At 43.7% G+C, this 72,089-nt stretch overlaps 1 pseudogene; it reads left to right on the forward strand.

The window, feature by feature from the left end:
* Positions 1-23,839: 23,839 nt before the first annotated feature.
* Positions 23,840-49,812, forward strand: LOC147679886 (phosphatidylinositol-3-phosphate phosphatase MTMR1 pseudogene; annotated as a pseudogene).
* The last annotated feature ends 22,277 nt before the right edge of the window (positions 49,813-72,089 follow it).

The following is a 72,089-nucleotide window of genomic DNA, read 5'->3' on the forward strand; positions in this document are numbered from 1 at the left end:
ATATATTGATGATCTCCGTGTTGCTGCAAAAACAAGAGATAATTGTATAACAGATACCATTACTCTTTTAAATCATCTGGCAGATGAGGGACATAAAGTATCTCCTGCGAAAATACAGTTTTGCAAACAAGAAGCAAAATATCTTGGTCATAGAATTGCAAAGGGTACCAGACAAGTGACAACAGAAAGAATAAAAATGATTCAAGCAATGCAACCTCCAAAAACACAGAGACAGGTCAGAATGTTTCTAGGCATGGTAAGTTATTGTCGCCAATGGATAAATGGATTTTCAGTAATTGCAAAACCATTACAGAGACTGACAAAAGCAGACATAAAAGACCCGATTAGTCTGACAAAATGAAATGGAAGCTTTTGAACAGCTAAAAAGAAGTTTGTGTGAAGCTCCAGCATTGGGAATGCCTGATTATGAAAAAGATTTGAGCTGTATTGCCGTGATAGAGAAGGATGTGCATTATCAGTTCTGATTCAAAGACATGGAAGAATGAGAAAGCCAATAGCATATTTCTCAGCTGTTCTTGACCCTGTTGCAAAAGCATTACCAGGTTGCTTAAAAGCAGTAGCGGCAACCAGTGTGAGTTTGGAACAACGTGAAGGAATAATAATGGGATTTCCAGTAAAGGTATATGTGCCTCATTCAGTTGAAATTTTGCTTACCAGAAAACACAGCATTTGACAAGCAATAGGTTGACAAAATATGAAAAAGTGATCCTTGGATCTGATAATGTCTTGATTGCGAGATGTGTACATTTAAATCCTTCTACATTGTTACCTGACACTTCTGAAACAGAAATTAGAGATGAAATTGTTGATCATGAATGACATTAAAGATATCCCGTTGCCTGAATCAGACTATGTTTTGTTTGTTGATGGTTCATGCTTAAGAACAGATGAAAGAGTTCTGAGTGCAGCATATTCAGTGTGCACGGTTGCAGACATGATTGAAGCTTCCAGTCTCAAAGGAATTTGTTCAGCTCAAGTAGCAGAATTAATTGCTTTGATTTGAGCATGTGAATTGGGAAAAGGGCAAAAGATTACCATAGTGACTGATAGTCAGTATGGTTATGGTGTAGTCCATGACTATGGCCAGCTCTGGTATCAAAGAGGTTATTTAACTTCAGCGGGATCACCAATAAAGAATGCAAACTAATGAAAATATTGATTGATGGAATTCAATTACCAGAAAAAATTGCGGTAGTTAAATGCACAGCCCACAAAAGAGGTGACGACTACATAACAAAAGGAAATTCATATGCTGATGAAATAGCAAAATTTTGTGCAAGACATAATGCAGCAGTTAATCGGGAAAAAGAAAATGAACATGTTTTGAACTCACTTATGCTAATATCTGTAGTTGATACTTGGCAAGGAGTAAAACAATTGCAAGATGAGGCAAATGATGAGGAAAAAGACATATGGTTAAAAGCAGGATGCAGGCAAAGAGAAGAGGATGAGATTTGGGTTTACAAGGATGACAGAGTAGTAATGCCAGACAGCATGATTTCTGACATGGCACGTATGTACCATGGTCCAGGACATATTGGCAGAGATTCCATGATTAGGTTGTTTAGGCAGATATGGTACAATCCAAAATTCAGAACAATTGCAGAATCTTTTTGTCAGAGATGTCTGATCTGCCAGCAGATCAACTCGAACAGAAAAACAGTTGTAAGCATGGGAACCATAGGACGGGAGGGAGGTCCATTTACCAGAATACAGCTTGACTTCATTGACATGCCACCTCACAAAAAACTCAGATATGTTTTGGTGATTGTTTGCTTGTTCTCAAGATGGGTGGAAGCTTTTGCAACACGCCACAATGATTCAATCACTGCTGCAAAATTACGTCTGAGAGAGTTTATACCTAGGTACGGATTCTCAGTGTCGGTCGAGACAGATCGCGGCACACATTTTGAAAACAGATTGTTAAAACTGATTTGTGAAGCATTGGGTATGAAACAGAAATTACATTGTGCATGCAGACCAGAAGCATCAGGTGTTGTTGATAAAGTAAATGGAACAATAAAAAATAGAATAGGAAAAATGTGTTTAGCAACAGGAATGAAGTGGACAGATGCACTACCACTTGTTTTGATGACTCTAAGAAGCATTCCAGATAAGAAAACAGGATTGAGCCCTCATGAAATTTTAATGGGTAGGGTCATGAGGCAAGCATTTGTTCCAGTTGACAAGTTACTGAGTATAAATGATAGTGTCATTATGGATTACTGCAAAAATCTATCTGACGTGGTGACTTCTGTGTTCCATCATGTAGGAACTGAAGTGCTCACAAAAGAGAAAGGACAAGCTCATGATCTGTTACCAGGAGACTGGGTAAGGACAAAAGAGCATTGAAGAAGAAATTGCCTAGTACCAAGGTGGCAAAAGGCAAGACAAGTGATTTTAGTCACAACAAATGCAGTTAAGTGTAGGGGATTGAAAAGATGGATTCACGCTAGTCATACCATACGAGTGCCAGAGCCTGAGAATCCTGACGAAGAAGGTGATACAACAGCTGATTCAGATTCAGAAGAAGAGCCTGAAGAAAAACCAGATCCTGAAGATAGACAAGAAAGTCGACATCTGGAAGATTCAAATGCGAATGAAGCTTTGAATGAAGAAAGTGAAGACATTGTAATACAAGATTCTGAGGAAGAAAATGACAAAGATCTGCTAGATCAGAAAGCAGAAACAGAAACTGATCAAGAAGTGATTCAAGATCAAGATCAGGAGAGTATTGAAAGGCAGATTAGAAACTTTGGAAGAAGGAACAAAAATTCTGAAACTGGTGAACTGGAAGTAATTGAAGAAGTAGACAAAGAAATTCCAAGTACCAGCTATGAGAATGACTTACCTAACAAAGTAAAACTGCTAAGTAAAGAAGTACCTGAATCTGATGAAGAATCTGACTCAGAAAAATTGATCATTAATGAATCAGCTGAAAACACAGAAAGTGAAACAGATGACAGCGAAGATTAATCCAAATTGAAGAAAACAAGAAAAAGAGCCTGGAGAGTGGAGCATAATTTGAAAGAACCCAAAAAGAAGCTAACTAGAAAAGGAGATAGTTGGCCAAAAGAAATTGAAGGCATTACATTCAAATTAGTGAATAAAGCAAAGGAGCAGGTGAATGAGATCACAAGTCAGAAGGAAGAAGACTTGAGTAAGAAAAAACAGGCAGGAAAGAAAATAGAAGTGATAAGCAGCAGAGCAAAGAGAACAGTTAAGCCAAACCAAAATTATAAATCGCCGGAGTGGGTTTATATCATTATCCCACCAGTAGTAGAAGTAAACAGTAGTCAAGAGAATCTTGATGATGCAAGTGACAATGATTGAACGTATTCAATAAGTGACACAAGGTTGAAGAAACTGTGTTAGGAGACACAAGGTCGAAGAAATTGTGTTAGCTGAAAAACACATTTGATGTATGACATAAGGTCGAAGAAAACCTGTCAGAAGGAAAATTTGTAGAAGATTAGATTATCTGTTAATAAAAAGGGAGTATATTTAGTCATTTTTCAATTCTTTTTTTTAGCTGCTATTTTAAGAAGTAAAGATGCCTTATAATAATATGCCTTATACCAATGAAAATTTGAGATGTTCAATTCTCAAAAGATGTTGCAAACTGTCTTCAATATGTGTAATTTTGATTATTTTAGTCTGGATAATTTGAGCTGTCATTTTTCCTTTTTGAGTAGATAAAGAAATGTATAAAGCTAACATGACAAGTAAGGTTGTAGAATAAAAGAATTATTGTACATAAACCAGAGATTCATCAAGATAGATCTATTGGAAATGTTTCTAGCAATACTTTCTCAAGACTTTTATCTGAATATGTTAAAGTGATGAACGCAAAAGATTGTTATGTCTGTGTGAAATTACCTACTTCTGTGTCCGAAGGTGTGAATTATAATATGCTTCCTCTTACTTATGGTGTAACATGTAGTGTAATAGCTAGTTTGTTTTATAGGACTGGTCGTTTGGAATATTATTATTCCGATTTTTATGACATTTTTGCAAATCTAAAGGTCATAGATAACTTGAATAAAGTGAGACCTGCTAAACAGATGAGGGAATTTTTCTTAACAACTAGTGAACTAACTTATGAGTACGCTTTTAGAAATAATTTAACATGTAAACTGAGATCAGAAGCGAAGTCATTTTTAAATATGGTGGAAGAGAGAAGAGCAATTTACAAGCGAAATGAGTTGTTGAAAACTACTAAGTCAAAATTTTGGCAGATTGAGGATGAAAAACTCAATGGTAGAAATGAAAATGTTGCGATACACATAGATAAACCTGTTAGTGGAAAATTTTGTATAAGAAGTGATAATACTTTATATGATAATTATTTTGTTGGTGCAAGTCAATGTGAAGACACTTATTGTATTATAGGTGGCTGGGGATTTAAGGGAGGCCAAGATCCAATTTTTCCTGGGATTTATTTTATTTGTGGGAATAAAGCTTATTACAGCCTTTCGAACCACTGGTACGGAAATTGCTATGTAGGTTTAGTTTTTCCAAAATGTTTTCATGTTGACAGGAATGCAGAAGGTTCATTTGAAATTAGCAATCATGTGAACAGATTTAGGAGGGAAAGCTTTTCAAAAATCTTGGGAGACATATTTGGTGCGCTAATACCAATGGTGGGAATTACCCTGAATGCAAACAAAATCAGAAAAATTTCCACAATTGTTGACAGCTGTCAACAGATACTGCAAGTGGGTTTCAATTAGTGGATACTGAACTTATTGCCATGAGAACCATGGTGATGCAGAATCGTCTTGCACTAGACATTCTGTTAGCAAAAGAGGGTGGAGTTTGTGGAACATTACACGTTCTACACTGCTGCACATACATACCTGACAAAAGCCATAATATAGAATTGTATATAAAGAATATTACTGAATTACATGAGGAGATACAACCCTTAGAAGATGAGAATTTTTCAGAACGCTTAGGTAAAAGATTTACAGCAATCAAAAACTGGTTTCAAGAAATTGGTATCTCAATAATGGGTAAAATAGTTTTTCCTTTTATGATAATAGCTATAGTAATACTTTTGTTAAAAGTTAATTGCATGCTACACAAGAGAAGAAAATATGTAACAGAAACAACAAGAATTTACAAGTTAAGGGATGAAAAGGAAAAGGAGATAGAATGAGAAGAATTTCGTAATACTCAATATGAGAGATGCAGAAAAACAGATGAATCAAATGTTTAGAAATACTAATATTAAGAAAGTCCAAAACATTTTCAAGGGTTGAAAATTTATAAAATTTTGGGTATAGTTTGGTGATTAAGAAATCACCAGATGAGGGAGTTGATGGAGAAAGGTAGAGAACAAAATTTTGGTCAATACTTGTGAAGTTAAACTCTCCTAATAAAAGTAAACAAGATAATAAGCTTGTGGTGAAATTATTAATCAACTTAGTTCAAAAGATACATTCACGAAAACACACGCAGGACTAATGTGCTTTTTGTTGCAAACGCAAAGAAAAATTAATAAACTAACCTTGTCTATTGTCTTTGTCAATATTAAATGCGGCAGTTTAAATTAATAGCATGTGCTTATTATATGTGCTTATGTTATGTCTTTTGTGGTTTAAGCTCTAAGAGTTCCTGACATTCGAAAAGGACTGGTAAATATGATGCTGCTTTGTGTGCTAAGCTAGGTAACATAATTTACTGGGTTAATTAGCAAAGGGGGAGGGTAACAAAATGGGTCTCAATTCTTTAATTAATTGATGTCTTGTGTTTGTTTAATAACAGTTTCCGGATTAAGGCCTAAAAGATGGTGCAGAAATATGTCTGACAGAGCTACTGACACGAAAGCTTGTCCAGAGTGATATCTTGCACATGCGCAGCTGTGAATAATTCTGCTGTGAAGTTGTTATGAAATAAAGAGCGATTTTCTTTGCTGAGATGAGCGTGTTCATGGAGGCCAGCCAAGGACAACAAATTGATATGGCGGCCAAGGTTAGGAAGTGCATGTCCTAAGCTCAAGTAAAAGTATCAATCTTGAGGAAATCGAGGATGTGGAAATGAAAGACAATGGGCCTTATATGAAGCCTGGATTTTGGACAAAAGTTGAATGACTTATTCATGAACTGACACCGAACAGCCAATGAAAAGCACAGATTCCTATGAAAGAATGTAAAATGTAGAAAGTTTAGCTAGAGGGAAAGGTATAAATTATGACACCATGAGCAGAGAAAAAACTCTTGCTTCCCGATTCCTGATTGGTGTGAGACATGCTGATGGACCTTTGGCGCATGTAAGGACAGCAGACTTTAATGATTTATTCTTTTCTAGGTACAGAGAGATTAGACAGGGAAATAGGTTCAGGGAAACGGTTTTACTAATTCTTCATGTTTCTGAGCTTACTTTGAAATGTCAGTTCTAATTTTCATTTCCTTATTAAAATGCTATTTTCTTATTTGCTTATGAAATAAAGATTTCAAAACGTTAAAATGCTCTTTCTTTATGAAAATAAAGTAAATAAAATTAGATTTGAAACGACAAGCTGGTCTTGCTTATTCATGGTCTAGTTTCCATTAGTTGATCCATCAACCTTTAGTGGTTTGATCTTTAGCTAATAATTGAGTTTTTAAATATGCTAATTAAGAATAAACTGCAGTTGTACATAATAGTGTAAATATTATGTGAATAGGATTAAAATCAAATCACCTGATTCAGTTGCTCAATGATTGTCTCATAGGTGTTATGGGCCTGTATAAGTGTTTAATAGTGAATGGTGAGTATTGAGGTGATAAATATTGCTTGTGAGAAGTTTTTCAATAGGAGCGCTGGATCAATATCAATAAAACTTGCAAACTATAGCAATGGATGTCTGTATAGCAGAGATATTTACATAGTCTACCCCTGCTTTAAAGTTTCAACATGGTCACCACATTTAGAACTGATGTGTTGGCCATCTTGAAATGGTAAAGGATGTACAATGGACAACATCATTGCATAATGGTCTCTCCTGGTTCGGAAAAAGTGGCCAAGAGGGATGCGACACACTACAGATGAAATGAGTGGCAAACAAATGACCATTGATGTAAGAGAGCTGACCTAAAGGCATTTGTGTATGCATACGGCTATATATTTGTGAATGGATGTATTATTTATTTACTTTTTTTTATTACAAGATCTTAGCAGTCAGCTATGCTTGTCTGGCCTTCCGAAAACATTCTAGCAAAAATTATTACAAATCTTCTACCCCTAGGCTATCTCAGCGGCAGTAATCTACACCCAAATCCTTGCCTACTGTGGTAATCTGTGAGATTTCATGTAACAAAATACCTATCTATAGGCTTTAATACAGAGAAATAACAATCCATCCTTAAATGCCTATTGACTTTAACATATTCTTTCCACAATAAATATGTCAGCCCTACTAACTTTATATGAACTTTTCTTACTGAACAGATCAGACCTATGGCATCTGAATATTGTTTCATAATTAATTAATTCGTCTTCTAGCTTTTACAGGGGCTTATGACCAACTCTGACCTTGTATTGAGAATAAGCTTTGCCACAAGCCAAAAAGTGGAAAATAATCACAATTTTTAGAGGAAGCAAACAAATGTGTCCCAATCAGATCCTGTTCTTAAGGGAACTGGGGCCAGATGTAGGTCGGTCGGTAATGGCCGAAAATCGGTATTTTCGGCCGTTACCGATCGGTAAATAGGTGATAGGTATGTAGGGGGCATTATTTTACCGAATCGGTAAAATTACCGATTCGGTAATTTTACCGATTCGGTAAAATAAAAAATTGGTACATTTACCGAATCCGAGCCACCCAGATGCAGGTGGGACTCTTCAGAGTCCCAGAGGCCTTACCAAACCGGTATTTTACCATCAAATCCAATTGATGGCAAAATACCGATTCCGGTGTGCATGCACATGTGTGCATGCACACCGATGCCATGTGACAGGCAGACCTGCCCTTAAATACCGAAATCATCCAAATCAGTATTCCAGCACATCTGGAATACCTACATGTCCACCCCATAGATTTACCGATTTTTAATTACCGAATCGGTAAAATTTGGTGATTGAAAATCGGTAAATCTATTTCACCTACATCTGGCCCCTAATGTGGGTAAAGCCTAAGACCTTCTCTCAGTACTCTGAAAGCTTCTTTATGTTGCTCACATAAGGTAAAGTGAGAGCTGAAGACTGCCTGCCTCCTATCTGCGTAGCTGCCAAAGAAAAAAACACAAAGTTAAGTGCCTATCAAAGGCACTTTAACAGTGTTACAGTGCCATGTGTGTGCCCCTGAAAGGCCAAGTCCTATCCCTTCGTAAACATGATACATGCTGCATGTTTTTGAGACTTCTAGGGAGCTATACTATTGCTGCCTTAAGAAGTTGGCTAAGCAAACAAAATAATCACTGCTGCCCGGATCACTTTTTTTTGTAGAAGCATATAACTTCAGCCTAATCAAAACATGTACTCCTGTCCACAACATTTTAGGGGAGCCAAAGCCCTTATCTGTAAAACTCCTGAAAGCCCTTTTTTTAGGTCTCGGCTGGCGTGGCTGCGCACATGCGCAGCTAGCTCGGGGAGATTTTAATGATTTTAAGGAGCTTCAGTCAAGGGCTTTAAGTCCCGCCCCTCTTTTCCATTGCCTTGCGTCACCGTTTATGCTAAACGGTGGCCAGCCATTGGAAAAGAGGTTAGTATGATGTATACTTTTCTTATCTTTATGGGGCCATGTGTTTAAACATGGACCCATAAAGAGAGGAAACCTTTTACTTCAGAAGGAAAGAAGGCGAGCCCGTCCAATTGGGCCTACTCAAAAAGAGAAAAGTATACGTCATAGCCCCGATCCTCTCAGCGTGCCCTTCGCTCCAGCCTCTATCCAACTTGCCCTTTCCACTGCCTCTCCATAGCCATGCCCTCTACTCGTGTCCCCCTGCTTGCCGGCTCTCTCTTTCATTCTGCCGTGCCTTTGCGTCCCTAGCAAGCATGTCTAATCCAGTCTCATACAGCTTGCCCTTGTATCGCCGAGTCCCCACAATGCCCACTCCCGTTTGCACATACACTCCCGGATTTGCCCCTCTCCCTGACGCCCTTGTTCTCCGCTGCGCCGGTGACAGGCGACACCATGTGCCAGTATTGTGGGCAAGGGGCAGGGCCTTACCTTGGGCATCCGCAATGCTGCCCGCGCACAGCAGGGCCCGGGCGGCCAGCAGGCTGGTCTGAAGAAGGTACCTCAGCCGAAGGCTTGCTGAATCCTTTTCCATGTCCAGCCGTAGAAACCTGACTCCGCCCGGGTGAAAACTCCACAGCCTGGAGCCCAACAAGAAAAAATGAACACCTCAGCCGAAGGCCACTCGGGCGCACAGTGAGTCCCACAAGTGCATGGGGTGCGCCCAGTGCCTTCACTACTCCAGGTTGTGCCTGTGAAGGCGAGCAGGCAGACACATGCCTCAGCCCCTCGCGCGCCTGCAGTCGGTGCAACCGAGGTCTGTCTCACTGTCCACAGTACCACAGGCAGAAGGGGCCCCTCCTCAGCTCACTTTGCACAGTCCGTCCATTCAGGGGAGGCGCCGGGGACTCATTGCGCCCTCTGTGCGAGGGGCGGGCGCATCCTGCTGGCCATGGTGCTGTGCAGCCTGCCAGCCTCCGACGCCGCTCCCGGGCTCTGCAGGACAGCGAGGAGCCCGGGCACATCCTCCATACAACGGAGCGCAGATCGGCCGTGAGGAAAACCAGGCCTGGAATTCTGGAATGGGCCTAACTGTTGTGAGCTGGAGGAGCGCGCTTCCCGAGGGTAGACGTGCCAGCAATGCCATATACACCATTCACAGACGTGATTTTATGGCACGACACGGAGGCCATATTATGCAAATCTCCTTTATTGCCACAGCAAAGCAGCAACAATTGAATAGAACTTCAATGAACATTCTGAAGAGATGAAGAGTCCCTATAGGACCAGGTATCTTCCTTCTTTGTTGCTGCTGCTCAGAAAGATAAGTACCATATTTTCTGGCGTATAAGACGACTTTTTAACCCTTGAAAATCTTTTCAAAAGTTGGGGGTCGTTTTATACGGGGTCATTTTATAAGCAAGCAAATATAGCCCAAAACCTATATTTTCAAAGGAAAAATAGGGGGTCGTCTTATGCGCCCAGTCGTCTTATACGCCACAAAATACGGTACTACCTTTTCAAGCTTGGCACTTTTACTTATGATTTCACTATTTCTAGCACTGTCTATTGTATGACTGGTGTTTTTCTGGAGGCTTTATAACGTCTGACTGATGTGTTCTTTCTAGAGGCCTTGTAATGTCGAATTGATGTGTTTTTATACACTTTATAACAATATGTTTTTCCCTGATGTGCCTTCAGCAGTGACAGCTTTGTGATTCTTACTATAACCTTGATCCTTGTTATGGGCCTTAGTGCCCCTCCCAAACTAATATTTTTACCTCCCTCTCTGGTTTTATTTCGAACCGGATTGCTTTCCAACTAAATCCGTTGCGCCTTTTGAATTGACTTTACCGGCTGTGTTCCTGCGAGCTCGCACTCGCGCACTCGAGAACACACGAGCGCTTACCTTTACTCCTCTGCCTCGCATCCCAGACTACTCTCCGCCCGTCACCCACACACGGCCCGACCCCATCTTTACCCCGGGTCCTGCGCCCACAACAATGCATTTTTTGTCTCTGCTCACGTGGGTGACATGATGCCTACGCGCAAAGGGAAATTAGAAAAAGGGACGCTAGCGACCAGCCCTGCACGCTCGCCTACGTGCGTGCCGGCCATTTTGCATCTTTGGGCTGATGTTGTTTCGGCATAAGCGAAAGGCATTTTGACAGACTGGGATTAGCTCAACTGTCAGTTTCAACGTGCTGGTGAACACACTAATGATCGTTGCGAAGATCAGCTGTTGACTCGACTGGGTTCACTCGTCAACCCCACATTTCATCACTCTTACAGTCTACTACAGTTCCTTTCTCCCAAGCAACGCCTTACTCGGTACGATCATTCTTTTTCTATCCCCCCCTGCCTTATAAACTCCTGACTAAAAAAAAAAAAAAAAAGGAAAGAAGGACGAGTTGACCCTATACTAAATCACCATGTCTACAGCCCCATCTCAATTAAATATTGAGCAAAGATTGGAGGAGCTTGTTAATAAGGCTCTTGAGAAAGCCTTGGGCTCTATTGATGACACGAGAAATGAAAAACTGGAGTCCATCTCTAACCTACCTTCTAACCCCTCCACAAGTAAACTTAATGAGGCACCTAAGGCTACTAAAAAGAGGGCTATTGGAGGGAAACAAACCATGAAGGGCGCTAAGAAGCCCAAAACCTCCACTTCTACACGCTTTCGGGCAGTGAAAAGAATGGTGCCTCAGGCACCCCAGATGGGCATGATGAAGGCCCAGAGCTTCCTATCCACATTGACAGCGACGAGAGCTGTGACCGAGAAATTGAGCTATCCTGCTCTTCTGGTTTCCATACCGATGTGGACGATGAACAAATGAGGGGAACTGGAAGCTCAGAAGAGGCATCTAAGGCCTCAGGGTCCAACACAGCACTCGTGGACCCATTTGGGGACAAAATGTTCGACCCTTCACTAATTAAACACCCCTTGTCCCCAGAATGGACCCCATCCCCACACATTGCGGACTACATCTCCTTCTGGTTAAGAAAAGAAATACCCCAAGTGGTCGGATCTAGGCTTAGGTAATTGGAATCCACAGGAGGATTATTATGAAAGAGAATGAGACATAATAGGTCAAAGAGTAAACCCAGGGTGGGATAAGAGGTGGGATAATCTTAGCCTCCGTGTCCTTAATAAAATCCAGATTTTCTGCCCAGCAGGCTGTGAAAAATCTAAATTTTATGGCATGACACGGAGGCCAAGATTATGCAAGTTTAAAGTGAATTAAGCACATTATCAATCACATTATTGATTGGTCTGAAATAAAAATTTTAAACATAAACTCATTCGACCAGTCAGCAGCTCTAAGAATATCTTGGAGGCCTCCACCCAACATAAAGGCTTTAGAAGCCGAGGCACCCCTGAGGGAGTGAGCACCGAAGATAGAAACACCCACACCGCACTCACTCATGACTACTTTCACCCATCTTGCAAGCATGGGGGATGAGACTGCTTTATGAGGAAATCTGTGGGAGATGAGAACTTGACTCTCATCCCCTCTCAAGGAGGCAGTTCTCTTTTCATACTCTTTTAGACACTTGACAACACATAAATCATCATTCAGATGGAAAGAAGGGTAGAAGATAGAAGACAACATAGTCTTAGTCATTTTCTTAAGGTAAAAACAAACTCAGGGTGATAAGCTCTGGAAGTGACATCCAAGGCCTTAACATCAGAGGTTCGTCTAAAAGAGATTAGACAGAGAAGGATAGTAAGCTTGAAAGAGATACGTTTAAGGGAAAGATTAGCGGTGTCACCCCATGAGGACAAGAATTACAGTTATGGCGGAACACATTCCTGGGTTGAAGAACGGGGTGGCAGATTGGTACTTGAGGAACTTCAGAGATTCCAGCAATTGGAGACTGGACAGACAAGTATTCTTAGCTATCCAATCCAAATGGGGTCCATTCAAGACAAACCTATTTGCAGTCCGTCAAAATACTCATCTGAAGAATTTCTTCAGTTGGAGACCGGACCCTCATGCTCTCAAGGTAGACGCTTTCCTTCAAGATTGGAAGAGGTTAGCACCTTATGCTTTCCCGCCGTTTGCAATGCTTCCTCGCCTGCTCCTTCATGTTCGACATTACCAACAGACCATGGTTGAAATAACTCCACTTTGGAGATCTCAGGCCTGGTTCCCAATCATCCTAGAAATGAGTGTAGACTTTCCTATTTTAATTCCTTCTTTCAAGGAAAAAATTCTAGATCCAGAGGGAAACATCCACCCCCTTGTAGAGCAGTGTCTTCTAACTCTGACGGCATGGAAGATTTCAGGAGACAATGGCGAATCCCTGGGCTTTCGTCAAATGCTTTCAGACTCATCTCTGAATCCTAGGCATCTGGTACAAGAAAAGCTTATCGACTGGCATGGAATAAATGGGTTCGCTGGTGCCTTCAAGGATGTTTTAATCCCATTTCAACTGATTTAGTCAATGTTGTTAGCTACCTCTCTGAACTTTTCACATCAGGCTTATCTTATAGAACCGTTAATGTGTATAGATCTGCTATTTCTGCTGGTCATTCACTAATTAACGGAATCTCCATTGGCCAGACTCATTAAACTAAAAAGATAATGAGAAGCATGCCAGTATTAAACCCTCCTTCTCCCAGGCATGCCCGCTCCCCTCACTTCCCAACAAAATTGCTATGACCCCGGAATTAGACCCCAAGGTCGTAGCTTTCATAGCCAAAAGCAACAGGAACCCCAGGAAAGGGTTAGATAAAGGATTAAAATCCTGTCAAGATCGCCTTCTTGACGTCATAGGACCACTCACAAATTTTTTTGAGATGGCCGAATCAGCCTACTTGGGGAATAACCAAATCGACGTAAAAGAACTCAGGGAGTGGGTACAAAGAGCTGTATGCCTTGTTAGCAACGCGAATACTGCCATTTCCATAGAAAGGAGAAAGGGGGTACTATTGAAAATCGATCCTAAAATTATAGAATTGGCCAAGAAAGATGGAGGTGTTGAATCTCAAGGCCTCCTTTTTGGCGAGGATTTCATTAGAGAAATGGCTAAATACGTGAGCGCTTTTAGCTCGATCCAAAAATCCCAAAGAAAATTAAAAAAGTATTCCATGATAGAGTTTTTACCAGGGCCGGGAGATTGCGGGGTCGTTTTCCCGGCCACGGAGCTCACTCCTCAAGACCCTTCCTCGCCCATGGTGGAAGAATTTCCAACAACTACGGCTCACACCAGTTCTACCCACAGAGACAAAGAAACCGTGGACGCCCCTTCCGAGGTGAACGAAGACAACAGTCTTTTTCAACAGGTAGGAGCCTTGAAAGACCCTTCAGGTACCCCCCCATAGGTGGGAGAGAGGCTGCGTCAATTTGCTGGGAATTAGAATTTGGTGACTCGAGACACTTGGGTCCTGCATACAGTAAGGGGTTACAAAATAGATTTTTCCTATGTCCCCTTCCAGACACGATGCCCACGAGAGATCACATTCTCACACAAAGACAGGGACCTAGTGTTTCAGGAGGTAAACAAATTATTTAAAAAGGGGCAATAATCGAGGCGAGGAAAGCGGGATTCCTCAGCAACGTTTTCCTAGTGGAAAAGAAAAGCAAAGAACAGAGACCTGTAATAAATCTGAAAGATCTAAACCATTGGGTAGACTACCACCACTTCAAAATGGAGGGTATACACCTTTTAAGAGATATTCTAAGAAAATGGGATTGGCTGACAAGATTAGACTTAAAAGATGCCTACTTGACGATACCAATCTGAGAGCCTCATCAGAAATTCCTCCAATTCACTTGGGAAGGAAGACTTTATCAATTTTGCAGCCTCCCCTTCGGACTATCGTCCTCCCCTTGGTGCTTCACCAAGGTATTGCGTCCCGTGACCGCTTGGCTCAGGGAAAGAAGGGTAAGACTGATAGAGGCGCTCTAGTCGCCAGTACTTAAGCAGCCTATGAGAGCACCCCAGTGATTGCTGCTCGTATATCTCCTGAGGCGGAAGCCGGGAGACATTGTTAGATAGCGCTTTTTAAAATCTATTATTACTTTGTCTGTATTTTACCCTGCTACTGCTCCTTGCCCTTTGTGTCCGCCCCCTCCCCCCTCGTAGCTTCCACGGAGCTTATCATGGCGATTTGCATATTTTAAACTTTATTTTGTGCTGTGAGGGTTCTGGACTCACTGACAATACTTGATACTTACTGCCTAGCCTGGGCGACTATCGGCCGATTTACGGGCTGAGGCTCCCGGGCGCCGCATTTTCGGCAGCGGCCATCTTTGATTGGGCATTTGTGTCTGAGGCGCTCTAGTCGCCAGTACTTAAGCAGCCTATGAGAGCACCCCAGTGATTGCTGCTCGTATATCTCCTGAGGCGGAAGCCGGGAGACATTGTTAGATAGCGCTTTTTAAAATCTATTATTACTTTGTCTGTATTTTACCCTGCTACTGCTCCTTGCCCTTTGTGTCCGCCCCCTCCCCCCTCGTAGCTTCCACGGAGCTTATCATGGCGATTTGCATATTTTAAACTTCATTTTGTGCTGTGAGGGTTCTGGACTCACTGACAATACTTGATACTTACTGCCTAGCCTGGGCGACTATCGGCCGATTTACGGGCTGAGGCTCCCGGGCGCCGCATTTTCGGCAGTGGCCATCTTTGAATGGGCATTTGTGTCTGAGGCGCTCTAGTCGCCAGTACTTAAGCAGCCTATGAGAGCACCCCAGTGATTGCTGCTCGTTAATCTCCTGAGGCGGAAGCCGGGAGACATTGTTAGATAGCGCTTTTTAAAATCTATTATTACTTTGTCTGTATTTTACCCTGCTACTGCTCCTTGCCCTTTGTGTCCGCCCCCTCCCCCCTCGTAGCTTCCACGGAGCTTATCATGGCGATTTGCATATTTTAAACTTTATTTTGTGCTGTGAGGGTTCTGGACTCACTGACAATACTTGATACTTACTGCCTAGCCTGGGCGACTATCGGCCGATTTACGGGCTGAGGCTCCCAGGCGCCGCATTTTCGGCAGCGGCCATCTTTGATTGGGCATTTGTGTCTGAGGCGCTCTAGTCGCCAGTACTTAAGCAGCCTATGAGAGCACCCCAGTGATTGCTGCTCGTATATCTCCTGAGGCGGAAGCCGGGAGACATTGTTAGATAGCGCTTTTTAAAATCTATTATTACTTTGTCTGTATTTTACCCTGCTACTGCTCCTTGCCCTTTGTGTCCGCCCCTCCCCCCTCGTAGCTTCCAGGAGCTTATCATGGCGATTTGCATATTTTAAACTTTATTTTGTGCTGTGAGGGTTCTGGACTCACTGACAATACTTGATACTTACTGCCTAGCCTGGGCGACTATCGGCCGATTTACGGGCTGAGGCTCCCGGGTGCCGCATTTTCGGCAGCGGCCATCTTTGATTGGGCATTTGTGTCTGAGGCGCTCTAGTCGCCAGTATTAAAACAACTGGGTATGGCTCCGCGCAGCGGACGCGATCAGCGGTCGCGCCGCATTCGCACCAGAGTCGAGCCTGAGTCCAGCCCGTCTGCGCCCGTCAGCGACAGGGAAGCGCCAGGGGCCAGCCATAATATCTCAGGTGACTCTACTGATCTATCTACTGTCCTGCGAGCCTTAAAACCCTCTAGGCTGCCCTGTCATTACACCTTAACCCCTGAATTATTTGCTACTACCCCTCTATGTGGTTGCTGTAATAAGCCCACTTTATCTTCCTTGCTGGATAGGGCTATTCATCGCCCCCCTCCTACAGGGCCTTCCCCCTCTCCCACTGTCTACACGGGGCTCCTTTTGAACACCCGCTCATTGGTCAAAAATAATGTCTCCTTTAGAGACCTTATCTCACAGGAAAAGCCTTCCCGGGCCTTTATTACAGAAACTTGGGCCTCAGATTCTTCTCAGCCGGATCTGATAAATGCAATTCCTGAAGGATACTCGCTGGCCAGGATGGACAGAGTGGGTCGTGTGGGAGGAGGTCTGGGGTTACTCTATCTCAGCTCCATAAAATGCCGGACTGTCCATCTGTCTTTCCCCGCTGAGAAATTGCAAGCAATGCATTTCACCCTCACCCCCTCCCCCACTATTTCCTTTACTGGGATACTGGTCTATAGACCCCCTGGTCCTAGGTCGGCTTTCTGCTCTGATCTTCTTAAAATCTTAGAGCCCTACATTGCTGGGCCCTGCCTGACCATTTTAGGAGATTTCAATTTCCATTTGGAGAAGCATACTTCCCCTGACACCTCCCTTCTATTAGACGCCCTATCCTCCTATAACCTACCTCTGCTAAAGACTGGACCTACCCATTTAGCCGGCCACACCTTGGATGGAATTTTCAGCAATGACTCTCGTCTCTCTATTGGTATCCCTTTCCCTCTGTCATGGTCAGACCACTTTGTTGTCCCTTTTCGTTTTTCCCCTCCTCCCTCCAGCTGCTCCCAGTCTGTTCATACCAAGTGGGTCTTAAGAAGGAATTTTGGGGAGATTAGTAACGACTCCCTTGCCCCGTATCTGGCTTCACTTAAGCCCTCTTCCACTGGTGATGTTCACACGGCGGCTCTTGACTTCTCCAATTCCTTGACGGAGGCTGTCAATTCACTCGCCCCTGCCAGGCTCCACTACTCGGCTAGGAAACGGCCCTCAGCCCCCTGGTACCCTGAATCTCTCAGGATTCTTAGACAAGGATGCAGAAGGCAGGAAAGGCTTTGGAGGACACATCTTGATCCTATAGAGAGGGAAAAACACAGAACCCTTCTCAAAGAGTACAAATCGGCCGTACTCAGAGACAAACAGGCCCACTTCTCCAAACTCACATCCTCTCTCAAATCATCCAGTGATCTATTCAAGATAGTGGATAATCTCTCCCTCATTCAGATGCCTGATCCCATAACAGCTTCACAGGACCTGTGTGATCAGATCTCCACTTTCTTCCATGAGAAGATCATGGATATCTATACAGACTTGGAAACTCAGAATTCCAGTCCCCTCCTTGCCTCTTCCTTAATCCCCCCTGATATCCCTGTCCCTACCCCCGTCCACGCTCTCTCCCAGTTCCCCGCCATCACTTCCGCTCATCTTAACTCTCTGCTTGACAAACTTAAGTCTGGATCACCTCTGGATCCATGCCCCCTTAAGGTCCTCAAAGACTGCAGACAGACTATCCTTCCCCCTTTGATGGAAGTGATGAACTTGGCCATTTCAGAGGGGATTTATCCCCTCTCTTGGAAATTGGCCACTGTCAAGCCCCTACTTAAGAAACCTACCCTGGACCCTGGGACATTAAAGAACTTTCGTCCCATCTCCCTTCTTCCTGCCCCTGCTAAACTTTTGGAGACTCATCTCAACCTCCACCTGAGCTCTTTCCTTGACAGTACCAACTCTCTTGATCCCTCACAGCATGGTTTTCGGAGGACCCATAGCACTGAGTCGGCACTTACAGTGGTAGTCGATAGCATTCGCTCTAAGGTCGACATCGGTCAGACAACCTTACTGGTGTTACTAGACCTTACGGCGGCTTTCGACACCCTGTCTCCAAATATTCTTGTTAACCGACTCAGTGAGCTGGGAGTCAAGGATTCTGCACTCAATCTTCTTGCCTCCTTTCTTGACCAACGGAAGCAAAGGGTCAAGCTTGGCGAGTATATGTCATCTGTCAAGGCCGTGAAGTGTGGGGTCCCCCAGGGCTCTTCACTGAGCCCGACGCTTTTTAACACTTACGTCGCCCCTCTCGCCAGGCTTATAAGATCCTTTGGCCTGGAAGTTCTCTCCTATGCCGACGACATGCAGATTATGGCTTCCATCTCCCAATCTGTGAGCCAAACCGCGTACAATTTTAAAAACTGTATGGAGGCGGTCGCCGGATGGATGCTTAAGAACTTCCTTAAGTTAAATGGCGAGAAAACGGAGGTCCTTGTTTTTGGAGGCAAAAGTGAGATCTGGTCTATGGATTGGTGGCCGTCTGTCCTCGGGGCCTGTCCTACGCCCACTTTCTCTGCCCGTAACCTTGGGATCATATTGGACACCTCTCTTTCCTTGGACAAACAGGTCAGTAGGACAGTGTCCACTTGCTGTAATGCCCTGAGGGTTTTTCAGGAAGATCTCTTACTACCTTTCCCCTGAGGCACGCAAACAGGTAGCAATAGCGGTCATTGCCTCGAGACTGGACTATTGCAATGCCCTATACTTTGGCATCAGCAGTGGTCTCATTCAGCGCCTCCAGACCGTACAGAATGCGGCTGCCCGGTTTGTTGTAGGTGCTCCTAAACGTTCCTCGGGCACTACCATCAGAAAAGACCTGCATTGGCTCCCCATGCAGGCAAGGATCAACTTTAAGGCTCTATGCCTTACTCATCGTGCCCTTAATGAATCTGGACCGGAGGCTATTCGTGCCCTGGTGGCCCACTATGTCCCTGGGAGAGCACTTCGCTCTTCCAATAAAAACCTGCTTGTGGTTCCTCGTATATCCAAGGTCCGGTGGGGAGGAAGGTCTTTTCGCTTCCTTGCGCCCAGACTTTGGAATACGCTCCCTAGTGATCTCAAGCTGATCTCCTCTCACCTTCAGTTCCGCAGGGCACTTAAGACTTGGCTATTTCTAGCAGCTTATCTCTAAGTTCCCCCCCTGGTTGATATCTGAGCTCTCTGGTTACCATATTCAGCGCCTTGATGCCTATGGGTTTAGTTGCGCTTTCTGTATACAAATTGCAAAAAAAAAAAATATACCTCTACGATATCCTCATAATGGCCCAGTCGAAGCAGGCTGCATCCTTACATACAAAGCTCGCAATCCAACTTCTAGAACATCTAGGTTTTATCATAAACAAGAAAAAGTCTTGTACAATACCGAGCCAACAAACACAGTTTTTTGGTTTTCATGGTAGATACGTTAAAAGCAGAACTGAAATTACCGGCAGAAAAGGTAAGGAAGGTGAGAAAAGAACTGAGCAAGACACTCGCAAAAAAGACCATCCCACTAAGAACCCTGGCAAGGTTTGTGGGTCTTCTATCCTCAACGATCCAAGCTATCTTTCTGGGACCCCTCCACTATCGAGAACTTCAAAGGCTAAAAGCAGGAGCTCTAAGATCGAGCCATTTGTTCTCCCAGATGATATCTCTAGACCAGGAGTCGAGGACCGAACTCCTCAGGTGGTTGAAGAATGCAGAGGCATGGAATGGCAGAGCCATTTTTAGGGAGGAACCGGATCTAATAATAAAATCAAACGCAAGTTTCGAAGGATGGGGAGCGAGATGTGGGAACTACTCAACAGCCGGTCGTTGGACCACCCAAGAGAAGAGGTTGCATATCAACTGCTTAGAATTACTGGCAGGTTCATTTGCAATTCGCTGCTTTACACAGAAATCAGCTACATGCTGTGTGACATTACGGATGGATAATGTGTCAACAGTCTGCTATGTCAGCAAACTAGGTGGACCCCACTCCAAGGGTCTAACAGACCTGGTGTAGGGCTTCTGGGAATATTGTTTGAACAAGGGAATATCAGTCGTAGCGGAACATATTCCTGGGTTAAGCAATGGTGTGGCAGATTGGTTCTCCAGAAATTTCAGGGACTCCAGCAACTGGGGACTGGACAGACGAACGTTCCTAACTATCCAATCCAAATGGGTTCCCTTCGGGACGGACCTTTTTGCAGACAGATTGAACACCCAACTGAAGGAGTTCTTCAGTAGGAGGCCGGATCTTCAACCTCAGAAGGTGGATGCCTTCCTCCAAGATTGGAGGGGCTTGGAACCCTATGCTTTCCCGCCCTTTGCAATGCTTCCTTGTCTTCTTCTTCACACTCAGCGTTACAATAAAAACATAACTGTAATAGCTCCCCTTTGGAGATCCTAAGCCTCATTTCCAGTTATTCTGGAAAAGAGCATAGACTTTCCAATCCTATTACCCGCGTTCAGAGAAATACTCTTGGGTACAGAAGGGGACATTCATCTCCTCGTAGATCAGGGTCTTCTGGTTCTGAAGGCATAGAGGATTTCAGGAGACAATGGCAAACCCCAGGACTTTCGCCAAATGCTTTCTATCTCAAAAAGAGAACCAAAACTATGTCCTCTTCTATTTTGTATCCCTTTTTCTACAGAATGAAAGACTCTGTGTGGTTAAATGTCTGAAAGAATATGAGAAGAGAACTCTTAATCTGAGATTGAATGAGACTCAATTATTAATTTCCTATAGATTTCCCCATATGGGAGTTTACTCTCCAACCCTAGCAAGGTGGGTGAAGGGAGTTATGTGTGAAAGCGGTGTGGACACCTCTATCTTTGAAGCTCACTCTCTCAGAGGTGCATCAGCTTCCAAAGCCTACCTTCTTGGTGGGGGATTACAAGAAATACTTAGGGTAGCAGATTGGTCAAATGATATTATGTTTAATACTTGCTATTTTAGGCCAATCTCTAATGTGATTGATAATGTTCTTAATGCACTTTGAACTTGCATAATATGGCCTCTGTGTCGTGCCATTACATTTAGATTTTTCACAGCCTGCTGGGCAGAGAATCTGGATTTTATTAAGGACACAGAGGCTAATATTATCCCACCACTTTTTTTGGTATGAATTTAAACTCACCCTTTTGTTGGTGCAAATGTTACGAGATTGTATTCTTCTTTCAGAATAAGAATTTTCTTCCCTCTGGACTGGGATTTGGGAAACCTTCTTCGTTTGGAGTCCTGTTTTTTCTACAGGTTGGATTTCTTTCTTCGCAGCCTGTCAAAGAAGTAAGATACCTGGTCATAGAGGGAATCTTCATCTCTTCAGAATGTTCATTGAAGTTCTATTCAATTGTTGCTGCTGAGCTGTGGCAATAAAGGAGATTTGCATAATATTAGCCTCCGTGTCCTTAATAAAATCCAGATTTTCTGCTCATCAGGCTGTGAAAAATCTAAATTGTCTCCGAGGGCACTGGCAGATGCAGGGGAGCCCAGCTCACTGGAAAGACGTGAGAGCAATCAGCAGGGCACACACGCAGATATCACTCAATGTCTCTCTTCTCTTACTGAACTTTGTTACAATGAGTACTAGTGAAGAGAGAGCAGGTATCTCTTGGTGTACAGAACAACAACAACCTGGAACATACATTTACAAAAACAGGCAGGGGCATGGCTTCAATTGGTACAGCAGGTGCAGTGGCACCGTGGCACAAAGGCTTGAGGGGGCACCAAATCCGGATTATTGCTTAATTTTAATCTTCAAAGGGCAGCCTTGGTGCCCATTACCTTGCAGTAGGGCTCACACCACTGATAACAGACAAGGATAGTGGCTATTTTGATAGTACCCAGCTGTTATGGTTTGAGAGATTGCTTTAACTGTTGATGCCTCGAAGTACTCAATCAAATGAAACTTTCCCACATCTTTCCATTACACTTCACCCCCTCTCACATCGCCCAGTCAGTCTCTCTAAGTTCAAGGTTTCCATGGTCCTGGGCAAACGTGAAAGGTGGTGCAGGTTTCCAGGCACTAGTGAGCACAAAGTGATTTCTATATGGAAGGCACTTCGCTCACAAACAGTGGTAGATGGCAAAACGACAAATTGCAAAAAGCAGTAAAGAGAGTTTTGGTGTGGGAGTCACACCTGCCTAGTTAAGGCCGGCGGTGCAGTCCAAAGCTTGGTCTAGTCTGGCCTGGCCTGGTGTGACTAAGCTCCCTAGAGGTTTCATTTAGTCGCCGACGCGGGAACACTTCCTTTTCATTCCTATCCATCATAAAATCCGGTCAGGCCTCCTAAATGGAGATTAGGAGGTTCAGTGTTAGCATTATTTAGTTGAACGTGTGGAAAGAGGGTTGACTATCTCAATGATATTAATTTACCGTGGCCCGAATGGGTGTCTCCGTAAGTGTTAGGGAGCTTCTGACCCGCCACCCCCCTGCATCACAGGCACCTCTTTCTGAATGTGGATGCCTACTCAACCTCGAGGAATCAAAAGTATACCGCATCACTGCTGGAGTTTCAACAAACATCTGGTTCGTGCAACTTCACATGTTCCAAATGTAACTATGGACCTACAACATTTAGCGCATTGAGTGCAGCTGGCAAAAAAAAAAAAAAAGAGGAGGGACCGCAAACTCATCTCATTCATGGGACTAGTGGTTGCATGTCACAGTATCGAGGTCATTAACACCTTAGCAGCTATGGAACGTCCAGCTCCAGTGCTGAACGTTCCATTGCGCAGGTGAGGTTCGAACGTCCAACGGTCGACGGCAGCACTCCTGAGGTAGTGGTGCCGTCGGCCGTTGGAATAGGCGCAGCACCTAAGAGGTTAATATCAACTTTCACATTTATTGATTTAACAGCATTGACTATCAACATACCATCTTATGGAACTATACATTCATCATCCTTATCTCAAGATCTCCGGTCCAGCAGGCTTAAATGGCTCCGCACATTATTGCTAGCAGTAAGTTTGAGAGTTCTGCCTACCAATGCTGCATTTGTAATATTACTAAATAAACACACGCTGGGGCCCATACCTTTTGTTAGGATAGACGCACCATTGCTAACAAGTGCCGGAGACTCCAACATCAAGCAGCCTTGACTCACCTTATGCCTCTTTCTTTCACTACTTCCTGTTTCTTGTCCTCACTAGTGTAGGTTTTTAAATCTCTACTTTCTCACTTAACTACTATTTTCTTATGTTTCTCTCCATCCTTCTATCTCCCTGTTATCTTACTCTCCTACTCTGGGTACATTTATGATGAGAAAAGTAAGTTCCAAGCCTCAACAAGCATTGAAAATGCAATAGGTGGAGGAGCTTCGCAGGCAACCAAGATGGCCGCGTGAGCTCGGAGCTCCGAAGACCCTCCGATCCTCCAAATTAATCCTGTCGCCTATCCTGCCCCACGGTAGTGGGAACATATTGTTGAACTGCTGATGACGTGGGACTCGTTCTCCGATTGAAGATCCGAGGTCCCTAGGTGTAGTTACACCGTGTGGAAGTTTGGGGACGACAACGCCATCAGTGCCCGGGCTTACATAGGTGACTGCGACGCTGCTGCACGGCGGTGGTCTGGGGAGAGAGAGACTGTCCTGCCTCGAGGTGTCACCTGTGTCGCTCTGGAGATTGTTGGAGCTGACCGAACAGGGCGCACGACCGCTACCGCTTGCCGATTTGGTGATCCGGCAAGGGCCAAGGGGTCTTCCTGACCGTAGTGGCCTTTTGCCTAACATGGCTGGCAGAGGCGATTCCGACAGAGGGAAGCCCCGGGTCAGTAGAAAATCTTCTTTCTCTCAGTCCACCAACACAGACCGTTATGCCCACCCAAAGGGTTCGCCCAGAGTCGCCGCGAGGCCTAAGGACATGCAACGGGATGTGTCGCCGGATGACTCGGCCCCAACCCTCCGAGACGTCATGGGCGCTATTGCGGGCATTAAAGCTGAGATGCACAAACAACATGAGGTACTGACGCACAAGGTCGACACACTAGCTATCGAGATCAACTTGATCAGGGCCGATTTGGGCAAGACTAATGACCGAGTCAAATCACTCGATATAAAATCGTCGAGCCTGACCTCAGACGTAACGGACCTGCAATCGGAAGTCCGTGACCTAAAAGATGCGAACTCGCTGTTTGCCCGCAGGCTTGATGATTTTGAAGGACGGACCAGGTGCCAGAACGTCCAGATTGTAGGTGTCCCGGAGGGGGCCGAGGAAGACGCCACCGATCTCTTTGTCGAGAACTTGGTCCAGAACCACCTGGCCACTGGTGGCCTCAGCAAGTTTTTCTTGGTGGAAAGAGCTCATAGGCTGCCCGGAGGCCGCCCGAAGCTAGGGGTCCTCCCGCGTCCTATCATCGCCCATGTGTTCAACTTTAGGGACAGGGACGCTATTCTGCAGGCATCGAGGAGAGGTGGACCGCTGAAGTTCCAAAATGCTGACGTTAACTTTTTCCCGGACTTCACCCAAGCGGTGCAGAAGCGAAGGCAAAGTTTCACAGGCGTGAAACGCAGACTGCGCGAGCTGGGGATGAAGTACTCCATGCTGTTCCCCGCGAAATTACGTATTGAACATGATGGCCGTGCATTGTTTTTCGACATGCCTGAAGTGGCTGGGGACTGGCTGGACACTTTGCCTCAGCGCCGCGAGGAACCAGAGGAACAGTTGGAGGGGGCAGCTGGTGGCCCCGATCCTCAGGAGTAAAAGGTCCCTTTGGACCGTGTTCGGACGATGAGTCTGCTCAGGCAGTTAGTTACACAGTATTGTATTTTTGCTGATATCCTTGCTTTATGAACGGGGAAACGGGGGGGATAGGTCAGCCTCCTTTCTCCTCTAGGGGCTTTTCGTAGAGTCGTTTTTGGGGCGACAGGCACACTGCTAGTTGGGGGGACTCTTTAGTCTAATGCAGGGGTGCAGGGTGGGGGGCGGATGGGTTGCTTGTTTTCTATGTGTTCTCTTTTTCCTTCCTTTTCCTACTTCTTGGCAAGGTAACTGTTCTGCTGTCGATTTTGTTATAGCAACGCCCCCCTGCAGGGCTGGCATGGGCCTCTACATTGATGATGGGGGGTAAGAAGTTAAATGTTCTGAGTTGGAATGTTAATGGGCTGGGTGATCGTATTAAGCGAGGTGTGGTGCTGCAAATGTTTAAGAGATGCATGCCTGATGTCATCCTGTTACAAGAAACCCATCTGATTGGGAATACGTGCCACGCACTGAATAGGAAAGGTTTCAAAATGGTGGCACACTCGGGGTTCTCCTCAGGGTCCTGTGGGGCGGGGATTATGGTGCGTGTGTCACTCCCGTTTGAGGTGGAATCCAGCGTGATCGATGAGAGAGGACGCTACGTCGCCGTCACGGGTAGGTGGGAGGGGCGTACCCTTGTCTTGGTTTCTGTTTACGTCCCCCCTGGTTTATAAACGACTACGTTTCAGGATCTTGGGGGCGCCATTTTGAGTCTGCCTGAAGGTTTGCTCATAGTTGGTGGTGACTTCAATGCAGTTGGATCCGGGACTTTAGACCGTCATCCATCCAGAGATCTTCGGATGGCGCGCAGTCCTGGCTTCCTGACTTTTTAGATACCATGGGGCTTATTGATTGCTGGAGATTGCTTCATCCCGCTCAGCGCCAGTGCTCCTTTCACTCCGGAGCACATGGTAGCCTCTCCAGGATTGATTATGTTCTGGCATTGGCTGCCCACGCGTCGGCCATCTCCGAGGCCTGTCTGATGGCCAGGGGCATTTCGGACCATTCCCCGGTCTGGGTGTCCTTTGACTTTGACATCGCGGTGGCTAAGAGAGTGGTGCCAGTCAATCCGTGGTACTTCCGTAATCCTAAGACCCGTGGACTCCTGGCTAAAGCCATTGAGCTCTACTTTTCTGAAAATACGGGCTCGGTGGCGTCGGCCATATCCCTATGGGAGGCCTTTAAGACTGTCTTGAGGGGTGAAGCCTTCTCCTTAATAGCCGAGGTGCGCAGGCGTAGAGATGAGGATGTGGTGCGGCTGAATCAGAGATTGGGGACCTTGATTCCCAATTGGAGACTGATCCAACGCCTGCCTTGCTCCACGCTCTCTCAATTAAGCAGTCGGAGTATCGGGCCACTGCTACTGACGCTGCCAAGGCAATGGGCAGAGAACAGCAAGAGAGGATCTACGATGTCGGGGACAAGGCAGGCAAGCTTATTGCGTGGCTTGACAAGAAGGAGATGGCCTCCCGGGTGGTCCGAGAGGTGCTGGGGGAGGACGGCTTGGCCGTTACCGACCCCAGTGCCATAGTCACGGTTTTCACCGATTACTTTGAGTCTGTATATACCTCGGCTTCTGAAATGTCCGAGGCGGACTCTGCTGCTCTTCTTGAAGAGGTGGACCTTCCGTGTCTGTCAGACACTGAACGCGATGACATGGATAGGGGTATAACAGCGGATGAGGTCGCACTGGCGATACGCTCTTTAAGATCTGGCAAGGCACCCGGCCCTAACGGCCTCCTGGTGGAGCTTTATAAAATAAAGGCTGACGCCATTGCTCCGCCCCTACGGAACATGTTCCTTGAGGCGCGCAAGATGGGTGAGCTCCCCCCGGACCAAAGGCTGGCCACTATAGTGGTCATTCACAAGGAAGGGAAGCCCAGAGATCTCTGCCGGTCGTATCGCCCTATCTCTTTGTTGAACGTCGAGCCTAAGATCCTGGCTAAACTGCTGGCTAATCGGCTGGTGGGTGCCTTTAGCGATTTGGCCCATCCGGACCAATCGGGCTTTATTCCTCACCACAATACCGCCCTCAATCTTAGGAGGCTCCACGCGGTCATGGCAAGGATCAATATGCTCCGGGAGCCGACTGTTTTGGGTCCCTGGACGCGACGATGGCTTTTGATTCCCTTGAATGGAATTACCTGTGGGCGGTGCTGGCAGAGTTCGGGTTTGGCCCTGAATTTATTAGATGGGTCAGGCTTCTGTACGCTAGTCCACTTGCCAATGTAACGGTCAATGGCCGAGTGTCTGCATCTTTTGCCCTTCGAAGGGGCACCAGGCAAGGTTGCCCCTTGTCGCCCTTGTTATTTGCGTTGGCGCTGGAACCTCTGGCTGCCTGGTTGAGGGTTCACCCTGATATCAATGGGATACGGTGGTCTTCTGACTTTGAGGACCGCGTGTCTTTATACGCAGACAACATTTTGCTCTACCTCACCTCTCCTTGTAGATCCCTTATTGTGGTCTGTGACGTGCTGCAAACCTTTGGCAGGTATTCGGGCCTGGTCATTAACTGGTCAAAATCTCACCTATATGTTCTGAGTGGTGTGACTCCGTGACTTCCCAGGGGCTGCACCATACAGATCGCGAGGCAGGGGTTTAAATACCTGGGCATCTATATTTCAACCGATGCCCGGACACGCTATTCGAACAACTTGCTTCCCCCTCTTGCACGCCTTCGGCGCGACGTAGAGGGATGGCGGAAGCTACTGCTTTCCCTGCTTGGACGTGCGGCGTTGTTCAAAATGATGCCCCTGCCCAGATTCTTGTATGCGCTCCAGAATACTCAGGACCCAGTCCCTTCCGGGTATTTTAGAGAGGTCGAAGGTTTGCAGCGGACCCTTCTCTGGGATGGCAGACCACGTAATGCTATAACCAAACTGACGCTTCCATGGTATGACGGCGGCATCGCTTTGCCTGATATCCGATGGTACTATTGGGCCTCCAAACTGGCCGCCCTTAACCATGGTTTCTATGGTCCGGCCGATAATCCGGGGTACGCCATGGACCGGTGGCTCCTTGATGGTGGGAAGTACTACAGGGCGTTGTATTCGAGATCTCTGGATGGAGGAATGACGGGCCCCACTAGGACAGCTGTGCACATATGGAGGGCTGTCACAAAGGCACAGGGATGGAAGGGTAGGCTTACGTTGGCCACCCCGCTCTACGACTCAGACCTGTTGGGTAAATTGTGGCACACAAAGGGGTTTGATCGGTGGGACCTTATTGGTATTTCCAGGGTCGACGACATGATGGCTAAAGGTGAGATAAGGTCTTTCGTCGCTTTACAGACGGAGTTTCAGCTGGGAGCGACGGAATTCTTTAGATATGCCCAACTGCGACACGCCCTTATGACGGTGCTGCTGGTGGGTGAGAAGGTCCCTGAGTCGTCCCCGCTGGAAGACAGGGTGTTGGATGGTCATATGCCGGACAGTGCCATCTCATTGGTCTACAAGAAACGGATTAACGTCCGAACAGACCTCCTTTTGAGTGTGAGAGACCAATGGGTGCGTGATGGAGTTGAACTGGATGATGAGGATTGGCAGTGTGCGGTGTCTTCCCCCAAGGAAGTTGCAATCCCAGCTAGATTACGTTTGGTCCAATTAAAATTTTTGCATAGAGTGTATGTGACCGGCCACCGGTTGATCCATATGGGCCACTCGGTGGACGGTCTTTGTAGGCGTGGTTGTGGTGAACTTGCCACATTTATGCACATTATCTGGGAGTGCCATGCCATCGCCTCTTACTGGAGGTGTGTCCACGCAGTGATGAGTGAGGTGACTGGCGTTGATTTGCCGGCGGAGGCCCGGCGCTGCTTCCTGAATGTGTGGGGCCCCACGGACTACAATAATGCGCAAACCCAATGGGTCACTCTGGGCAACATGGTGGCGAAGCGCGACATCGCTCAGAAATGGGGCCTTCTCTGGGATGGCAGACCACGTATTGCTATAACCAAACTGACGCTTCCATGGTATGACGGCGGCATCGCTTTGCCTGATATCCGATGGTACTATTGGGCCTCCCAACTGGCCGCCCTTAACCATGGTTTCTATGGTCCGGCCGATAATCCGGGGTACGCCATGGACCGGTGGCTCCTTGATGGTGGGAAGTACTACAGGGCGTTGTATTCGAGATCTCTGGATGGAGGAATGACGGGCCCCACTAGGACAGCTGTGCACATATGGAGGGCTGTCACAAAGGCACAGGGATGGAAGGGTAGGCTTACGTTGGCCACCCCGCTCTACGACTCAGACCTGTTGAGTAAATTGTGGCACACAAAGGGGTTTGATCGGTGGGACCTTATTGGTATTTCCAGGGTCGACGACATGATGGCTAAAGGTGAGATAAGGTCTTTCGCCGCTTTACAGACAGAGTTTCAGCTGGGAGCGACGGAATTCTTTAGATATGCCCAACTGCGACACGCCCTTATGACGGTGCTGCTGGTGGGTGAGAAGGTCCCTGAGTCGTCCCCGCTGGAAGACAGGGTGTTGGATGGTCATATGCCGGACAGTGCCATCTCATTGGTCTACAAGAAACTGATTAACGTCCGAACAGACCTCATTTTGAGTGTGAGAGACCAATGGGTGCGTGATGGAGTTGAACTGGATGATGAGGATTGGCAGTGTGCGGTGTCTTCCCCCAAGGAAGTGGCAATCCCAGCTAGATTACGTTTGGTCCAATTAAAATTTTTGCATAGAGTGTATGTGACCGGCCCCCGGTTGATCCATATGGGCCACTCGGTGGACGGTCTTTGTAGGCGTGGTTGTGGTGAACTTGCCACATTTATGCACATTATCTGGGAGTGCCATGCCATCGCCTCTTACTGGAGGTGTGTCCACGCAGTGATGAGTGAGGTGACTGGCGTTGATTTGCCGGCGGAGGCCCGGCGCTGCTTACTGAATGTGTGGGGCCCCACAGACTACAATAATGCGCAAACCCAATGGGTCACTCTGGGCAACATGGTGGCGAAGCGCGACATCGCTCAGAAATGGGGCGCCCCGTCGCCTCCTTCTGTGGAACTGTGGAAGACCAACATGGATTGGTGTATGGTTCGCGAAAAAACGGTGTATGTGGCCCGGGGCAAGCCCAAGAAGTGGATTATGATCTGGGGGGCCTGGAACGAATACAGGGGTGATATCTGTATCCCTCCTGACACTGCCCCATTGGATATACGACTTTCTCCCTAGCCTTTACTTCCAACCTATTTACCATTTCATTCCCATCCTGCTTTCCTCTCCCCCCGATATCGTCTGTTTTGTACTGCTCAGTTGCACTCTTTGGGCATAAGGCCCTGCCTTCTCCTGCGTTGGGTATTGTCGCATTTGTGTACTTGTTCCTTGCCTTTTCACACCGGTTTTGGTGTTCTTTAGGTTATCTACCTCATAGGTTTTTCGTCATTATAGTATAAAACTAAACCTGGTACGATTTTATAATATGCACTGTGTGCACTGATCATCCTTCTTCTAATATTGCTGCCTAGCCTCCGGGATGTAAGGGTAAATAGCTGTGTGCCTTGATTTGTCAATAAAGGTTTTCCCAAAAAATAAATAAATAAATAAATAAAATGCAATAGGTCTCGCTTTTGATTAAGTTAAAGTCATTTGCTGTGCTATACAATACCATTAGCAAAGCAAATGACTTTAACTTTATCAAAGGCGAGACCTATTGCATTTTCAATGCTTGTTTAGGTGGTCACACAAGGTGTTGTGGACACTGCGGTGTCAATTCAGTTGTAAAAAAGTGCAAAGCATCTATTCAAGGAAAATGTCAGCTGCTAATGATACTAGCTCTCAGGATCCTCTCATCCATGGATAGCAATCAGAGTTATTCCATCTCATGCCCGTCAAGTACACAATTACATATGGCGCCCCACCTAATGTAGAGATAAAATCATCTTGGTTTTCAGTTGATAAGCTAGAAACCATGATTTTGTTTGACATGTTCACAGGTGTTGTATAAGGTTACATAATCTTTTATTACTGTAGGGATTGATGGAGCAGGAACTCTGTCATGAAGAAAAGTGGGTGGTCCTTAAAGCTCGGGATAATGTTGAGTCACCCCAAATCTCTACAGTGTTCTGTGTTTTACCAAACAGAAATACCATTTGCTGTATTACCTTAATATTTGTGTGGAGTTTACATTATTTTGACTGGAAAAAACCCTTTTCTATTGTTTGATTGTGGTTTCGTTTTCTCCCTGCTACTAAGGGCCATTAAAGTGGAATGTGGACCTTAATGATTAGGTTTAAAGTAGAGTATGTTAATAGCAGCTGCGCTAACCTGCACAAGGAGTGAGGGCTTGGATGCCGCTTAAGCTAAGATCGTACTTGATAAATGCTCCTGTGTAATGTGAACCTTCATAGCACTTAAATTAATGCAACTTCTACAAGTATGAGATTGTGATCCTGGCTTAAGGGGGTGCAGTTGGACTAAGCCACCAGCCAAGGCAGTTGCCAGAGTGACGTATAATGCCAGCCAGGAAATCTTCTCTGCTGCAGTCTATAACAGCAAGGCACAACCCTTTGAGCCCTCAAGGTGATTCTCAGTATCATCTTAGTGTGATAAACAGGAACTGCGCAGGGAGCAAATCATAAAACCCACAGAGACAAGTGAAGGGAGCAGTCCTTTTGTCTTGGCAAGAAAATCTCCAGGTCAGATTAGACTATGCATAGACTGAGGAAGCTCTGCAGATGTCATAGAACACACACCCCTTAGCCGAATGGAAGTGTTTTTCATCATGCTGCAAGATGTTGGTACCTTAAGCACTTTGTATCTGACATCAATACAAGGGTAAGTCAAATTAAATCTGGGGTCTAAATGCATAACACCGGAAGCTATGATCAGTTATTGCTAGATGTCTTTTGGCTTGGTGTCCGCAGCATAATTTCCCTGTGGTAGTTATGCACCAGTTATTAATGCAGGTATTCAATGGTTGTGCTATGTTTTCAAGACAGAAATGTCTTAGTGGTATAGAAAGAAGTGCAGGAACCTGACTGGAGATTGAGAAGCGCTATGGCAATACTGAGAAAGAAGTTCCATGTATTTGTTGAGTAGCAACAGTATACTACTTGGGACATGAAATTCATGGCAAAGGAACTGACCCAAACAAGAGCTTGAAGAAAATCATTCTTGGTGTACTACAGCCAACAGAGAAGAAAACCGTGATGTCTTTCTTAGGACTTATGGAAAGTTTAAAGGCTACATGGTGTAGCAATTACTGAAATTCTGTTAAAATTATATTTCAAGAAAATACAAGATAACGTTTATGTTTCATTAGAACATTTTATGTTAAGTAAAATATATACTTTGTTTTATATTGATTTTAAACATGTTTAAAGTATTAATCAATAGCAACAATGACAAAATAATGTAATATTTATCAGTTGTAAATAAAAATATATAATTGTTTCTCTACAGTATACCGAGATCTATTCACAACGACATCTTGGAGTATGTAAAGTAGTACTCCTGTAGTTCTATACTCCTGTATGCCTTAGTAAATTGGCCCCAAAACATAAACAATGGAAATATTCATATATGATTAGAATCAATAAATAGGACTGTGCCTTTATCGTTCTTTTATTAAGAACACGTTGGATGTTTAGTTGCTGTTTCATAAAAGCATGTAAGAGTAGTAAAAGAGTACCCCTGTAGTTCTGCTTTCCATACACCCTTAGTGTTGTAGCTCTGATAAACATATAACATATTTTCAAATATTATAATTAATGTATCCACAGACAAACATTACAGAAAACTGGGGTACTTTCTAACATTTGTTTTTATACGAAAATTTACAAATTTATTTTGATCATAATACTGTTCAAAGAAACATTTTTAAGCACATAAAATATTAAGCATTAAAAAATAACATACAATTAAACATATACAATCATATTTTACTTTGAGTTCAGTCTAATGGATATGTTTTTGATTTTTTCGGGCAATGGCAGTTTGCTTTTCTTTTAACTCTAGAGACAGTTTTTTCCCACCCAGGGGATCATCGAGGATGGTGTATGCTGGTTTCCAGGACTTTATTACAGGTAAGGAATCTACTGATCGCCTCGGGGGGACCACTTTAATGTTATTTTAAGTAGTGGGGGTAGTAAATAGTATTTAGTAGTTAGTGAGAGTTTTGTCCTTATGGTAATACGTTTTTATGAACCATACAAACACCTATACTTGTTGTTGACGCTGGAAGCAGGAAGTTAATTAGATAATGGCAGATGATTAACCATAGGCCTTACAGAATGGATCAGTCTTGAGAGCTTTCTGAATTGACAATAATCAGTAATGGCTCTTGAGGCTAAAGAAAAAGAATTCCAAAGTCTAGGGGTCAGAACTGAAACAGACCAGCGAACATGCCAGCTAGTACACCATTTTGAAACTGGAAGCAATAGAATTTTGCTCAGTGGAGAGGCCTTTTTGGTATACATCTGTTAGACCTTGTATCCTAGGTGTGGTTCTCTCCTAACTTTTTTGGCTTCACCCTCCTGTTACTGAACCAGTTCTGCTGGCCTTTAGCGCTCTGCTGCACACGTTACCACTGCTAAAGTGCTTGTGCTCTCTCCTTAATACATGGTAAAAGTACCCTGTTTAATTTACTTGTACGTCATTAGTAATGTGGTGCTAGATGTGCCCAGGACCAGTAAATTAAATGCTTCTAGTTGGGCTGCAGCCCTGATTGTGCCACCCACTTAAGTAGACCTTTAAACATGTCTGAGGCCTGCCAATGCAGCATGTATGTGGAGTTTTAAACTGCCATTTTGACCTGGCAAAATATACCTTTTGTATCACACACAAGAGGGTCTACAGGAAGACTATTCTACAAAATAGAGGGATTGTATCCTATAATTCTTCCATAATCGTAGAACTCACACAATGTATAGGGTAGCACTATTAGAAAAGAGAGAAATGTGTAAAACTGAGAAAGAGAAGGAAGAAGATGGGGCACAACCAAGTTGTTGACGAAAACCCTGTTAAAACTTTGAAATGTTTATTTCTAATACCAAGTCTAGTACTTAAAATGTTAATGGTAACCACACAGAATGAAAAAATAAATGCAGCTATGCATGACGCAGCCAGTGAAAACAATATGCGCATGTCTAAAATGGTCAGCAAGTTCTTAGCATCATAGCACCTGTTGTGTAATCTAGCTCTCTGGCCTAGGTCTGCAAGGTTTGGCTGTCCAGCCTACGCATTCCTGAACTTAGTTCAGAATACGCTTGAGCATGAAAGTCCAGGTTATTGTAGCCCCACACATCCCACTTGACATACTTTTCATTGCGGTGTCCATGCTTTCAGGGTTACTAACAGACCCGAAAAAGGACCAGGAACTCTGTAATAATTCAAACCCAATTATGTTCCGTAGAATAGCATGCGCAAGTACTGCACTTAGAAAAGACACTATATATAAAAGTGTAATTTTCAGAAGTCCCTTCCTTTTGCTTAGTACATAAGGAATAGCCACACAGAATATAATTAGAACAGCTCCGATGCATGTCAAAAACAGCAATAAAATTATGAGAATTCCTCACATGATTGTAATTGTATTTATACAGCGCTTACTGCCCTTAGCGGCATGTAGCAAACTACTCTGGAACCCAAAAGGATTAGTGGGGAATTAATATAGAGTATTATGAGTTAATATCAACGGTGGACATGTGAGTGCTAGTTGGAGGGAAAAAGATAATGAAGGGTTAGAAGAGGAAAGAGTCTAGAAAGTGTTTAATGGATCGTAATAGGAGCAGTAGTAAAGGAGAGATGAAGGTGGGAAGAGTCACTAGAAATGGATTAAGGAGATCATATTATTAAAATGAGTTTTTGGATGAGTCTAAGGAGGGACACGCAAGGGAAGAATTTAAGAAAGGGTTGTTTGGAAGATGTTAGTAGTAAAATGAAGTTTGGGGTGATGCAAGGAGGGATATTATTAGCTTTGGCAAGCAAAAGGAGAAGCCCTAATGTGCTTGATGCGCAACTAAAATGAATGACAGCAGAATCTGGGTGCTGCCTTGCCACATGCCTGCAGAGCGGCACATTTCCGGAGGTCAGCACGGCAGTGCCAGCAGCAGTACTCCTTAAGCATTGCCAACAGTAACTCCTATAAGGAAAGAAGTGGTTGGAGAGTAAAGCCAGGAACACTCGTTGTCTGCCGAAAGGAATTATTTTGCCTGTCAGACTGGTGCTCAGTTGTTCCCTAAGTGAAAGCAGTATAGCCAGGCAAAAATGCAGTCAATCGCAATGAGGAGAACCAATAGATGAAGTTGGCTGACCTACTGCCCCATGTTGTATGATTTGATGGGAAAAAATGTGAATGACAGCTGAACAGACCAATGGATGAAGAGGATTAACTGAAAGCCCCTTTATGTATGTTTATAAATATTTATTTTTATTATGATTTGTTTGGAAACGTGAGGTTGCCAATACGGCCAAAGCTATCTAGGCCTGACCTAAAAAGTATCAACTCCAGTTCGCAAACCATTGTGTGCACCTTTTAAGGTCTACCTATCAATTCTTTAAAATAGTATGGCAAGAAGTACAGGGGGTGTTGGGGGGGGACATTAGGATCAGCACCCTTCACCCATTGTCTTTCGCTGATTTTTCTTACTCTGTAATTGCTTGAATTGGCTGTCCATGAAGACCATGGCATTTGGAAGATGGTTATACTGGCCTAATTGTGTTCGCATTGAGTTTTGGGGTAGAAGAAACTTGACGATGACTTCTAACTGGAAGTCGGTGTCTATTCTTTGAGTCACTAGCTTTGCTGATAGGACAATGTTTTATTGACTTTTTTGTGTTTTTTGGGACATGCTATTAAGATGTCTTTATTGGTCACAAACCAACAGCGCTACTGGGCTTTCTTAAAGATGAATCGAAACACTGGTTCTGTCAAAAGTATCTACTATGCAATATTTTGCTGAGTATACATGTAGGTATCACCACTTAAAACACAAACTTTGTCTTCTGACTTCATTATGGGATTTTCTTTCTAGGACAGCGGGGCACAAAACACACAAAGTTGCCCAACAATTAAACACTTTGCCCATCATAAATCCTGACCTGCTTGCTTTACAATGGTTGTTCCTTGGGTAACCCAACTTTGAAAGTGTTAAGACCACTCAAATGAACCAATAGTTTGTATGGCAAATGTATCAACGAGACCATGAATGGATTGAAGAAACAGTATCCAGACTTGACAGAAAAAGAAATGGTCAGGCAGGTATAAGAAACATGCAACTTCCAGACACCAGAAGTCTGCATAGATGTTTAAATAAAGCAAGGGATTTTAATGCCAATACTTTGAAGGTCAAATGTGAGTCAAAATGTAATGCTGAAGAGAAGAAGACTGCATTGTAGCAAGCCAAAACTAATATTTTCAATATAATGTGGGAAAAATACCAATCCAAACTTGGTTTCTGAGGGTAGGATCCATGCCAGATTTTCACTCTATCCCCAGTATACACAAGTTTATTTAGATTCATATAGTGTAATTTTATCCTATGAGGATATCCTGCAAATATACCCAAGCTCTTTCTCCTGTTGGAACTAAGCAGTCTAAAGCCCTTGATACATATTCATATGGGTATTAAGAGTGTCCAAAGCAGTAATCCCCAAGAGGATTCTTACATTTGAATTAAAGATAAAGTCTGAATATTTGAGAACTGAGGCTTCGTGGTATGATAAATGATATGTACTCATAATATAAACACCGTTTCTGGGGATTGTTTTCTGAAGAAATAGAAGGTCTGAGATTCAGGGTAGGGATAAAATGTAAAGAAGATGGGCACTAATGAAAAGTTTAGTGAGTGACGAGTGCAAAAACAACAGTTAATGGACAGAATGCAGAACAATGTCATACATTCACCCCAGTACAGAGATCTGGGCCTAAATCCATCGTTTTTTTTGCACTCCACACCACCCAAGTTCAGACATGGCTATATGCAAATCAGCCTTGACCCTGTGCCTCATGGGAACAGTCCAGCCCAAAGTGCCAAGCCATGTCTTCCCTGGACCGGAATTCAAGCATCCTAGGACCGGTTTCTGGCTATCAGCTTGACTCCAGTGGTGTGGAGAGCACGGGACTCACGTCTGAGCATACCCGTCCCACTCGGGGTGACAAATGCAAAAACAACAGTTGATGGACAGAATGCAGAACAATGTCATACATTCACCCCAGTACAGAGATCTGGGCCTAAATCCATTGTTTTTTTGCACTCCACACCACCCCAGTTCAGACATGGCTATATGCAAATCAGCCTTGACCCTGTGCCTCATGGGAACAACTGGACACCCCCAAAGATACAGAAAACACACCATGTTGAACACCACAACAGCAACTGAACGCATTTCCCACAACACACATTCGACACATCAATGACCACATTATTATGCCTATGCAGCACCTAACCCAATAGAGCAAGCAAACATGCAGTATGTCCACAGCGCAAACGCCATGCATGTCAAAGACACAGTGCAGAGTCCCCCAACAGAAGACAACTCTCATCCAAAAGCAGCAATGTAAGCAGTTCACCTACTCGCACCAACCAAACCTTCAAAGTCAAACATGCACATGGCATTGATACAAAACAACTGCATGACTCAAACCACCAGCACACACAAATCAAGCATGACTTTCCGAATTCACACACAGAGCAAATCTAAACAAAATTGGAGGAACAACAAAACATGAATAGATAAAACATGCTTATGCCAAGTGGCACAAACACTGCACCACATCCACAGCAAATCCAAGCCCACAACCATGTCTCAATCCGAAGCAATACCCCCAGAGCATCCACTCTTCGCAATCCAGCACCAGTGGTCAGACCAACCACGTTGCCCACCAAGTGGCTCCCGCATCCAACCACAAGTGCAACAAGAGAACACGCTGCCAATGGTGTCCATCCAAGTGCCCACCCCAAACCATGAAGACAAAGAAAGAGAAAGTCAATGAGTGGGAGGACCCCACACAAAAATCGTCCATCCCAATTTTATGTACTGAAAATCTGGCCACCCCATGCTGTTACCTCCCAGTGTTGATTCTGATCCCCTCCCCACCACGCTCAGGACCATGGGTGGCAGCCTAATATCGTAAAGATCACTTATATATGGTATTCTATGAGAGCATGGAGTAGCTAACTTGCCACTGGAGATTCTTTGGATTCATATCATGCACTGCATACCAGCTTGAAGCGGAGAAGCTGTGGTTATCAGACTTTGGCTGGGAGAGAGTGCTCCCTCCGAAAACACACATTAACTGGGCTCAGCTCCTCTCTGTATCGGCTCTCAGCATAGGGATGGAAGCTGATGAAGTACGGCAGTCTCTCAGGACATCTTGCGATAACCTGGGGCAAAGACCTGTAGGCTTCAGTGGTCAATTAATTTTCTTTTTTTAGGGTTGAGTACTGACTTTTACCCTACTTTGGAGGACTTTTCACTTAGTCCAAGACATAACCGGTATGAACCAGCATGATAAAAATATGTCCACTCAGGCTAAATGTTTATTTTTCATATTTACTGTCAGACTTTGAATTGTAGATATCTTAGAACTTGTAGCAGACTTGAGTCGGCTTAGGAGTCCGTAATGTGATTGTTTAGATGAATTGACAATTTCATGAATTGTGCGAAAGATAAAGACATGTCATATGGGTAAAAGGCAGATCGGTTAACTTAACAAGCTCAAAATGGAATCTGTGGGATCTTTACAACAAATCCCATCACCATTTCTAAGCGCTATGCTAAAATTTAGCAAAGGCAGAAAATTACAAGCATATAAATCGAGTATGTTAAGATTGATCACATTGCATACCTTTTCTCAGTAAGAAATAAATGTTTAGCTATTCTCTATCAAAGCTTGGGTCCTGGAATGCTAAGCAGTGTCGGCTGAAGGCCACTTCTCTGCACTGCTCTTGGAGCAACCCCCAACTGGGCCTTGTTTGTTGCCGCAAACCACCGTGACTCCTAGCTTGATAGTTCTGGTGCAAAGCCTCTCTAATTAATGGTCAGATACCTGTGTTTTATAGTTTGTGATCCCCAATTTTTATCTCATGTTTATAACTTTGGCAACACTAAAGTTCCAACAAGACAAAGTAAGTATTGCGATAAATACGTCGTCTTGATTCACATTTAAACTTCACTATAAACGTTCCTATTAAGATGCCAGCTACCATATAAAGGGTGAAAATGTGTCAGCCTAGTTAGGAGGCAGACATAATACTAACACTTCTGCATGTGTCTAAAACTTCACACTTTCTAATACCAAGAGTCTTCAGACAAGCACATAAAAAAATTGAAGCGGTGAAAATGGGCCCTGTCACATTATACCTGAAACTCATCTGCCACTGAGATCCTCTACCATCCCCAGAACGCAATGTGGAGGGAACGGTCTATTGGCCTGATCAGTATTTTCGATAAAATGGTGGGTATTGTTTTCTAGTATGCTATAAACACATAATAGTTTGATACTACAGGAAAAGAAATACTGAATATGGATTTTTGTACTACTTATTATCTACAGCCATGGGACAACAACGTTTTTTTAAACATATTTATTTGGTAATAATTTGAGTGTGTTTATTTAAATGCTTTCGATGTTTTTAAATATTATTGAAGTTCTTTATTTTGATTTTGAATATTAGTTATAGTTTTACGGTGTACTGTTTTCTATTATTTATAATATATATTATATATGTATTATATTGGCATTTAGATGTAAATGTTGACATTGTAAAATCTACTATCGATTTTATTTTATAAGGTGTTTGGAAATTTATGTTTTTTGGTTTATGTAGTGTTTCAGTGTCAGTGTTGCTATTTTGGGGGATTTCCTCATGTGTTAGTGTATTATGTTTTATGATATTTCATTCAGTAAAATAACTTATACTCTTTCAGTTGATTTTCAGTAATTTATAGAAGTCACATTCCGCTTGTAAGACTTTTTTGGTTTGTGTTTTTTTACGTTGTCTTCCTTTTGGGTGGGAATTGTAGCGATGGTTATATTATTGTACATGCAGCAGCTCATGTGTCATTTCTTGACAAGCATTGCAAGTACGTGTTTGGTTTGTTTAAAAATGGTATGTTTTGAGGTAAGAGCCAGATACTATTTCTGCCTTTAATCTTGTAATTCTTAGTCCTTTTTGTGAATCTTGATGAATTGGTACAGTGTAGGATGTCTTCTTCCTAGTGTATTTTGGAAGGGGTTTTGACACCCTTTGGCTACATTGTTTATTTTTGTCTCTCGGTTATGTGTGCTTTTAAAGACATTCCACCATAGAACGTGGAACCTTGGTTTGTGCCTTTTGCATAACCAGCGCATGCATCTAACAGGTTTCTTGAAAGTACACCAGAAAGGGACTTAATTTATCTTCCTTATTTTTGTAAAATTGTCAGTCAAGTAGTAAGTTATTAGGAGGTACAAAGGCTACAGATATATTTTTTTTTAATATCGAATACAAATTGGCTATTTGTTGCAAAGTCTGTTCTGAGAGTGAATTTATACTAGTGTTTTAAAGGTGCCTCATTAAAATAAAAAAAACAGGTATTTGTGCTTCAGAGTAGATATTTTTGGATTGCATTAATCAGTGGTTCTTAGCCTGGGGACTGTGGCACCTACTCAGGGAGTATTCTCTTGTTTTGAAAATAATATAATATTAGCAGATCGATAACGTATGTGGCCTTAGAAAAGCACAATCAAAAAGTTTAAAACCCTCTAAGTGTGTATGAATTTGAAATTGGAGTCTCATATTTAAATTGATATCATTAGCTTGATTTGTGGGAGTAGTGCAAGTACAGCAAATAGAATCTGATACAGATAATGTATGGCCTCTATTGAAGCAATTTTATGCGGGACAAACTGAGAGCATGCAGTAGGAACACAAAAGACAAAGTGCCATGCTGGAGTTTAATATATTACTTTGTCTTTTAGAAATAAATCCACTATTTTGAAGAGCTCCAGCCTTCCCATTAAAAGTTACATTTTCATTGAGTTTTGTATTTTTAGTTTGTGAATTAAATATTTAATATGTTGAGTGCTTGTTTGATGTATTTGTTTAAGTATCATTGTGTATTGTTTTTAGGTTCAAATCGTAGAACTTGCTTAAGCCAGTGTCCCTGGCTACCAGTAGTAATTCAGTATAAGCTGACATAAGTTAAAAATGTTAACAACCGATGGTCTAGATCATGGTATGTTGGAAAATTCGTATTCATTTTTGTAGCGGCATAATTGTTAATTTTTTACTATTTTCGAAATTCAATGTTAATTTGTGAGGGAGGTGGGCAAACTCTAGAGATATCATCTCCGTGGTACTTTCCATCAATTGTCAGTGCGGCAATATTACCATCAGTTAGCCAAATTGGACATTGTGGTGATAGTTAATAAAATATGATCACTTTCTTCTTCTCATGCATGTCAAAAGAATATATTATTATTTGGTGTGAGTTTCCATAACATGGAATGAATTGTCTATATCTGAGAATGTTTTAGGTGCAGCTCTTGCATGTCTCTCCATTCTACTTTTCTGCTCATTGTTCTGTTTTGGTGTTGTACGGGTGGTATTTTTCCGACAACTTGTGGTGAAATGTTGGCACATACTCTTTAGTAATTGTACCAGTAGGAGCTGTTAAACTTATACATTTTACTTTAAAGTTTTGCTTTCTCTTTCTGATTTCAGATTATGCCATTGAAGGTGGATGGTTGTGCTCTTTTATATTTTCAGTGTAATATTGTAATATTGAGTAGTATTTTCCAATGGGTGTGTTCATTTTTACTGCTTTTCCTTGGGCATTAATAAGTGCTTCTCATAGTTGCTGAAATACAGAAAAGAAGAGCAATCAATGAATACAAACGAAGAAATTAGGATAATCAGGGGATATCCGCCCTTCCCTCACAGTTCGAAGGGGTAACAGAAGACAAATCACACATTGCAATTCCCAGCATTTCTCTGGTGGACCGTAAGTGACCCAGTGTAGGCATAACAGCATTTCTATGGTGGTGGGTAGTGAATATCTACATGCAGCTCGGCCGTGACTATGGTGGGGGCATCTGCGTAGGGGGATCAGAGTTTTGCTGTTGAAGCCAGGAGGTGAACGAGCCCCAAATACCTTGGGCTGGGACCTAAGAAGCATAAGCTCCTAAAAAGTGGATAATTGTTCTTTACAGTACGTGATGTCCCACAGCCAAGTCTTAATATGGGGGGCAGGCAGCCTGCCCCAGTGTATAGCTCTCTGTGCTTAGCCAGTAGGAGCAACATGGCGATTAGACTCCGATTTACAGGTGGGGTGTCCTTTACATATCCCAGTGGGGCAACTAGTAGTAAGCGACTCAACTCCTGACCAGTTATGTCTACAGTCTGTTGGAACACCTCTACCCATAACTTTATAATCAGCAATATCCAGGCCACATGCAGAAATGTAGCCTGTGAGGCTGTAGAATGCTGACATCTGTCATCGGAGCATAGACCCATCTGATGTACTTGCCTTGGGGTACGATAAATGTGAAGTAAACATTTAAAGTATATCAGTCTCGCGATAATTCAGGGATAAGTATTATAACTGGCTGCAACAGTACGACCACTAAGCCCCTATAGTGTGGGGGGGTCTAGGTCTGCTGTCCAGGCTCGGATCTGAGGGTATGTTGGGTTGTGGTGTAGAGGCGTGTTATTATCTTACAAGCAGAAGAGTCTGTGAGTATGTGCTCCTACGCAGGTAATGGTGGGGAAGGGAATGTGTCTTGCATAGTGTGACAAGTTGTGCGCAGCTGATAATACAGTAGGGTATCAAGGAACGTTATTTGTGAGGTCTTCTCAGCCTGCAGTAGTGGGAGGAACTGGCTGTCTGGATATAAGTCAGAGAACATTATAATGCAAACTTTGCACGCCCGCCCAGCTGTGCCTTTGTCCAGTAGTGGGGGAACTTGAGGGTTGTTGACCAGCGAGAATGACGGGGTGCATAAAATAGTGAATTTTGCACTTTTTTGCAGCCCCTACCATTCCCATCTGAGAGTTTCGACCATGTCGATTCCCATCTTGGATTCTGCTAGTTATGATAAAGGGCAGTATTTAAATGATAGGGGTAGCACAGTCCTTCTCGACTGCCACATGAGGTTGGTATAGTGTTGGGTACTGCCAGAAGTGGAAAAATTGGGCTTGTGTACAATAAGCATAGAGGGAGAGGTCCAGGGCCCCCAGTCCACCATGTGCCAGTGGGAGGGTGACAAGCTCCCAGGATACTCTGAGTTGTTTGATTTTAGACGCTGAGGAATTGTGAAGTGAGCAGCATAGAAATATTAGCAAAGAATGCAACTACTTTTTTAAGAGTTGAAGGTCATTATAACAGTTACAGTGCCATTCTCCTTTCCCCTCAGGCAGCTGTGCAGCAGTTTATTGTTTTGGCATCCCTTCTGTTTATACCCATAATTAATTAGTTAAGGTTTTATATTTGTTAACTGTTCTACTTTTGAATGTGATTAGTCTGAATATTGATTTGGTTCTGTGCTGTTAGGTAGATCCTTTTCGTTATATGTTTATACGTTTATATATAAATTATTCAAAGGACTATACATTTATAAGTGTTTTATGTGTATATGTTTGTCGATATTTTGGTTGTTTTCATTCATTTTTTATATTTGTGATGTCTATTTTTTTGTATTCCATGTTGTTTATTGATATTTTGAATGCCAATATTTTTGTTGTCAATTTATTTTTATTGCACATAGGACTTCAACTCCTATTCTACGGCAGTTGGCCAACAGTAGTGGGTCTTTGGAGGGGAACCTTCAGTGCAAGCACCTGAGGCTTTCCTTTTTTCCTAAATGCAGGAGCCAAACGTAATTGCGTCCTCTTAAACCCCCTTCCCCTGCCCGTGTTTGATGCCATTGCCCTAAACCGCACGTTGTCGTCACAGATGTGAAGTGACACCCCTGCGCACCTTAATATCCACTGGTTTCACTTCCTGATCGGTGTGGGGTTGGGACATGCCTCCCCTGCACCAATCGGTGTGCGAGAAACAGTGTTGGCAAGGGGAGAATGTTCCCTTTCAGGCACAGTCTCTCCATAGTGCATCCCCACTTGGGGATCACCCTGTTAGGGCGATCCCCAAGCAGTGATCCTCTTCAGTAGACTCCACAAATTATTTGAATTGAGGGAGTGAGCCCATGGGGCATGGACCTATGCTCCTCCCACCCCCTTACTAAGCCTTTCTGACCACCCCGTGGGGTGGATGTGGGTACATGCCCCCAATCTGCCCCTCCCAGGGGTGACAGAAAGCCCACTAGACCACAATGATTTTATGTGTAAATTATCTGGAAGAGGTAGAGGTGACTCATCCTTGCTGTGACTGGGTCACAGGTCAGAAATAGCAACACTGAACTGGCACTGGATTCTGGAACAATGGACCAGTTGCCTACCAGGAGGAGAAGCAGTAGGGTAAGGCAGTGCCTTCCCCCTCGCCTCAGGAAGAGGGTCTGACTTCACAGGAAGCTGATTGTGAAACCCAGGAGGAAAGTGTCCTAGAAGAGCTTGAGCCTGATCAGGTTGAGTTTCTTGGGACAGGGGGACCCTCCAGGGCAGATCTGAGGCAGGCACAGTTAGACTGCCCTTCTCTTGAGCCCCTCAGACAGCAAGCTGCTGCTGAGGCTGCTGGGAATGCTAGTGGGACCCACAAAATCTATTGGGATGATGGGCTCCTGTATTCAGAGGCTAGAGACTCCATGCCTGGAGCTTCCAGGAGGTTGGTCATACCTTTGTCATTCAGGGGCTTCATTCTCACACTAGCCCATGATATTCCCCCTGCAGGACATCTTGGCAATAACAAGACTTGGGACAGGCTTGTCCCTCACTTTCACTGGCCTCATATGTCAGAGGATATCAAGGAGTTTTGTCGCTCCTGTGTCACCTGCCAAGCCAGTGGCAAATCAAATGGTACCACAAAGGCCCCCCTAATACCACTACCTGTAGTGTGGGTTCCCTTTGAACATGTAGGGATTGACATTGTTGGACCAATGGATCCCGAAAGAGCCTCTGGGCACAGATTTATTCTGGTGGTAGTGGATCATGCCACCAGATACCCAGAAGCTATTCCCCTAAGGAACACAACAGCACCTGTTGTGGCAAGAGCCCTCCTGGGAGTTTTCTCAAGAGTGGGTTTTCCGAAGGTTGTCTCAGACAGAGGTGCAAACTTTATGTCTGGATATCTGACTGCAATGTGGAAGGAGTGTGGAGTGAACTACAAGTTCACCCCACCCTATCATTAACCGGGAACAGATATAGAGCCTTAGCATCGTTGGACTATGAGGGAGAGGATTAGGAGCACGGGACATCGCACAGCTTGGCCATAATCTCTTGGAATATAAACAGTTATAAAAGAATAGTGTGCCAAGAGAGCTTTACAAATATTCTAAAGAGTACTGATATTGTGTGTCTGCAAGAGACCTGGCTGTGCGACGAAACCCTTGCCATTAAAATTTTGGTTATGGCTGGGTTTGCCCACCACTCGAAAGCCGTAAGGAAGAATCCTTGTGGCAGACCCTCAGGTGGACTACTGACATTGGTGTCCACTAAAATTGCTAGAAAAATAGAAAACCAGGATTTAAGTTGGGCATTAGGGAGTAGAGTACTGACTTTGAATGAAGATCCTAGTTATGAAGGTATATGTATTATCAATGTATACATTCGGAGGGGGAAAGATGACTATAAGGTGAACCTGGAAAAATTAATAAAGGATATGGACAAGATGTGATTCCTACCTGCACGATGTGTTTCTAATGCTGGGGGATTTTAACCATAAATTAGATCCCGGTAGAATAGACTCTTGGAGTAGAGAATTACTAAAAGCCTATAATATAGGGTCTGCCATGTTCCCCAGCGGAAAAATTTCACATCAAGATATGGCCCTAGGTCAACTGTTGGGTTCTATGGGCCTTTTATGCGTAAATGGTAGATTGGAATCGGACCGGCTGGCAAGACGTACATTTACGGTGGGTCTGCAACCGTGCCCGATAGATTATGTTTATACGCATGCTTGGAGCTTCGAATTAATTAAAATACTTCGAAGTGGTCAGGGTGGAAGGGAGTGATCATTATCCTCTGCTGACTAAATTATATGTAAAAAGGGGCCGACTGAGAGAACAAGTCTTCCAAGTACAGGCTGAATATCCTAAGCGGCTTACAACCCGTATATTAGAAGAGCAAACTAATAAATTAAGTGGTGTTCAGCAGATAATTGTATTAGAAAAACTGCCACATGAGAATGACAATGCCTGGTACGCAAATTCAATAAACCAACTGGTAGAACATTTTAATATGGTAAACCCGGAATAGCCAGTAGTAAAAGATTAAACATTAATAACAGACCTTGGTACGATGACGAATGCCGCAAAGCGAAAGCTTGTATCAGGCAAAAGGAAAGAAGACTTAGAGGTCGATTTACTGTCAAACTTTTAACTGACCTTCGGAAGCTAAGGATCAAATATAAAACAATTATCAGAAATAAAAAAAGAAACTTTAACAAAAGGTGCTTGGCAAATTTGCTAGAGGCAATTGAAGATAAGAATGTGAAGGGCTTCTGGAAGTTGGTGCAAGAAAGCTCCGGTAAGGCCCAGGTCTCTTTGCGGTGTTCGGTTCCCGAGGATAAATGGGTAGATTACCTGGAGGAAATCTACGGGAAGTGGCCAATTGGTGATAGAGTATGTACATTAGTATGGCCAGGTGTGAGAGAAGAGCTAAGAGAGCATTTTACCCAAAGCCACATTAAGATGATTATCTCAAGCTTAAATTTAACCCGTGCAGCTGGGCCAGATAATTTGCCAGCCATAGTGTTGAAAACTAACCCAGATTGGTGGGCTGAGTTCTTTGCATATATGTTTCAGGGGATTCTCAACACAGGGATTGTGCCAGAAAACTGGACAGGAGCAATCGTTAGACCTATTCACAAAAAAGGCGATGTAAATGCTCCTAAAAACTATAGATTAATAAAACTTTTTAAGATATAGGAGAAAAGGTATTCACCAAAGTAATCTTGGGTTTACTCAAAGAGTGGGTAGAAGAAAATCAGATTGTTCCCCCAGAACAGGAAGGGTTTAAGGAGGGTCACTCAACGGTGGACCACTGCTTTGCTCTATGGGCAATAGCGCGGAAGTCGATTGAGCAGAGAGGCAGCCTTTTTTGCTGCTTCGTGGACTTGCGCACATTTGACCTGGTGGACCGGGGGCAACTATGGTCGACCTTGATAGGTTATAATATCCCTGATGACATACTGAGCCTGATTCGAACCCTGCATTCAGAAAACTGGGCCCAGATAATCTTAGATGCAGAGGGAGGTTTATCCCGGAAAATCGAAATTGGTAACAGGCTGAGACAGGGGTGCGTTCTAGCCCCTCTGCTCTTTTCCCTGTTTATTGCAGATCTGCGACAAACTTAAGCAATACAAGGGGGGTAAGGCCGAAAGAAGATGGGAAACGTATCTTGTGTCTACGCTATGCGGAAGACCTGGTAATTATGGACCAGACAGAGATTGGTCTACAACGAAAATTACGTAGGTTTGAAGAATATTGCCAAGTCAAAAAACTTGTAGTTAATATGGAGAGGACCAAGATTTTATGTTTCGGTAGAAGCAAAACTGGGTTCTCCTGGTATCTGGGCAATGAAAAATTGGAAAAAGTAACGGAATACAGATACCTAGGGGTGTGGTTTCAAAGAAATTTGCATTGGCACACTTACCTGTAGGCACTAAAACTGAGGACTTCAGCCACGTTAAAGGGATTAAAAAGATTTAATGGTGTGTATGGGGAAATGTCGGACAGACCAGTTCTAAAAGCTTATTCAGCCTCAATTTTTATATGGTGCATAGATATTATATCAGAGTGGTAATAATAAGTGGGATGTTGTGGAGGGAAACAGTTTGAAAAATCTCTTTTCTCTGCCTAAATCATCTATGGTACAGGCAGTGAGACTTGAACTGGGAACCACCTCATGGGGTATTATAACGTGCATGGCCCTACTACGATTCTGGCATCGTGTAAGCTTGGGTCAAGATCTTAAAATCTCACAATGGTGCCAGAATGAAATTATAAAAAGTGATTTAACCTGGGCAAAAGAAACTAGAGCTATAGTTCGCAAAGCATACTGTCAGTTGAAGATTGAATTGCGACCCCAGTCCCTCCAACCTGAGATCAATAAGAGAGAGCTTAAGATGCTGGGATGTGAAGTCTCCCCGAGCACAGGATCAAGACTATCTTTCTAGGAAAAGCTCTGTTCTCCATATGGTCAGAGTGTGGCAAAAAGATCAACATTTTCCTTATATTGAAAGGCTACCCAGTTGCCAGTTAAGGCGTGAAGTGTTAAGACTAAGAATTAGGGTAAATCCATATTATGCAAGTAAAGAGGTAAAAATGTACTTGCACTTTAGGAACGACTGGAGATATCATAAATATTTTATAAGATTGCCAGAAGTTGCAGAAATACGAAGACAATTTTTATGTCCGATTTTTAAAAAGTATGATATTAAAAATGGGTTGCAAGCAGAAAACCTTTTACTGGAATTGGCCAATCTTGACATAGCTTGTGCCATTGTTAAATGTATAAAAAAAAGTTAAGGAGCTCCTAAAATGTAATGACTGTCGAGAGGTTTAGGTCGAGCGTATTAGGCGATGGAGAAACATAGATTAAAAATGATGTGGTCACAAAAATTTTATACTTCAGGATTTTAAATTGGAATTGTGTGTTTTAGATTTTTTTTTATTTTTTTTAAATGCTAGTTTTTAGATGTTTAGAAGCAGTATACCCTGGATTTTATTATGAGGTGTGTTATTTATTTGGATACTTTAATGGTTGTAATAGACCGAATGAAGTTTTACTGAACTGAACTGAACTGTCGACATCCAATTTATAGCCAGCCTTATTTTTGCTACTAACAGCACAATCTGACACATGTGTCTTGTGCTTGGAAAGCAATAAACGCAGAACAGTAGCCTTTGGAGACAACTGCAGTGTCAACTTTGCACGGCGAAAGGTGGGGATTACGAGAGTGAAAGTGCCTATCCGAATGCTGAGCTTATCTTTTTGGAAATACACAACATTCATGTGATGAGAGAATCATTGCGGAAACTAAAAGAAGTAGTGTATCCAACGATTGATGAGGCATGCTGGTTATCAAATGTCAAATGTGGATGCTACACATTGGCTGGAATACATAAAGATGCTGCTTGCTGGAGCAGTGAGAATTGCTGATAAAGTAGAGTCTGGTAAAACCTCGGTTGTGGTGCATTGCAGTGATGGTTGAGATCGGACAGCGCAACTCACGTCCCTGGCCATGCTTATGTTGGACAGCTACTACTGAACTATCAACGGCTTTGAAGTTCTGATAGAGAAGGAGTGGATTCGTTTTGGACACCGGTTTGCTGTGAGAGTGGGCCATGGGTATTGCAACCACGCGAATGCAGACAGGTTGACCATTTTTCTATAGTTTATTGACTGCGTATGGCAAATAACAAAGCGGTTTCCAGCAGCATTCGAGTTTAATGAACTGTTCCTGATGACCATGTTAGATCATCTTTACAGCTGCCTCTTTGGGACCTTTTTGCACAACTGTGAACAGCACAGAATGAAAGAGAAGCTACATATAAGAACAATTTCATTGTGGTCCTACGTCAACAGTCAAGTAGAGGAATTTACTAACCCCTTCTATGTAAATTATGAGAATCATGTGTTATATCCTGTCACCAGTCTGAGCCATTTGGAATTGTGGGTGAACTATTATGTGCGATGGAATCCAAGGATGAGACCTCAGATGCCAATTCATCAGAATCTCAAAGACCTGCTTATTATTAGAGCTGAACTTCGGAAGAAGGTTGAGGAATTACAACGTGAAACAACAACAAGATCCATTTCATCTTCTTCTGATTGGGGTTCGTCGCCATCCACTCTGCTACTCCAGTTCACACATCTGTCTAATAGATGTCTGCCCAGTTTTGTTTGAAAAGACTAGAATATTGAAAGATGTTTATGAAAGGAACAGTGATAAAAATGTACTTCCTTTCAAATAATTTATGTTTTTTAAATGCCTTATGTGATTGTCTTTTGACACAATTATGTTGCAGTACTCTGTGCTAATGTATACAATTCGCCCTTTTAGAGGCCTGCAACCAGGGAGCAAGTCTTAACTAGGTACACACTTTGCATATGTTGTGTTTTTGTCTATGAATTGAATTCATAGGAGCTTGTTTCACAGAAACTTGTACAGGTGGGTCAGACAGAAAAGTAAATGAAAAGCGGAGGTGGGACGGTAGTGTAAAGGAATTTTGAAGTGGTCCGGAATTTCAATACAATTGCCATTTTTGTTACTTTTTTATGTATTACTTTTTTGCAGAGATTCTGAAAAGTATGGGTGGTGCTCATTGAATACAGTGTGAGCTTGAGCTCCACTAGCTCAAATGTAAGTTGTGCCTATGTATGTCTAAATCCCTTGGTCATTAGCAGTGGCCTATATGCAGGCCTGTTCCGAAGGAAATAAGGGAATGGGATCTGGATGTTCTAGGCAGCCCTGTGACCATCACTATGCTTTAAATCAATAAGTGTCCTACTTGAACACTGACACGCACATCTAGTTATTTACATGCCCCCCAGGAAACAAATCTTAAACGCATTTTGTAAAATGTTGCCCTGAAGAAGGGATGTCGGCAAGTTACATAAGGAATTCATTCATGCACTTCTTCCTTAATGATATCTAATATATTTTACTTCGCTACATTTTCACTTTAAATTTGTTCCCTGCTCAGTGTTCTGTTACTTGTCAGTCTTACTGCATTTAACCATGTTGAATTTGGGGAACAAAACAATACCACACCTGGAGGATACGCTTTCCTTAAAATGGTGCATTTGGTATACACTCAAAATATCGATTTTTAAATAGCAAGTTACATTAATATTGAATTGAAAATATAGAATGGACACAATATCGAATGGACAGAATATAGACTACAAAAATATCGAATAGAATAGCATTAATATCGAATCCAAAATATAGAATGGACAAAATATCGAATGGACAGAATATAGACAACAAAAATATAGAATGAACAGAATATAGACAACAAAAATATCGAATTTGAGGTAAGTAAGTTAATATCAATTTTTTAAAGTGTTTTTATGTTACTATATGTGTGAAAAGTGTATATTTATTTTATAATTTATTTTAATTAATTCATTTTATGGTATTTAATTTTTGCATAATATAATTCTGTAGCGGGTTGTGGGTTTATAGGGGAATAGGGTGGGAAGTAATTTAATTATAATTAATTAAATATGTTAATTTATTTATTGGTATTTATTTTGAATTATTTGTTAATTCATTATTAATTGGTAATTTTTTTAAATATAATTGGTAATTAATTTTAATTAATTGATTAATTGATAATTAAGTTAATTATATTAATGTATTTTCTGTAGCGAGTTGTGGGTTTATAGGGGAATAGGGTCGGAAGTAATTTAATTATAATTAATTAAATATGTTGATTTATTTATATTTATTTATTTTGAATTAATTGTTAATTACTTATTAATTGGTAAATAATTAAAATATAATTGGTAATTAATTTTAATTAATTGATTAATTGATAATTAGGTTAATTATATTAATTTCTTTTCAGTAGTGGGTTGTGGGTTTATAGGGGAATAGGGTGGGAAGTAATTGAATTTTAAATATTAAACTTTTAAATTTAATTATTGGTTATTTTTGTTTTATTTTTGTTGTATTTTTTAATTGTTAATTAATTTATTTTTAATTGGTAAGTACTTTGTATTAGTAGGTAATTTAAAAAAAATGTAATTTTCATTTGTATTTGTAATTGATTAATTAATATATTATATAAAATTGTTAATTATTTTAAAATATTTGTAATTGGTATTAATATTTAATTTATTTTTATTCATATATGAAGTATTTACTTTACCTACTGTTGCACTCTCTGGAGTGGGAATAGTAATTTTATACCCCTACGCTATCCAACGCTTTCCCTTCTGTTGCACTCACTGGAGTGTAAATAGTCATTTTTACCCCTACGCTATCCAGCGCTTTACCTACTGTTGCACTCTCTGGAGTGGGAATGGTAATTTTTACCCCTACGCTATCCAACGCTTTCCCTACTGGTGCACTCACTGGAGTGGGAATACTAATTTTTACCCCTACGCTATCCAACGCTTTCCCTACTGTTGCACTCTCTGGAGTGGGATTAGTAATTTCATTACAAGAACGGAGGCTACATTATGCAATGACTTTTAATTGAAGATCCAAGCCAGTCGCATCACAATACAAAGGTTCCAATAAGAACACTGAGGTAAAGTAAGACATAAGACATAGCAACCATCAGCCTCTTTTAAATGCGGCTCCAAGCAGATAAGTAGCTCGCTTCTGTCTCTCTTGTTTTACCATTATTGTCATTTAACTTTGTTATGGATATTAATATTGGGGAGGTTTAATTCTAAGGTGGGTTAATTCTCTCATCATTGTGGTATTGTATTCATTTCAGGTTATCTCTTTGTGGCCTTACCCCACTTCCTACCCTCCCTCCTCCCCGGATCTGCAATTTATGGAGATCCTAACCCTCCTTTATTTATTTTCTCTTTTCGGAATATCTACATATAGCCTTTTATAGTACCCTTAAGGAGTTAACCCATGTTTACTCCCCTCTCCCCCTCGCGAGCGCGTGATCGTCTCCTCGCTCGCTGGGGGGAAGTTTTCTTACACATTTGCATCATTTAAATTAAGTAACCCGCTGATTAGCCCACGCGCGTTACTTCTCTTACTTCTCTCACTTCTCTTACTCACCGCGTGGGTTGGGGTATAAGTTCCGCCCGCACACCTTCTTTAGACGACGAACTTAAAAGAAGGCGAGACTTTATTTTTGGACCGGCTTTAGCCTGCATTGTCATCAAAAGCTGGGAGTGCCGACAATGCCTGGTATCACGGAAAAGCCCGCATTAAGCTCGCGCATTAAGCCCGCATCGTTACCGACAGGCAAGCTCTACCGCCAAAGTCCGATATCGCGCAAAGGAAAGACCCTTGGCAGAAGACACGCTTCGTGCGTGTGTTCCCAAGGATCTTTCCTCTAATTTCACCGTTAACTCAAATCAGCTGTTCTGCTCGAGCTGAGCAGGATATTTTTTTAAGACGGACACCTTTTGGGCATAAAAAGAGTATCTTGAGTCGAAAATAGAGGGCGTCTTTCGCCCTTTTCCCCCCTTTTGTCACAGCTATTTAATAACCTGTGCTTTAATAAGGTGAATAAGTAAGATCCCTGATTTATACATCAAAAAAAAGGGTGTATAAGTAAGATCCCTGATTTATACATCAAAAATAGGGTGAATAAGACCCTTGATTTATATATAAAAAATATAATAAAAAAAAAAAAGAAGGGACAAGATGGAAAACTTATCTGACTCGGAGTCAGATGTGCACAATGCTACGCTCCCTAAATTTAATAAGGAAGATTTTGGCATTATGATCCAACAGGAAATGAAAACCTGTATGCAGGAGACCTTCTCCCAATTTACACCCTATAAAAGACCACTTCCCTCTCAAGAAGATATGTCTGATGTGGTTACTCATGAGAAAGTGGGCGCTAAACGTACAAAGAAGACTAACCACAACGCTAACGAGACCCATGAGAGCACGGGAGGTTATAGCACCTCTGATAATATTGGTGGTATTAGCACGACAAAATTTTTGGAAGGTCTTCGCACCTCAGGTAACAGAGTTGTCTCTTGTGACACACAACAATCGGGTGCCCTTCGTGGCCCAAATACCTTGGATGCCCTTAGCGGCTCAAAGTGCTTAAGACTACTTAGAGGGCTCGGATAATGATGATGATGATGATATGGATCCAGGCGAATACGTTCTGGATTTAGATGATGGGGATGTGGGAATTTTTGATGAGAAAGACGAACCTCCTTCTTCCTCGAAGGACAGTATTCTAAACCCCCTGGGAGAGGAGATGTTCTCCCCTCTTAATCTAAAACATCCCCGTTCCTCGCAGTAGTCTCCGCAGGAACATGTCTCAAAATGTAATAAAAAATGGATTTGCTTCCCTCTTGAAAGAGAGACAAGGAATATTTTAAGGGCAGAGTATTCAAGACCCTCAATAGATGAAAAAGCATGTTATGCCCCTAATATGGATCCGGAATTGATTAAGTACCTGTTTAGACTTGGACGCGATCCTAGAAAAGGCTTAGAAAAAGCTTTTAAAGGGTGCCAAGATCGCCTACTGGATGTGCTTGGACCACTTAGCAGAATTCTTGACTCCGCAGAAGAATGTTACCTTAAAGGTACACACCTTAATATAGATTTAATAAGGGGATGGAGTCAAAGAGCCCTCATTCTCCTAGGTAATGCTAATACAAGCATTAACGCAGAAAGGCGTAGGCTCATACTTTATAAACTTGACCCTAAACTCTCGGATATGGCTGAGAAGGAGCCTTCTTCAAATCCGAAAGGACTGCTCTTTGGTGAAGAGCTTTTAAAATCATTGGGAAAGTACGTTTCAACCTTTATAGCGCTTGATAAGGCCCAGAAGAATATAAAGAGAGTATTCAACAATAATGTTTTTGGAAGGGCTGGGAGAAGGGGCCTTTCTTCCGGCCGCTTTAACCAGTGACCCTACCAAAGATCACGCCCCTTCGGAAGAGGCGCATATCAAAATAATTACTACAACACCTCCAACCGTGTAAGAGGAAACCGAGCAAGAGGAACAAGATCACGAGCTTCATTCTCGTCAAATCCTCCAAGTAAGTCCCCCTCATTTACTTTCTCTTTCTATCCCTCCAAAGGTGGGAGGCAGGCTGAGACTTTTTTCGAAATAATGGGAGGAAATAACTCAAGACCCTTGGGTTCAGACCACAGTGACAGGCTTTATGATAGATTTCGTTCAAACTCCGTTTCAAACTTCCCTACCAAGGGATATTCCTATCTCATTAGAGAAAGAGAAAATAGTAGAGGAAGAAATCTCTTCTATGCTCCAGAAAGGAGCGATAATAGAAGTTCCCTTGGACTCTCTAACCTTTGTAAGCTTGTTGTTCCTTGTGGAGAAAAAAGGAAAAGGTTGGAGACCAGTTATAAATTTGAAGGGCCTCAACACATTTCTTGTTTACAGGCACTTCAAAATGGAAGGAATACATCTCCTGAGAGACCTTCTTCAAAAAGAAGACTGGCTAGTCAAACTAGATTTAAAGGACGCCTACTTCACGATCCCGATGGCGGAAATACATCAACCTTACCTACAATTCCTATGGAAAAAACATCTTTATCAGTTCAAAGCGCTCCCCTTCGGGCTTTCGTCCGCGCCTTGGTGTTTTATTAAGGTAATGAGAGCAGTAGCCTCCTTCCTAAGGGAACGAGGCGTACGACTTATTATTTACCTTGACGACATCCTGATAATGTCCCAAGACCTGCATCAGATTTGCCTCAACCTGAAAACAGTTATGAAACTGTTGGAAAGTCTAGGTTTCATTGTCAACAAAGAGAAGTCTATTCTAACCCCCTCAAAATCACTGGGGTTTCTGGGTTTCACTCTGGATACTTCCAAATGTCTTCTCCTTTTACCTCATTCAAAGATCTCGAAGATCAAGAAAGAGATCCGTCATGTTTTAAGACAGGAGGACATCCCCCTAAGGGAACTGGCAAGACTTCTAGGTCTCTTATCTTCTTCAATTCAAGCGATCATCCCAGGCCCTCTGAATTATCAGGCCTTACAAAGGATAAAAGGAAGGGCGTTGAGGTCCGGCCTTTGGTACGAAGACCAAATCACCCTAGATTTGAAGGCCAAAGCAGAACTGAACTGGTGGTTGGAAAACCTGGAGGCTTGGAATGGGAAAGCAATTTTTGGTTCGGAACCAGATTTTGTGTTGGAATAGAATGCTTCCCTTCATGGTTGGGGTGCTTGTTTCCTAGACCAGAATACGGGTGGCGTTTGGTCTCAGGAGGAGTCATCTCACCACATCAATTTCCTAGAACTTACTGCTGGCATATACGCCCTTCTGAGTTTCAAGCACTCAATTCAGGGGAGATCGGTTGTTCTGAAAATGGACAATGTTTCGGCAGTGGCCTACATCAATCGGTTGGGAGGTACAAAATCTGCCGACCTTTCCAACCTAGCAAGGAGACTCTGGATGTTCTGCTTAGAACACAAGATTGCCCTCCAAGCAGAATACTACCCAGGGAAATCGAACGTTTCTGCCGATTGGAATTCCAGATTCCTTTCGGACTTCAGCGATTGGAAACTCAACGTCGCTGTCTTCGGCTCACTAAAGTCTTACTGGGGTGCATTCGAAATAGACCTCTTTGCGAGCCGTCTCACCTCTCAACTAGAGCATTACTTCAGCGGGATGCCCGATTCCGGTGCTCTAGCAGTGAATGCATTTCTCCAATCTTGGTCAGGGATCATTGCATATGCCTTTCCCCCATTTGCAATGAGTCTTGCAGAAAGTGAGGCAAGAGCGATGCTCTCTAGTCCTGATAACTCCCTTCTGGCCGTCACAAGCGTGGTTCCCCACAGTTCTGGAGCTAACTTACGATCTTCCCTTTCTGATTCCTTCTCCTTACAGACTTAAATGGAGATCCTCACCCTCTGACCCTATCCGGGAGTTTGAACCTTCTTGCTTGGAGAGTGTCAGGAAATCTAATGAAGTCTCAGGACTTTTGACATCGGCTTCTACTCTCCTCAGAGAGTCTTGGGCTCCGGGAACCCACTACAGATACAATAATATCTGGAAATCTTGGTTTCGTTGGTGCATGGAGAGGGATTTGGATCCCATACAGGCACCTATTATTGACGTAGTACATTTTTTAGCTGAACTCTTTGACAGAGGATTGAGTTATAGATCAATAAATTGTTATAGATCACCAATCTCTGCGTGTCATATTCTCGTTAACAGCAAAACGGTCTGGAAAAACGTAATTGTTTGTAGAGTTATGAAGAGTATTCGTATTAAAAGACCCCCAAAGCCGAAATATGATACACTCTGGGATGTGAATTTAATTCTAGATCTCTTCACTTCCTGGCCCGATAATTTATTTTTGAACAGAAAGTTTCTATCTATTAAACTCGCAACTCTTCTTTGCCTTATCTCCTGTCGTAGAGTTTCTGATGTTAAAGCTCTGGAGATCTCTAATAGGTCCTATAATTTGTTTGGAGTAAAATTTGAGGTCTATAGAAGAACCAAGACCATGTCTGACTCAATCTTCTATCCTCGTTTCGACCCTTGTCCGAAACTTTGTGTAGTTGAATGTATGAAAGCTTATGATGTGACAATGTCTAACCTTCGACCGCTTAATGAGAATCAGCTTCTCATTTCCTTTGTTAAACCTCATAAGGCTATTTCCTCCACCTCGATTGCCAGATGGGTTAAATCTGTTATGTCTCTAGCTGGTATTAATATATCCAAATTTCAAGCTCATTCTGTTAGAGGTGCCATGGCAAGTAAATCTCTTTGGTCCGGAGGTAAGTTGGATGATATCCTTAAAGCTGCTGACTGGTCTAACGCTAGTACCTTTGCAAGACATTATTGTAAACCAATTGAACATATGTCTAATGTAGTTTTACAGGGCTACCAACATGCATAATGTAGCCTTCGTTCTTGTAATGAAATTGCGATTCTCCTATTAACATGCCTAGAGAATCTAGATTTCATTAAAGACACGGAGGCTTACATTATCCCGCCCTTCCCGTTCGCTGTTTGGTTCTGGGTGTCACTTAACATGATATAATGTATTTTATAAATGATATAATGTATTTTATATCTATATTGAAATGTTATTTTAAGTTGTTCAATTCTTTTTTCTGGATTGTTTTATGACTATCTTTTTCCTTAGGATACAATTTTCATTGTCTCCTTTCTTTCAGGTAACCCTTCTACTTAAGCTACTTTGGAGGTTTTATCACTTGGAAGCTGACTGGTTGTCTTCAATTTTGATTGTCCTTTGCTTCGAATCTTCTGGAATCTACTGCATCTTCTTTCGCCTGATTTAAAAGAGGCTGATGCTTGTTATGTCTTATGTCTTACTTTATCTCAGTGTTCTTATTGGAACCTTTGTATTGTGATGTGACTGGCTTGGATCTGCAATTAAAAGTCATTGCATAATGTGAGCCTCTGTGTCTTTAATGAAATCTAGATTCTCTAGGCATGTTAATAGGAGAATCACAATTTTTACCCCTACGCTATCCAATGCTTTCGCTACTGTTGCACTCTCTGGAGTGGGAATAGTAATTTTTACTCTCCCGCTATCCAATGCTTTCCCTACTGTTGCACTCACTGGAGTGGGAATAGTAAATTGTATGCGTACGCTATCCAACGCTTTCCCTACTGTTGCACTCTCTGGAGTGGGAATAGTAATTTTTACCCCTACACTATCCAACGCTTTCCCTACTGTTGCACTCACTGGAGTGGGAATACTGATTTTTACCCCTACGCTATCCAACACTTTCCCGACTGTTGCACTCTCTGGAGTGTTAATAGTAATTTTTACCCCTACACTATCCAATGTTTTCTCTACTGTTGCACTCACTGGAGTGGTAATAGTAAATTTAACCCTCTCGCTATCCTACGGTAAAAATATTGTATATTTTTTGGTTATATTATGTATATATATATATATATTCAATTGGTTTACAATATATATGTATTATATATATTTTTTTATGTTAAATTAATTATTTATTAATTTTAAGGTTATTTAAGTATTTTAAGTATGTTTAAGTCAATTATATTTATTGTTATATTAATTTTAAATTACTTTTAAGATATTTAAAAAATTCGATATTTTGACTATCTATATTTTTTACAACGATATTTTTGATTCGATATTTTTGTACTTACCTGTTTGGAGATAGGGATTCGATATTTTTGTATTCTATATTTTTTACTCGATATTTTTGTAGTTCTATATTTTTGACAGATATTATGACAGTGATCAGGTGCATTTGCAATGGATTTAATTTATAACAGGGTTTTTACTAAAATGAGGAAGGACTTTGATTCTAGTAAGGAAGTAGGGATTTTATTTAGTGTTTGATTTTAGTTAAAACGTTTGCATACATAACTGTATTCTTTTTTTATTCTCCTCTTCCTTTACACAGACTGAGTTGGGTTGAGGTGGGACGATGAGTCTATTTTTTTGTAGTTCCAGCGAACATTTTCTCGAGAATAGTTGCATAAGATAAAAGGTGGATTTTGCCAGGTATAAATAATTTATGCATAAATCAAAATGTATATTATATGCAAACAGTGTATCATTGACGCCTTTTTGACATTGACAAACAAAAGGAGAACCATTTCCTAGTGGCAGCTCACAGTGTATAGTGTGTTTTGTACTAGAGCATGTGTTGTAATTACGTAATTCGTGGTTTGTTCATTAATACTGTATACTGACTGAACTACGGCACATAAGTACATATATTTTGTTGTCATTTGTGAAGTATGAATTCAAGCTTTGACTTTTATCATTCCATTATCATCAGAAATATTTTGATTGCATTTCTTACTTGACATGTTAAATATATTGTTGTCTTTCCTTGATATGGTACACAGAAAACTGTGGTATATTGATTTATTTTTGTAAATCAAACCTTGTAAATTTACACAGTGCAATGGTCTAGTTGAGAGATTCAACAAGACCTTTAAGGGCATGATTAAGGGTCTCCCTGAAAAGCTCAGGCAGAGATGGGACATCCTGCTGCCCTGTCTTTTGTTTGCTTACAGAGCGGTCACACAGAAGGGGCTTGGCTACAGCCCTTTTGAACTTCTGTTTGGGCATCCTGTAAGAGGACCCCTGTGTCTGGCGAAGGAGGGATGGGAGTTACCTCTCAAACCTCCCAAACAGGACATTGTGGATTATGTACTTGGTCTTCGCTCCAGGATGGCCGAGTACATGAAGAAGGCATCTAAAAACCTTGAGGCTTGTCAGGAATTGCAAAAGGCCTGGCATGACCAAAAGGCAAAAGGCGGTGATGACTGTTTACCAGCCAGGACAGAAAGTGTGGGTGTTGGAGCCTGTGGCCCCAGCAGCTCTCCAAGACAAGTGGAGTGGACCCCACACTATTGTGGAGCAGAAGGGAGAAGTCACCTATTTGGTTGACCTTGGAAATCCCAGGGGCCCCCACAGGGTGCTTCATGTCAACAGATTGAAACCATATGTTGACAGGGCAGACATGGGCTTGCTCATGGTTACAGATGAGGGACAGGAGGAAGAGAGTGGCCCTCTCCCAGACCTGCTTTCTCAGAACCCTGATGATGGTTCAGTTGATGGTGTAGCCTTGGCAGGCAGCCTCACTGACCAACATCAACAGGACTGCAGACAAGTTCTACAGTCCTACAGACATATGTTTTCTCTGACTCCAAGTCAGACTACCTGGTGCACTCATGAAGTGGAGACTGGGGACAGTCTGCCTGTTAAAAGTAAGATTTACAGGCAATCTGATCATGTCAGGGACTGTATCAGGACAGAAGTCCAAAAGAAAAGTTGGATTTGGGAGTCATTGAGCCCTCAGAGAGCCCTTGGGCCAGTCCAGTAGTCCTGGTGCCTAAACCTCACACCCAAGATGGTAAGAGATGATGTTTTGTGTGGATTACAGAGGCCTCAGTGCTGTCACTAGGACAGATGCCCATCCACTACCAAGGGCAGATGAACTCATTGACAGATTGGCATCTGACAAGTTTTTGAGTACATTTGACTTGACAGCTGGCTACTGGCAGATTAGACTAGCTGATGATGCAAAGCCAAAGACAGCATTTTCAACCCCTGGTGGCCATTATCAATTTGTGGTGATGCCCTTTGGTTTGAAGAATACACCTGCCACATTCCAAAGGTTGGTGAACCAAGTCCTCTCAGGTCTGGATGGCTACTGTGCAGCTTATCTTGATGATATTGCTGTCTTTAGCTCCACTTGGGAAGATCACCTGACCCACCTAAAGAATGTTTTGGAGGCCCTGCAAAAGGCAGGCCTAACTATCAAGGCTACCATGTGCCAGATAGGGCAGAGTCAGGTTGTATACCTGGGCCACCTTGTAGGTTGAGGCCAGGTTCAACCATTGCAGAGCAAGATCCAGACCATAAGGGACTGGACTGCTCCAACCACCCAGACTCAGCTCAGAGCTTTCTTGGGCCTGACTGGGTACTACAGGAAATTTGTCAAGGGGTATGGTGGGCCCTGAAGAAGCTGAGGCCATACTTGTTTGGTACTCACTTCAAGCCAGACCATAAGCCCCTCTTGTGGCTAGATCAGATGAAGGGTGAAAATCTCAAACTGCTTAGGTGGTTCATTTTCCTACAGGGGATGGACTTTACGGTGGAACATAGACCTGGGACTGACCATGCCAATGCAGATGGACTCTCCAGATATTTCGCCTTAGAACATGAAGACTCAACTGGTCAAGGTTAGTTTAATGTCCCTGCGTTTGGAGGGGAGGGTTGTGTAGGATAGTAGGGTCTGCTTCCTATGGTCACCCCCACTTTTTGCTGTGATTCTCTGGTTTTTCGACATTAGTGTGGCTGTGGGCCTGCTAATCACACCCACAGCCCAGCTGTTCTCTCTCTAAATTGATACCATGTACTTTAGGTACATACAAAATTGGTTACTGGGTCACCCTTGTGAGCCCCTGTATAGTGTACCATAGGTACCCAAGGCATATGATAAGCGTGGCTCAAATCCACTGAGTGACTTACAGCACTCACCTATAATTACCTTATAGGAAGTCAGCCGGACAGTGGAGAAGTATAAACAAAAATCTTTATTAGGCCAAACAACACTCATATGAGAGGGCCCTGTCCGACCTCACTCCTAGGAGTGCGAACGAGAGGACTGACTCTCTGCATCACAGCAATACATTATAATGCAATACAGTAAATGGGGTACGCCCCTAATGGAAAATTACCGAGCCTCAGACCAGTGGACAATGCTCTCATACAGCAGGCATCTGCACCTGCAAGGGATACATTATTATCTCTGCTCAAGGCCATGGAGCTAGGCTTCGGCGCCTCTGGGTATGAGAACATTGCAGATAGCGGAACTTGTTAGTTTCGGCCACAGTAAGCCGAGAAACGAAAACTGCTGTCTTAGTATATTTCTGTATTCCTGCGGGAGGGGCATGAGCGAGCAGAACCCGCAGGCACAGAGAGTTACACAAAATGGTGGCACACAGGCTAAGCTAAGAAACTAATATGGTCACGCATACATTTGAATATAAGTAATAGGTAAGAATATGAATTCAGCATAAGTGTATATACGAAATGCATTAGTTAGTCATATGATGCTAACTCACACGTCATCATAGGGTAATTAGAGCATCGAGAAGTGAATTCTATCAGACCCTCCTTTTAGCATCATTGGCTAACTATAGCCTCATTTATTTGCCAAAGGTAGTGCCGACATCCATTCTAGGGGCAGGACCGTACTACCTCAGTCTAGAACGTCTTCTGCAATAAACATTAGGAAACTTGCATCAGCAGGAATTTCAGTAATCATAGAAGTGGCATATTGACCATGTAACTTCTTTTTCGGACGTATATTTGCAGCACACATTGAACAACATGGAGGAAGGCAATAGATGCAAAGGCAGCATGACAGAATTACACTCACCACTCCAACCAAACCCATCAGTATTTTCCAGCCCCAGGAAGAAAAGGCACCCCAGAGCCACCCTTGGAGAGACCATGTCCCATTATCTTGGTGTAGTTCAGTCGCTAATCTATGCAATTTTTGCACTGCCAAGTTAACAGTCGGGGCGGAGTCTGGGATATAAACACAGCAAGACGTCCCGATGACGCGGCAGGCCCCGCCCCTATCAGCTAGTATGACGTCAAGGACCATCCTATTCTGGATCGTAAATAATCTCATAGCCTGAACCTCAACAGAGATGTTGGTCGTAATGTCAGCCTCAACCAGAACCACTTTTTCCATTACCCTAGAGAGTCGTCTAATAGCTCTACTGTTGAATATAGGGCCCCAGAAAGGAAGCAAACCCTTAGAAAAATCAGTCCATTGCTGATACGAGGTATCTGTCTGATCAACATCCTCTACTTGAAGTTCCCTCCTTTTACGCTGCTCTTGCGGCTGCTCCTGAGGACTGGGGAATCGTCGATGAGTTCTATGGTAATCAGAGGGAGCCACATACACGGGAGGAATCATATAAGCCAGGTAGCACACCCCACCCCAACCCTCAGGCAACCATAAGTATCCATTTTCACCGCAAACAAAATAGACACTGGGTGGGGCAATCAAGGAGGGGCTAACGGGCAGGCGTATTGAAGCAGTCACATTGCAAGAGCTATTTCCAACCTTGATGGGACCCCTTCCCTCTATACAGAAAAATGGAGGAGGACCTACCACAGCCAGGGGTATCAAAGACTTGGAGCTGTCGTTACTCTTAGGGGGATGCCTATAAGACAAAGTGGCGTTCAATTTCATGAAACTATCCCTTAGTCGATCAGTATCATTAGGTGTCAAGAAACGACCCAACTTTTTCTCACATGTCTGTATAAAAGTCTGGTCAAAACGTCCGTCAGTGTATATTCGTCCAAGGGAAGCTGAAGGCAAAGGCCGCACTCGCATTGTCATTGTCCACCCCCTATTCTGCAGGCGTGGAGTCAAAGAATCTGGCTGCTGGAAATATTTAACAAGACCTATAAGAGTATACCACCCCACACAACTATTCACTGGCGTTAAAGGGAGAGCGAGGAACCTATCTTTTTTATAAGCAGCAGAAGGTAAAAGCCCACAAACCCTGCAATCTGTCATGTTGGTAGTGGCATGTGCATGATGCAAAGTTTTAATAAAAACATTGTCCTTATAATTTTTACGTATCATTCTCTCACCATAATCAACAGTTAACATTTTGTGTTCCGGAACAGCAGTAGGTGTGGGTGCAAATGTATGAACGGGATAATGTTTATCTAGGAAAAACAGTATTCCAAGAGTCACCAGAAAGGCAATTAAAACTATTATGATCACTACTATTTTTCCTTTTCGGGGGAGGGCCAACCAGGGGGAATCAGGCTCACGTCTCGGGGGAGCTGCAAAAGGCTGCTCCTCATCAGGGATGGGCCGCCCAAAGGGATACATTTCTAATAATCGTACAAAAGTATCAAAAATCAAAAAGGTAAAAATCACACTGTTACTAAAAAAATAGTCCCAGACAATCCTCAACCGGCCAGAGGGGTTCTTCAACCCTTAAAAAAGGGATCTTCTCCCTGTGTCCTTCAAAGCCTCACAGGCAGGCTTGTACCGTTCATACCTACTCCAACGTCGCTGGTCAGCACTTTGAAACAAAGGGAGCACTTAATTCGGGCCCCGCACCACTCTATAGTCTCAAAGAACACAATCTTCGGCTAAACACCAGGGCTCTTACAAGTCCATCCCTACCACTAAATCTTCAATTTGTTTCAGAATGTCCACTAAGCCCTTCTTCCAGTATTTAGTCCATCATATTCCAGCACTGTACTTATTTTCTTCGGGGCCGTAAATTATAGCGAGTGCTCCCTGGCACTTCGGGGTCAGAAAACAAAGCAGGTGTATCAGTGGCAGATGCTGAACTTTCCGGTATCTCTTTGCTAGCAACAAAAGGAGTGGTAGAGCTCACAGTATTCTCAATTCCGCTTCGCTCTTCTCCAATCAATGAAGCATCCGAGAAAGGAACATACCTCGGGATATGTTCGAACTCCTGGTCAGCGATGCCGTCTTGTACCCATTGATCATAGGGCAACGGGAGCGGGACCCTCTTCACATGAGAGGCATGGGTCCACGCTTTTCTGCCTTCAATCCGCAGTGCCGTGCGCGTGGTGAGGAGCACCTGACGAGGCTCTGACCATCTCGGCTCCAAACAGGACTTCCGCTGGTATCGTCGCACCACGACCCAATCCCCTGGGTGGATGGTGTGTCCAGGCCCCTCCGGCAACGGCTTCAGAGTGTCTGCTACCTGCTGATGAATAGAACGAAGATCTTTAGTCAAAGCATACAGATAATCTGTCAACAGAGGATAAGGAACTTCGGAAAAACATTTTGGTCGGGGCACTCCCCAGATATTGGCCGGGCGGCCAAATACCACCTCATGCGGGGAGACGCCCATTTTTGCATTTACAGTGACTCTGGTGGAGAGCAAAGCTAAGGGAAGTGCGTCTGGCCAACGGAGACCTGTACTCTCACATATTTTTGCCATTTTTAACTTGAGTGTGCCGTTAAACCGTTCCACCAGCCCTGCCGCCTGAGGATGCAAGGCTGAGTGGAACTTCTGGGTGATGTGTAGACCTTTGCATATATTTTTCACTAATTCAGCATTAAAGGACGTGCCATTATCACTCCAGATCACCCTAGGTAATCCGAAACGGGAGAAATACTCCTTAATAAGCATTTTCGCAGTAGACATGGCCGTGCAGTCTTTCGTTGGGAACGCCTCCACCCACCTACTAAAAGCACAGACGACTACAAGAACGTACTTCAAGTTATTCACCCTTTCCATTTTGATGTAATCCATCTGAATCACCTCAAAAGGGAAAGAGGGTGGTGCAAAATTTCCAGTTGGGACAGGGGTACCCTTTCCAGGATTGTGTCTCAAACACACCATACACTGACGAACCAAATTGGTGGCCATCTTAGAGATATTTTTATTGCTCCACACCGGGTCTAACAATTTGCAAATGCCCTTGGCACTCACATGGGCAGGCCCGTGTGCCATCGTCACTACTGGAAGGACATACGCATTCGGTAACATCCATCGTCTCTTGTCTGTCACATCTGTCCAACATTCATCCGCATCCAGTCGTCCCTGCCCATCCTTCCATGCTCTCAGTTCCTCATCCGTCGCTTTGCCCTGTATGTTCTTGACACTCTGTACCGTGTCTGAAAACATATGAATATCTGGGACCCATCGTGCTGGTCCTGCCACAAACATTCGTGGTAATTTTTCTCTAGCAGTCTCTTTTGCTGTCTCATCGGCAAAAGCGTTGCCTCGCCCGACGTCGTCCACTATTGTCTTGTGTGCACTACATTTTATCACAGCCAATCTTTTGGGTAATGTCAGTTCCGTTAGCAGTCGTAATATCAGTGGACCATGTTGGATGCGTTGTCCATGGGAGGTCAAGAATCCCCGTTCTGCCCAAAGTCGCCCATAATTATGAACCACGCCAAAGGCGTATTGGCTATCGGTGTAAATGTTCACATCCAACCCCTCACTCAACTCACATGCTCTCAGTAAGGCAATAATCTCGGCAGCCTGGGCAGAATTGTAAGGTATTCTAGAAGTCTCTATCACCGTCTGTAATGTTGTTATTGCATATGCTGCTGTCGATGTACCGTCTGGTAATTTAAAACAGGATCCATCGACATACAGTTCCCCGTCCGGTTCTTCCATGGGCCTGTCTGTCAGATCCACCCTCCCCTTCGTCTCCTCTTCGGTCCTATACAAACAGTCATGTATGTCATCATCGTTTGTGTCAGTGTCTGTGGGGATAGGTAACAAGGTGGCGGGGTTCAATGTGGCACACCTTTTGATTGTTACATGGGGCGCAAAAAGAGTCATCTCGTAACCCGTCAGACGAGCGCTTGTTAAATGCTGCGTCTGTGTCCTGTTCAGTAAAATATCCACAGCATGCGGTACCATTACTGTGAGATCTGATCCCAGCACGAGCCCTGCCGATTGTCTTATAGAGACCGCAGCAGCCGCCGTGGCTCTCAGACAGCTCGGCAGCGCTCTTGCCACATTATCGAGCACTGCAGAGAAGTATGCACACGGTCTCTGCTTCCCCCCAAAACACTGAGTTAGGACAGACAACGCGCAACCTTCCGCCTCGTGCACGTAAAGAACAAAAGGCTTCTGGTAATCAGGTGTTCCAAGAACTGGCGCAGAACACAAAGACGTTTTTAGTGACTCAAACGCTTCCTGACATGCGGGGGTCCAGGGTAGGGGTTCGCGCACTTCTTTGGTAGTCAGATGCAATAGGGGTTTTATTAGTAACGCATAGTTAGGTATCCACTGACGACAATACGATGTTATGCCTAGGAACGCGCGCACCTCTCGCTGCGTGTTAGGTATTTGCATGTTAGTGATCGCTTTTATGCGCTCCGGCGTCAATCTCCTCCCCACTTTCGAAAGGAGGTGACCGAGGTAGGTGACCTCCGTTCGACAGTATTGAAACTTCGGAAGGGACACTTTATGCCCCCTCTTTGCCAAATGGTGTAACAGTTTTACAGTAGCCTCCCGACAACCCTGCTCATCATCCGATGCTATTAGGATGTCATCCACGTACTGCAACATTACGTTGCCAGGTGGAAGTACCAGGTCATCCAATTGTGCCTTTAGAGCCTGACTGTATATACTCGGACTCTCCGTGTACCCCTGGGGAATTCTCTTGAAGCGGAAACTTCGGCCAGCCAATGAGAATCCGAAGAGGTAACGGCTGTCCTCATGTACCGGAATACTGAAGAAAGCATTTTTCAAATCCAGGACAGAGAAGTATTTGGCCGAAGGTGGAATCATTGTCAATATCGTAGTGATGTCCGAGACCACCGGATACTGTGGCTCCACTACTCTATTTACCTGCCGCAAATCAATCACAAATCTATAGACATCAGGAGTATTATCAGTTGCATCAGGTGACCGTCTTTTAAGTACAGGCAAAATAGGACTGTTACATATATTCGAATCAGTCTCTTCTACAACTCCAGACTGTATCAACTCTTGAATTATTTGTAACAAGGCCTTCTCACCCTCTCTAGGTATTCTGTATTGTGGAATTCTGGGCAATTTGGCTCCCACCTTCACTCTTATCGACACCGGGGCAATATCCATTCTCCCTACATCATTATCACTGGCAGCCCACAAGCTGCCGGGTATGCCTCGAAACTCAGGTGGCAACGGGTCGTCTTTCGAAAAGCACTGTAGTGGGCGGGCAACATTGGGGCCTAGAGTAAGGTACACGCCATCCGGGGAACAATAAATGGTGGCATGCAATCTCTTCAATAAATCTAACCCCAGCAAATTTTCTCCACAATTCGAAGTCAATAAAAACGGTGAGTCAACAGTAAAAGGGCCAATCGTTAACGTGAGAGGTTTAGAAATGGGGCTAATCACCGGAGTTCCTGCAAAACCCACGGATATGTTATTCTTGCCAGACAGAGCCGCCCCTGGGACCCTAGAACGAGCCACTGAACTTTTCATTGCACCCGTATCCACTAGAAATTTCTGTTGAGACCCTAGTAAGTCGGCTTCGACATAAGGCCCCCTCTGATCAACTTCCATAAGTACTGGTCCCATGCTCTGTCCTACGCTGTCCTAGTTGTGGGAGAACCCTGTCAAATCGTCCATTGAATAATCATCGTTGTAATACTGGCCCCCACTCCTCTGCGACTGTTGTCTATCTGTCCCGTTGTCAAAGTAATTGCCTCCGGGTCTCCCGCCTCCTTCTGATCGTGCAGCCTGTCTCCCAAAATCACCACTTCCTCGTCCTCGTCCTCGTCCTCTTCCCGGACCGGTACCTGACTGGAGCAGCGGGCAGTCTCGCCACCAATGCCCTTCCTGCTTACACTTGGCGCACTGGTTCGGTCCCAACCTTTCCCTACTCTCACCTCTCCCAAAACCACCTCCCCGACTCAGCGCCGCACCTCTTCCTCTGCCTCTTGCCACTTGCTGCAACAAAACCCTCGTCTTCAAATCTTTAGCCTTCTTCTCCTGCTTGTCCTTATTCTCATTTTCCCTGTGCTCGTAATATTGCGCCATACTTAGTATTCCCGAAGGAGAGGACGTCGTCCACGTGCTCTCGGACGCTTGCAGTCTAGCTGATATTTCAGGCAATAAATTTGTGACAAACCTGTTAACAAAGAGTCGTAACCCTCCATCCTGTGACACATCCTGTCCACTAAAATCCATGAACGTTTCCTCAAATCTCGTAAAGAAATCTGAGACCGCCTCATCCTTTTTCTGCTTGCAAGCCGTCAATTTGTCCCAATCTACCTTTTTCGGGGGAATGAGAGAATGCATATACTTTATAATGCGTCCTGGCAGAGCTAATATCTCAGCCCTCGGCTTCTCCCTGGGTTACGCTCCTTATCCCAATCCTGTAACTCCTGCCATGTACCTCCCAGCTCCTCCGTATGATCCGTACCTTTCACCTGTCGCCACACATCAACCGGGACCAAAAGCCCGAAAAATAATTCCACATCAGCCAACGTCATCACAGTAGAAGACGCTGCTTCCGTGAGCTCTTTATAATAGGCGGTCGGATTCTTTCTAGAATCCGGTAGCTGAGCCTTCAATGACAACACCTCGCTTCTCTTCCATGGCGTATACACCCATTGCTCCTGAAAATGCGCATCAATTCTGTTCCGTGTGACAGCCCTCGTGACTGGGTCTAACAACTCGGGGACCTCAGGATGAAAAATAGGGTGCACCTCTCGCATGGGGTGGAGACCTGGGAAGTGGGGTGTACCGACAGAGGGCAATTCATTCCTGTATTCCAATAGCGCGCGCAGACTACTCATCACTTCCTTCACCCCCGTGTTCGTTCTGTACGCCCCAGCCTGTATATCCCGTAAAACCGCCGGAGCCACGCCTCCATACCCCTGCTCCCATAGCGGTATCAATACATTAGACATGTGCCACAAAGCGTGCTGCTGCATCAAGGGCTCAAAATCTTTCATGGTGGACCAAATATCTTCGAACGAATAAATATTATTCCTGGCCCATTGGCATGCCTGATTAGCCACCATACTTTTTTCATCTAAACCAACTGTAGAACGTGTAAGCAGCTTCCGTACCTGTGAAAACAATCCACTACCAGCGCCGCGACTCGGTGTTAGCATCTCCTGACTGGGGGTGGTACTAGCTGAAACGGTAGGGAGTGCTAAAGAAAATGGCGAGGGGGCGGGTGAAGTGGTCTGGAGTAGAGAAACGAGGGGTGTCGAGGGTAGGGATTGTTGGGGGGCACTCGCTGAAGGACCTGGAATGGCACTACTAGGGGCCGAAAGTGGCAAGGAGGGGTACAAGGGCTGCGGGGCATAAGGGGGAGGGGGCCGGGCATTCAAAATGTCCTCCATCTCATCTGGGTCGTCCTCTCTCACTACGTAACTTTTATTTTCCCTCAACCTACAAAGTCTATCTGCGCGCTCCATGCGTAGTGCATTCTCATTTCCCACCTGTTCCTTCGCCTTCTGCGCCATAGTCTGGGTGGACTTTTTATACTCCTCTTTCTCCTCTCGCATCTTGCGTTTCCTGACCTCTTTCTGCCACACTCGCAGAGAGTCGAACATACTCTGACGGCTACGCCTAGCAAACAGTTTGTCTTGCAAATAATCCAACTTAGCTTCATCAAAAGAACCCGTCAAAGGCCATTGTAAATCCACATTATCAGCAGTGTACCGATGCCACAAAGTACCAAACATAATCGGGACCAGTCCATGTTTAACATACATATCAAAACTCGGTGTCCCTTCAGGGGGCGCAGGTTGGCTCTCGGCCAGTCTAGTATCTGAGGGTCGACAACAGCATCCAAAACATCGCAACTTGCTAAAACACGGCATCTTTACTTTATCCTGAATCACAACTCAAGTTCATTCACACACAAACATATAGACGTACATCAGAGAACCACGTACACATATACAATATCTCAAAACACGTGTTACCAAATGGGACAAGGCCCGTCGACCAAGTCCTGGGGAACCTGGACTCTACCGCAGACCGAACAGTACGCTAACTGTTCTGAGGAAGGGGAACAAATCCGCCACCCGTGCGGCACTGTGGATCACTGCGCACTTTACCGCGGGAAACCCGGATCACACCTCCACTGAGTCACCACACTAGGAGTTCAGGGTAAGCGCGCCAGAGTCCACCCACAATGAGTCACGCCTTCACCACAGTACCATTCGGTCGGATCACTACAAACAATTACCTCGAAATACGTCCCCAACCCCGTCAAGTCTGTCAGAGCACCAACTCGTACTCTGAGTTCCCCGGAGCACACTAGCCCCAGGAGCACACCGGCTCCTCAAACCATCGGAGACACTCTAGTCTCCCGGAATACTCCCGTTCCTGCAGCAATAACAGGTGGACCACTCACCTTCCGTAGGCGGCACCGACCTCTACCGTTCTCCACCTCCGGCTGCCAGGACCAACACGGTCAACTTCAAGTTCCGCCTTCTGGACCCCGGCGTAAGATCCGAACCGGGACCTCTCCCGATCAGCAGGGTGGGGCAGCGCTGCGAGAACCAAGCTCGGCATCAAATGGGATCCCGGGCCCACCGTGCCGACCAGCGGGTCCCCGGTCTTCTGCTACCCACTTACGGGTGAGAAAAGATCCTTATCGCGGGGTCCCTATTCGGGCGCCATCTGATAAGCGTGGCTCAAATCCACTGAGTGACTTACAGCACTCACCTATAATTACCTTATAGGAAGTCAGCCGGACAGTGGAGAAGTATAAACAAAAATCTTTATTAGGCCAAACAACACTCATATGAGAGGGCCCTGTCCGACCTCACTCCTAGGAGTGCGAACGAGAGGACTGACTCTCTGCATCACAGCAATACATTATAATGCAATACAGTAAATGGGGTACGCCCCTAATGGAAAATTACCGAGCCTCAGACCAGTGGACAATGCTCTCATACAGCAGGCATCTGCACCTGCAAGGGATACATTATTATCTCTGCTCAAGGCCATGGAGCTAGGCTTCGGCGCCTCTGGGTATGAGAACATTGCAGATAGCGGAACTTGTTAGTTTCGGCCACAGTAAGCCGAGAAACGAAAACTGCTGTCTTAGTATATTTCTGTATTCCTGCGGGAGGGGCATGAGCGAGCAGAACCCGCAGGCACAGAGAGTTACACAAAATGGTGGCACACAGGCTAAGCTAAGAAACTAATATGGTCACGCATACATTTGAATATAAGTAATAGGTAAGAATATGAATTCAGCATAAGTGTATATACGAAATGCATTAGTTAGTCATATGATGCTAACTCACACGTCATCATAGGGTAATTAGAGCATCGAGAAGTGAATTCTATCACATAGGTGCACCCTAGGCCTACCAGGGGCTGCAGCATGTATTGTGCCACCCCTGGTTTGCCTTCCAAACTGACACCACAGGTCTGTTCACACAGCCTGGGTAAGGTGGTGTAATCACCCCTTACTTAGATATAGTATACCTATATCTGCCTTTACATATAGACACATATACACCTATAAGCCACTCCTATGGTAGGGCTCGACAATCCTGGAGGCAG

The sequence above is a fragment of the Lissotriton vulgaris genome, chromosome 11 (genome assembly GCF_964263255.1).
Source record: "Lissotriton vulgaris chromosome 11, aLisVul1.2, whole genome shotgun sequence".
Classification (NCBI taxonomy): Eukaryota; Metazoa; Chordata; class Amphibia; order Caudata; family Salamandridae; genus Lissotriton; species Lissotriton vulgaris.